Genomic DNA, 72,089 nt, shown 5'->3' with positions numbered 1-72,089 from the left:
TGTGTTAACTATTAAACTAATCTGAGTTGATTTTAACAATATGCAACATATAGTACTAGATCGAGCGCGATTATCTGATTTAGATTGTTTTAAGGGACCTAGCATGATAATCCAATTTCCCAAAAATATCATATTTATTAGGCGTGATCGAACAATCAGATTTAGTTAGTTTAACAGTTCATAAAAGGGCGAGGAAAGCAATTAAATCATAGAAAAGGGACACATTACGACGCACCCTTGAGAGGTGCGTCACGGTTCTCAGAAAACTAACCACTTTGACTTTGCTATTTCTCCTTTTATTTAACGAATCTCAAATTATGGGACAGGATACGTTCTGTTCGATTTATGGATCGATTGCGACAGAACGCGTGATCAGTTTTGCAGCGTGAGGCTTAGGCTTAGGGGTTTAGAGTCAATACTCAGAATAATAATTGTGTGTCCTTTTTCCACGTCGAACTTGGGCTATATTTATAGAAAAGAGTTCGTGGAAAGATAGAATTGTAGAGCACTAATCCACGAGGAATTAGGAAAGAATACGTCCCAGGTAATTTCAGCGCCCAGGCCTGGGCGCCGAAGATTTCGGCGCCCAGAGCCAGGCGTTGAAAATAGGATCTGGGCTGTTTTCTTAGTCAGATTCAGATTCTTAGAATCCGAAGTGTTTGAGACTTAATCGAGTCTTTTAGTGCGTATTAACTTTGTGACGGAATGCGTCTGGGCCCGTTACGAACTCTAGGCTCGTTAGGATTTTAATTAATACGTAACTCTTACTTTCGAATCATATTAGGAATAGGATTCTCTCGCAATTTCTATCTCATTTAGGCGAGACTTGAAGGAAATAATGCCCTTGGTCCAAGTATGCATTTAATGTTAAAGTCTAATAAATGCGGTTCAGTATTAATTAAACAAGTTAATAAATTCAGTGAGATCAAGTGAGCTGAATGCCTAGCTAGAGGCCGCTTCAGTTCAAGTGGAATTAATGATATTAATCCACAGCTTACTCTTGACTAAACCCGTAGGGTCACACAAATAGTACGTAAACGGATCAAGTATTTAATGGCATTAAATACTCCATCTATGGATATTCGGAATCGACGGATCTTGGTTTCAGTGGGAGCTGAGATCGTCAAAGGCAAGTAAATGAATACTCCGAAAACGATGATATTGCCGGAAACAAAAATATGGATCGTATCGGAAATATAAATATTATCCAAGTCGTAGATGTTGCCGGAAACGGAAACATGGTATGTATCGGAAAATATTATCGGAAATGGAAATATTGCTGGAATCGGAAATATTGCCGGAAACGGAAATATTGTCAGAGTCGGAAATATTATCGAAATCGGAATTCCGGAAACGGAAATATTAAATATTTGTTCGAAACGGAAATTTATTCCGGAATCGGAAATGTTAAATATTGTTCGTATCAGAAATGAATTCCGGAATCGGGAATTTAATCGGAAGCGTATCGTACGAATTAGCATCGGACGAGGCCTGCCAGACGAAGGCCCAACACGGAGCCGGGCCATCGCCCAGCAAGCAAAGCGCAACAACCACACGCCAAGCCTTAACCAGGCCCAGCACAAAGCCAGGCCCAGCCAAGGCTTGGGCGCGCATGCGGAGCAGGCGGGCTGCGACGAGTGGGCCTCGCGCTGTGCGCTTGGCGTGGGCCGTAAGGCCTGCGTGCGGACGTGCGGTGCTTTTGCGCCACTCGTGTGTGTGTTACTCGAATCCTAAAGCTACCGGGATTCGTCATATGATTAAATCTAATCCTAATAGATAAAGTTTATTTAAATAGAATCCTAGAAGGATTCTAATTAAACTAAATCAGTATTCTAATAGGATTATAAGTCCTTTTCCATAACTCTATAAATAGGGGCCTAGGGTCACAAATTTATATACAACATTGAAGTATTCAAAGGTAAGATTTTGGAGCAAAAATCAGCCAAACACTTGCAACGTAATTAGCCGAAAATCCTAGGAACCTTAAGGGCGATTCTAGTTGGTCAAGCTTAAGGCGGATCCGGACGTGTTGTGGACTATCTACGGAGGGACGACACTTGGAGTCCTAAAGACTTGTTCTTGTTCGGTTCGGGCGCAGCTAGGGAGGGCACGCTACAAAGTGTATGCATCTGAATTATGCTAAATGATTATGTGTAAATAATATGTTTCCTGGCATTAAGGTTTTCCGCATGATTTATGTTTTGTCATATGTATCATAACCTAACAGTGGTATCAAGAGCCTCTTATTATCTTCATAATCAAAATTGCATGAACATGGTTAAATTTTACAAATTTGCAAGGAATTAAAAGGGGTGATTATTTTTCGTAATTAATTGCAAATTGCGTTTATTTAATTATATGTACGCAGTTTTTCGGCAGAATATTCGTTACTCAACCAAATCGAGTGATTTTTGTATCAATTTCGCATGTAAAAGGCATTCTAAAATTTTGACAAAAAGAATTTTTTTCGGGCGAACCTAGAATTCCCAAATTCGAAGCCAAACTATGACTTTTCGGAGGTTTTAGTTTTTCGAACGCAAAAGTTTGTAAATTTAAGATGTTAAATTGAATATTTGCGATTCTTGTTGATAAATCTTGAATTTTTGATTGACCTACAGTATATATTTAACAATTATGAATGCCTAGACTTGTTAATTATACAACCTAATTTGTAATTATGATTAATTTGTTGAAATTCGAATAATTTAGTATTGATTTGTTTTTCATAATTAATTAATAATTTAATTAGGTATCCATGATTAAAATCCACCATAAAAATTGTTAATTTGTGATAAATTTTAAATTTTTATGACCTAAATTTGAATCCTTGTTAATCGGAAATTAATTGATTAATAAATTTTCGATTTTTAGCCCTAAAATTATGAAATTAATATGTTTTATTAATTTGTCATTAATTTTAAATTAAAAATTTAAATTTTTTATGAAACCGCCCATAAATGTTGCACGCACAAAGCAATGGAAGCTACGTGTTACCCTAAAGGGGTGTTGTATAGTGCGGGCACGCGACGACGAGCAAGGGAGCTCGTCGCCCGTGCGGTACGAATGTAGCGAGCAACGAGCTATGCGGCACGCAAGGCTTTACGCCTGGGCGTGCGTGCAGGGCGATGGGCGAGGGCTATGGGCACACAGCAACAATTAAATTAATAATTTAAATTGTTTTCTCGGATTTTAATTTTGAATATTATAATTATTATAAATTTTATTCATACTAATTATTTTACTAAAATTAAACCTTGAATTAATTTAAATTTAGTCAACTGAAAAATAAATTAAATAAATGGATTCGATTATAATTTTATATGAGCTTTAAATTTTAATTAAATTTGTATATTTCCAGTTAGACTAGAAATACATTTTTATGTTTAAAATTAGTAAAGCATACAAAGTTATTGGTTTAAGTGGGAGCAATTTTCGTCATAAACTCTTGATTAGGTCTACAAATCCTTTAAGCTTAAAACAACTTGATTAGAATTAATAAGGACTGAATAATTGGTAGATTATTGATGCCCTTGATTAATTGTTGCAAATATTTATGTGATGCATACAACGTGTTTTTACTAACCAGCTATGTGGGTCATTCATGATAATGAATGGGTGAATGGTATATATTGTATATGTACTGTTTTGCAGGTAATGAAGTGACTAGTATGGCCCAAATAGGATAGAAAATATGGTCTGCGTACCATTAATTTGAATGTAATTGGTCTAATGCACCAAAGTTTGTTTTTTCAATTCAAATATGGTCTGCGTACCATCAAATAGTTGTAATTAGTTTAATTATAGTTGATCCTGTTTGAAGAAAATGGCGCCTCCCACGTTGAAATTCAAGACGAAGTTTCCAACCATTTTCAAGACGGACTTTGAAGTTGAAGCTTCAAGATGAAGTCGGGCCATACTAGATCACAATTATCTTATGCATGCTTTAAGTTATTTATTGCTTTTAAATATGTCTTAAATATGCATGAGATTGTGGCTTGATTATGTTGCATGATTAAGGATTTTAGTTCACTTAAAATCTAACCAACATAGTAAGAGCCTTAAGGTCCAAACTTAAAAATTGAGTTAAAAGGTGCCATGCCAAAATAACACTTACTTGGATAACCTTTACATCAATCTAGTAATAGTTTTACGCTCAGCGAAGTGTTACTTATTGATCCTAAAGGGGTAAGGTACACAAATAATTGTGAGTACATGTTAGTTTTGGTGAAACTCAACGATATAAGTAAGGGGTCCGTTTATGTCGTGGAAAAATCGATAGATTTACCTAATAAGTTCTTAGACGTACCTATCAACCAAGAGTAGTTTCTAGAATATTAGCAAAAGGCTTTTGCTTACCTAAAAGATTTTAGAATTGAGACTAAATACATAATGTGCTTAATTCTTCAATGGGTTTTAGGGTCTTGGAATCATTTTATTCACACCTGCCGGAACACATAACTTGAATAAAATGCTTAATGAACATTAAATTATGCATGTATGCTAGAATTTAAGTTTATTAATAGAAACTGTGAATGATTATTTAATTGTTTATTCTTTTTCAATTGTAGTTTTAATTATGGCAAACAACAATACATTCAACATTCGATCAATTCTCGAAAAGGAGAAATTGAACGAGAAAAACTTCCTTGACTGGCAGAGGAACTTGCAAATGGTTCTTATGCAGGAAGGAATGGAGTATGTCCTGGAAGAGGCGATGCCCGAAGCCGCAGGCGAAGGGGTCACTCAGGCAGCCCTCAATCGTCGGATTGATGCCAACAAGGATGTGAAATGTCTAATGCTTGCAACCATGGGTGCAGATCTGCAGAAAACGTTCATCAACTCAGATGCTTTCACGATCATCAGTGAGTTAAAGAACATGTTCCAAGATCTGGCTCGGGTCGAAAGATTCGAGATTCATAGGCAAATTCTTGAGACCAAGCTTAAGAAAGGCGAGCCCGTAAGTCCACATGTTCTCAAAATGATTGGACACATTGAGAATATGAGTCGGCTGGATCAGCAATTCTCTCAGGAAATGGCTGTAGACACCATCCTCCATTCTCTTCATAACGGGTATGATCAGTTCAAACTGAACTACAGTATGAATAGTTTGGACAAAACGCTCACTGAGCTTCACGGTATGCTAAAGACCGCTGAAAAGACGCTCAAAAGTGATAAGCAAGATGTGCTTATGGTGCGTGGGGGCAAGTTCAAGAAATCTGGTAAGAAGAGGAATGCTAAGAAAGGTGGCAAGAAGGCCAGCCCGACTAAGCAAACTGGCGCCAAGTCTGAAAAGAGGAAGGCCAGTCAACCCACTTCTGAATCCGAATGCTTCTACTACAAGAAGAAGGGGCATTGGAAGAGAGATTGCTTGAAGCTAAAGGAAGATCAGAAGAACGGAACAGTCGTTCCATCTTCAGGTATTTTCGTTATAGACTGTATACTTGCTAATTCAACTTCTTGGGTATTAGATACAGGTTGTGGCTCACACTTATGTTCCAATTCACAGGGACTAAGAAGAAGTAGAAGGTTAAGCAAGGGTGAAGTCGCCTACGAGTGGGAAATGGAGCACGGATTGCTGCATTAGTTGTAGGAACTTATTATTTGTCGTTGCCCTCTGGGCTAGTTTTGGAACTGGAAGACTGTTTCCATGTTCCAAGTCTTACTAAAAACATCATTTCTGTTTCTTGCTTAGATGCTAAGGGATTTTTCTTTTTAATAAAAGACAATAGTTGTTCGTTTTTATTTTAAAGAGATGTTTTATGGATCTGCTAGATTAGTCAATGGACTTTATTTATTAGATCACGACAAACAAGTTTATAACATAAATACTAAAAAGGCCAAAAAGGATGATTCGGATCTCACCTATCTGTGGCATTGTCGATTAGGCCATATTAACTTGAAACGCATGGAAAGACTTCAAAAGGAAGGAATTCTAGAACCATTTAACTTAGAGGATTATGGTAAGTGCGAATCATGTTTACTTGGCAAAATGACATAACAACCTTTCTCTAAAGTTGGAGAAAGAGCAACTGAACTATTGGGTTTAATCCATACAGATATATGTGGACCAATGAGTACAAATGCTAGAGGTGGTTTCAGCTACTTTATCACTTTCACTGATGACTTCAGTAGATATGGTTATGTGATGAGTCATATTTGTATAGGGTATTTTAGGCGCATTTAGGTTGCATTATTAGGCATTTATATCATTTTAGTTGCATTTAGGATCACATTTGCATAAGTTATCGTTGTCGTACTCTATTACGCCCCGTTTGTGTTTTCTTAATGTTTCAGGTGATTTTACGGTCAATAAAATAACCAAATAAATAAAATAAATTAGATTAAAAATTGAAATAAATAGAAAATAATTTGAAAAGAAAAAGAGTTAGAAATCGGGTTGCCTCCCGATAAGCGCTCGTTTTAAGTCATTAGCTTGACTCCAAACCTCAATAGTCAAGCGTCGGTGGGTGGATCGGAGAGATAGATCGTCTCCAATTTTCCAATAAACGTTCCTTCAGTGTATAGCTTCAAACGTTGACCGTTCACTTTGAACTTGGTGCCATTTTCACTAGCAACCTCAATTGCTCCATGTCCCTAGCGCTCTCGCTGGAATTTCCGCCCCACCTGATTCTGGTTGCCGTTGACTATGTTACAAAGTGGGTGGAAGCTATTGCATCTCCAACCAACGACTCTAACGTCGTAAAGAAGCTTTTCAAGAAAATCATATTTCCGCGCTTTGGAGTCCCAAGGGTCGTGATTAGTGATGGGGGTTCCCATTTTCATCAAAGGACTTTTAAGGCTCTTCTGAAGAAGCACGGAGTTACTCAAAAGGTTGGCATGGCTTATCATCCTCAAACGAGTGGCCAAGTTGAAGTTTCTAATCGACAGATCAAGAGAATTCTCGAAAAAGTAGTCAACAAGTCTCGAAAAGATTGGTCGTTGAAGTTGGATGACACATTGTGGGCATTACGCACGGCCTACAAGACTCCGTTGGGGACAACTCCGTATAGGTTGGTGTATGGCAAAGCTTGTCATTTACCAGTTGAAATGGAATATCTCTCTAATTGGGCCGTCAAGGAGATCAATATGGATTTAGAAGCGGCCGGTGAAGCGAGACTTCTTCAATTGAATGAGCTAGATGAACTTCGGTTTGAAGCTTACGAGAATCATAGGCTCTATAAGGAGCAAACGAAGAAGTTCCATGATAAGATGATTCAAAAGCGGGAGTTCAACATCGGTGATAAGGTCTTGCTTTATAATTCACGACTACGGCTTTTTCCAGGAAAGCTTAAGTCTAGATGGTCCGGGCCTTTTACTATCATTATGTCTACCTAATGAAGCATAAGTCTGAATCCTTTGACAAATTCAAGGAATTTCAGAGTGAAGTAGAGAATCAATTAGGAAAGAAGATTAAGGCACTGCGGTCTGATAGAGGCGGTGAATATCTGAGCTATGAATTTGATGACCATCTGAAAGAATGTGGAATTCTATCAGAATTAACTCCTCCTGGAACACCACAATGGAACGGTGTGTCGGAACGGAGGAACAGAACCTTGCTAGAAATGGTTAGATCAATGATGGGTGGGGCTGAACTTCCAATAGAATTTGGGGACATGCACTAAATACAGCCGCACTCACTATAAATAGAGCTCCGTCTAAAGCTGTTGAAAAGACTCCATATGAGTTATGGTTTGGAAAGCCTCCAAATGTGTCTTTTCTTAAGATTTGGGGATGTGAAGTATACGTCAAACGATTAATTTCAGACCAACGTCATCCAAAATCTGACAAATGTATCCTTGTGGGCTATCCAAAGGAAACAAAGGGGTATTACTTCTACAATACATCTGAGAACTAGGTGTTTGTTGCTCGAGATGGTATCTTTTTGGAAAAGAATCACATTTCCAAAATGACAAGTGGGAGAAAAGTAGACCTCGAAGAAATTCGAGTCGAACAACAAACTCTAGAGAATGCTCAAGAAGACATTCGGGATGAAACTCGGAGATCTTTAGAAGTATCTGGTGAGAATCATGGTCTATCTAGAAACGTAACCCCGCGTAGATCGCAGAGATATAGATCGCAACCGGAAAGGTACTTAGGTATTTTGACGAACGAGAGCTATGACGTTCTGTTACTTGAAAGTGATGAACCTGCGACTTACAAGCAAGCTATGACGAGCCCTAGCTCCAAGCAATGGCATGAAGCCATGCAATCTGAATTAGACTCCATGTCAGAAAACCAAGTATGGGATTTGGTCGATTTGCCAGATGGCTACCAAGCCATTGGAAGCAAATGGGTATTCAAACTGAAAAAGGACAAGGATGGGAAACTTGAAGTTTTCAAAGCTAGATTGGTTGCAAAAGGTTACAGGCAAGTCCACGGTGTGGATTACGATGAAACCTTTTCACCAGTTGCAATGCTAAAATCTATTCAGATAATGTTAGCAATCGCTGCATATTACGATTACGAAATATGGCAGATGGATGTCAAAACCGCTTTCTTAAACGGCGTTTTAACAGAACATGTGTTTATGACACAGCCTGAGGGTTTTGAGGATCCAAAGAATGCTAAAAAGGTATGCAAGCTAAAGAAATAAATCTACGGATTGAAGCAGGCATCCAGGAGCTGGAATATACGTTTTGATGAAGCAGTCAGTGACTTTGGTTTCATCAAGAACGCAGGCGAATCTTGTGTATACAAGAAGGTCAGTGGGAGCAAAAGTGCTTTTCTAGTATTATATGTCGACGACATATTACTTATCGGAAATGACATTCCTATGTTGAACTCTGTCAAGATTTGGCTTGGGAAATGTTTTTCGATGAAGGATCTAGGAGAAGCACAGTACATATTGGGCATCAAGATTTACAGAGATAGATCTAAAAAGATGATTGGACTTAATCAAAGCACTTATATCAATAAGGTGCTTGAAAGGTTCAAGATGGCAGACTCCAAGCGAGGCTACCTACCCATGTCTCATGGAATGACTCTAAGCAAGACTCAGTGCCCAAAAACACTTGATGAGCGTAGACGAATGAATGGGATTTCATATGCATCATTGATTGGTTCAATAATGTATGCTATGATATGTACACGCCCGGATGTTGCGTACACACTCAGTGCTACGAGCAGATACCAGTCAGACCCAGGAGAGGCACATTGGACTGCTGCCAAGAACATTCTGAAGTACCTGAAAAGGCACAAAGATGACTTCCTGGTCTATGGTAGAGATGATGAATTAATTGTTAAAGGATATACGGATGCAAGTTTCCAAACCGACAAAGATGATTTCAGATCACAGTCTGGGTTTGTCTTCTGCCTCAACGGAGGTGCAGTAACCTGGAAAAGTGCTAAGCAAAGCACCATTGCGGATTCTACAACTGAATTGGAGTACATTGCTGCACATGAAGCAACAAAGGAAGCTATATGGCTAAGGAAGTTCATAGGTGAACTTGGTGTAGTCCCCTCCATTAAAGGACCAATAGCCCTATATTGTGATAATAACGGAGCTATTGCACAGGAAAAGGAGCCTAGACACCACCAAAGAGTCAAGCATGTACTTCGTAGATTTAACCTTCTACGAGAGTTCGTTGAAAGAAAGGAAGTCGAGATAAGCAAGATTGGAACTGATGACAACATCTCAGATCCATTGACTAGACCTCTGCCGCAGGCGAACCACAACTCGCACACTGCAGCTATGGGAATCAAGCATATTGGAGAATGGCTTTGATGTCCTTGTTTAATGTTTTAAAGTTTTAGAGTTTAATTCTTTGTAAAACATTATTGGTTAATCATTCACAATAAATGAATAGAATTCATTTTTCCATTTAATTTGTGGTTTATTAAATGATAAGTCCCTTCAATTTGATGAAATATTCAAGATAGACTGTCAGGACTAGTCCTGTGACTAAGAAATGTCTATCAAGTGAACTTGAATGTCAAAAGTTGAAAATGGTCCCTGGTCGGAGTTTTCTATAAAGATGGACGCATAGAAAACGTTAGACGACTAGAATGCAAGATGACTAGTAGTTTTGTTTCTTGAACTATGTGGACATGGCAATGTCGTAATCATTTGCATAGATACTTACTTTGGGAAGACTAGTATCGGACATACCTATGAAACTTTACTGTAAGAGATGATAATCTGTCATAAGTAAATTTCATTAAAATTATTAGACCCTAATCCTCAATACCTGAGTGATTTGAGATTACTTGTTTGAGAACTGCTTACTTTGACGTTGACCAACCGTCGCACCGTAAAAGGAGGCCATAAAGGCAACGCTCAGGTAATCACCTATCAAACGAAGTCTAATCTCAAGATCGCAAGATTGGGATTGTCCTCCCATAAATCGGGATGAGATGCTGAAAGTTGTACAAGGCCGCTCGGAGAGCTAGAAACTGTAAAATGCATGGCCGTGATTAGATGAATCATAGGCTATGATTGTTTGTTTATTTGATCAGTTGAACTCTGAAACCGAGAAACACCTCTGGACGTAATAAGGATGACAACTCTTACCTTATGTTCAAGAGCAAGCATCAAGCGACAAAGGAATTAGGAAATGCACACTTGTCTCTAAGGACAAGTGGGAGACTGGAGGAAATAATGCCCTTGGTCCAAATATGCATTTAATGTTAAAGTCTAATAAATGCGGTTCAGTATCAATTAAACAAGTTAATAAATTCAGTGAGATCAAGTGAGCTGAATGCCTAGCTAGAGGCCGCTTCAGTTCAAGTGGAATTAATGATATTAATCCACAGCTCACTCTTGACTGAACCCGTAGGGTCACACAAATAGTACGTAAACGGATCAAGTATTTAATGGCATTAAATACTCCATCTATGGATATTCGGAATCGACGGATCTTGGTTTCAGTGGGAGCTGAGATCGTCAAAGGCAAGTAAATGAATACTCCGAAGACGATGATATTGCCGGAAACGAAAATATGGATCGTATCGGAAATATAAATATTATCCAAGTCGTAGATGTTGCCGGAAACGGAAACATGGTATGTATCGGAAAATATTATCGGAAATGGAAATATTGCTGGAATCGAAAATATTGCCGGAAACGGAAATATTGTCAGAGTCGGAAATATTATCGAAATCGGAAAATAATTCCGGAAGCGGAAATATTAAATATTTGTTCGAAACGGAAATTTATTCCGGAATCGGAAATGTTAAATATTGTTCGTATCAGAAATGAATTCCGGAATCGGGAATTTAATCGGAAGCGTATCGTACGAATTAGCATCGGACGAGGCCTGCCAGACGAAGGCCCAACACGAAGCCGGGCCATCGCCCAGCAAGCAAAGCGCAACAACCACACGCCAAGCCTCGACCAGACCTAGCGCAAAGCCAGGCCCAACCAAGGCTTGCGCGCGCATGCGGAGCAGGCGGGCTGCGACGAGTGGGCCTTGCGCTGTACGCTTGGCGTGGGCCGTAAGGCCTGCGTGCGGACGTGCGGTACTTGTGCGCCACTCGTGTTTGTGTTACTCGAATTCTAAAGCTACCGGGATTCGTCATATGATTAAATCCAATCCTAATAGATAAAGTTTATTTAAATAGAGTCCTAGCAGGATTCTAATTAAACTAAATTAGTATTCTAATAGGATTATAAGTCCTTTTCCATAACTCTATAAATAGGGGGCCTAGGGTCACAAATTTATATACAACATTGAAGTATTCAAAGGTAAGATTTTGGAGCAAAAATCAGCCAAACACTTGCAACCTAATTAGCCGAAAATCCTAGGAACCTTAAGGACGATTCTAGTTGGTCAAGCTTAAGGAGGATCCGGACGTGCTGTGGACTATCTACGGAGGGACGACACTTGGAGTCCTAAAGACTTGTTCTTGTTCGGTTCGGGCGCAGCTAGGGAGGGCACGCTACAAATTGTATGCATCTGAATTATGCTAAATGATTATGTGTAAATAATATGTTTCCTGGCATTAAGGTTTTCCGCATGATTTATGTTTTGTCATATGTATCATAACCTAACAAGGCTTTGCTGCATTGTGTTGATGCGCATGGCTTGCTGGACGCAGGCCTGGCTTCATGCTGGGCCTTCGTCTAGCAAGTCTCGTCCGATGCTAATTCGTACGATGCGCTTCCGATTAAATTCCCGATTCCGGAATTCATTTCCGATACGAACAATATTTAACATTTTCGATTCCGGAATTAATTTCCGTTTCGAACAAATATTTAATATTCCCGTTTTCGGAATTATTTTCCGATTCCGATAATATTTCCGATTCTGACAATATTTCCGTTTCCGGCAATACTTTCGATTCCAGCAATATTTCCATTTCCGATAATATTTTCCGATTCTGACAATATTTCCGTTTCCGGCAATATTTCCGATTCCGGCAATATTTCCATTTCCGATAATATTTTCCGATACGTACCATGTTTCCGTTTCCGGAAACATCTACGACTTGGATAATATTTATATTTCCGATAAGATCCATATTTTCGTTTCCGACAATATCATCGTTTTCGGAGTATTCATTTACTTGCCTTTGACGATCTCAGCTCCCACTGAAACCAAGATCCGTCGATTCCGAATATCCAAAGATGGAGTATTTAATGCCATTAAATACTTGATCTGTTTACGTACTATTTGGGTGACCCTATGGGTTCAGTCAAGAGTAAGCTGTGGATTAATATCATTAATTCCACTTGAACTGAAGCGCCTCTAGCTAGGCATTCAGCTCACTTGATCTCACTGAATTATTAACTTGTTAATTAATACTGAACCGCATTTATTAGACTTAACATTAAATGCATACTTGGACCAAGGGCATTATTTCCTTTATGTTGAAGAGAGACGAGAAGCTCAACGTTATGCATTGTTCAACTGTGATGAAGCACAACCTTTCTTGACGTGAGTGTTTTCTTATATGTATAGATATATAACATTTTTTCATTTAATAAATGAAACTAAGTAGGTGCTTATACTTTTATGTGTAGTGAGTATGAAAATGAGCCGATCTCTCAAAAAATTGCCCTTTGCAAGTGGTTTGAAAATAGAGTAAGTGAATGCATTTTTTGTTTCACTATTTTTTATTTTATTTAATTGTTTAGTTGTTAACTATTAATGACATATAGATTGCAAAGCTTTGGAAAGAAGAGGATCCTAGAGTTACCGAAGAGTTGTTGCGTTTAGCACGGGGACCGATGAAAAAAGTTGTCTCTTTTGATGGATACGTCATTAATGGATTTAGATTTCACACCAGAAAAAGGCAAAGAAATCGGAAAACTCAAAATAGTGGTGTAGTTGTGAAAGGGGACGAGGAAAGCGGACAAAAGGATTTCTATGGGATTTTAGAGGAGGTTGTTGTGCTAGAGTATGATGCCTTAAAGAATCGAAGTAGTCCCAAAATTGTGTTGTTTAAGTGTAAGTGGTTTGATGTGTTCGATGAGGAAAGAGGGATAAAAAAAGGTAACTTAGGAGCAGTGCTTATCAATGTTCATCGGAGGTTGAAAACCAATGAGTCATTTGCATTAGCTTCTCAAATTGAACAAGTGTTCTATGTATCTTGTCATAATGAACCGCAATGGAGATTTGTCATTAAAGCTAATCCACGAAACTTTTTCGATTTCCCTAATGACGAAGAGGCTCACGAAATGGAATCATTATGGGAACATATGCTATCACATGTACCCAACTATGAAGATAAGCAAGATGGAGATATCCCTTTAGTGAGAAATGATGTTGAATTTGAGGTGGTTGATATATGCTCATATTGTAGATGATGATCATATGAATGAAATAGATGGTGAACATGAGGAGAATGAAGATGATGAAGAAAGTGAGGATGAGTTTTTCGATACAGAGTCTATCTTGCAAGATTTTGACAATGATCTTGATGACGAGGGATCTCAAAGTGACAGCTCTACTGATTCACCAACTAGTGAATGACAACTGGTATAGTTTATATGGATATTTGATTAAATTATGATTTTGCCTTTGATTTTTAGTTTATTAACAATTTCCAATTTTGATAGTGGCGAAATGGTGCTTGTTTTTACAGTGTGTGAAGAATCGCGACAATTCTAGGAGGAGCTGCAATTGATAATTTTGAGGAATTATGTTTGAAGTGACTACTTTAAATTTAGCATACAAGGGAACCTTTTTTTTTGTTATAGTCTGTGTTTGAATGACTGGTGTTATCATGATTTTTTTTTTCTAATGTGTTTATTTAATTATAGTGACTTTATTATAATATGTTTTTTTTTCAAGTATGTTATTTTAATTATAATGATTTTTATTGAAGTATATAGATAACTATTACTATTATTATAGCCGGTTTGTGAATAAATATATATATATATATAATTGGTAAGCATTTGCATATCTCCTTTTTATTTACAGAAAAATATCTTGAATAACTATTACTGTAGATTCACTAACTTTTGATATAATGTTCAATGAATGTTTATAGGAAAATGTCAATCATCACAACACCATCTCAACAAGAAATCGAACAAGAAACCGAGCCACTGAAGTTGACTTACCGTCAGCAACGGAGACTTGATCAAGCTGCTCTTCGGCTTAAATTTCCTGGCTGCAAGAGGCGTGGGCCTACGAGGGGCATAAAATATGCTCCCAAAGGGATGAATGCTGAAGATAAGGTTACAGTCACTTTCTTGGATGAGCTTCGACGTGTGGTTGGGGAAAAGGCAAATGAATTCATATGTGATTGTAGCAATTGGGTGGAGGAGTTTTGTCCCTTAAACTCAGTGTATGTCTATGTTTGCATTAATTTTGTAGCTTATCTTTTGCGTACATGTATAATATATGTTTCATTAATAAATTGCTTTGATATCAGGAATTGGGCTAAAATAGATCCAGATCAAAAACAAAGGTTGTATGACAAAATTCTGGTAAGTTATTGTGGATTGAGGTTGAGGTATAAAGCTTACACTCACTGTGTACATTTGATATAGAGCTGCCAAAGGTGTAGGAGGCTCACTGTGTACTGCAGGTCGCATCTCAGAGTAATAATCATTTGGAAAAAAGTGTCAGACAACATTATTTATAACAAAGATTCATATACTTACATAAGAATGACTAATTGAATGGACTAACTGAATATTCTGCATGTTACACAAGAATATCTAAAAGTTCTGAATTTATATGAATATTATTTATGGTTGTCATGCAGGGGAAGTATAATTTACCCGAGAAGGTTGGTGGTGGTAATGTAGTTGAAGCATTGAGCTTTCAATGCTCTATTTTATATAGACATTGGAGATTCAGGCTCAAGGAAGCACATTATAGAGGCAAAACGAAGGCACAGGCAAGAGCCAATAAACCTTCGACTAGTTATAAAGAAGCATGGGTATGGTTGGTTGATGAGTACTGGGGTAGTCCTAAACAAGAGGTTTATTTCTTTTCCATGTGTTTAATTTACTTATTAATTTGTATTCGTAATATATTATTTTACTAAGATTTGTTTTTTGAATTTCTTACATATGCCACTTGTAGCGTATTAGCAAAATTAATACAGAGAACAAGCTAAGCCAAACGGAAACACCAGCCAATGGTTCAAGGTCTACAGCAAGAATATGCTATGACATGGTGTGTAATTTTAGAATTGTCTATTAGTAGGTTGCAATGTAATTTTGTATTGGTATACATGACGTATTATTATTTGTTGTATTACATGTAGATGAATGAGCCACCTGTGTTTTCCACGCAAGATCTTGAGGGATCATCAGAACCTGTTGAAGTGGAACAAGAACCCATCTATCTTAGATTGTTTGAGAAGACCAAAAAGTAAGTCGAACTTCTTGTGGCATACCACCTAACCTATAGTTTGTTGTAATTTAACTGCATTATCAGAATATATTTACCTGAGTTACTTTAAATTTGGTTTCAAGGATCAAGAAAATCTGTGAATCTTCTTGGATGCAACTTATTTTCTCTATTTGTTCTTCGTGAAAAGAAATTGTTTTCCTGCATTTAAGCTGCAACGAGCCATCTGCTTTATTTTGAAAATGTATTCCTGTTTCCAGACTGCATTAAGTTTACAGTCCTTTGAATGTGGTCTCATGGATGTATGAATTAACAATTTAATTTGATTTATATGGAGTCCTCCATCTAATGAAAGTGTTGCATCTTAAGGATATAGAAGAATATATAGCTTTTCAGAAAGTTGGATACTGAGTACTATAGGGGAATAGGATGGTGCCTAAACATATTTCTGGAAGTTAGTGACTAATGATAGAAGTGTAACATCTGCTAAGACTTATTGGTTTGCAGTTGACTAGTATACAGTTCAGGCAAGGACTTATGCAGACACAAGTTGGCTTAATGCCAGATAAAAGAAGTTTTAAGTGCTAACCTGAGCAAAAGCAGTCCGAATAGACAATCTGATATAAGTGCTAACCTGAGCAAAAGCAGTCTGAATAGACAATCTGATATAAGTGCTAACCTGAGCAAAAGCAGTCCCTTCTTATTTAGTTTTTTGTATTCTAAAGATAACTTTGCTGTGAAGAGAAGGAAATTCACTGAAGCTTCGTTTACTGAGTCCGTGATATGTTTGCATTAACTTCCTAGCTGGTCTGCTGGTGTTTATGGTTAAGGGTCGTTCTTGCTATGATTTCCTTCTCTTGAGTCGTGCTAGCATACATCTTACTTTATCAAGGGCAGACTTCCATTTGAACTAATTTAGTACAAAATAATTTAACATCCTCTGCATCTTCTTCAAATTTGATCCTGAATTCCTTCCATTGGTACTCACCACCGCCACTAACAACTCTAGCCAACAAATCAAAGCCTTTATAACTGACGGAATGTAGGCATCCTTCAAACATACAAAAAGAAAAATGTTACTTCACAATTCACAGGGTACAAAAATAGCATGCCATAATAATAATGTGTCATAAGGAAAGATTATGGAGTCTTCCAGAACTTCCCTCGCAGAAATTACATCGAAAGATGTGTTATCTGCAATTACATCCAAATAATAAACAAGACTCTGCAAAGTAACATGCAAAATCATCCTTTACGCCTCAATCCTTATATATTTTACCAAACATAATGATAACCAATTGGCAGATTATAGTATCTGGAATACATATTACATTACCACCACAAAACCCCCTATAAGGGAATAGTTTCTAACAAATATTTACAAACGACGCCAGACAGACTTGAAATTCAAATTAATGTACTGGTGCTGTTTTCATGATGCTATGTTTTGCTGGGCTAAATGTTTTGCACGATCTCCATGCCTGGTTGCAATGATTTGAGGCCAATTTTTTATGCATTAAATTATATACGTGAGCTAATGTCCATTAAGTGATATATTTCGTTGTTTGTTTTGTAAAGTATTATCTTATAGTTCTAATAAATTGCAAATTTAATTTTCTAGGCATAAGAAAAAGGATGGAGGTTCTAGTTGGGAGCTAATTGCTGAAAAAAATTATGAAGAACTCAAAAAACTTCATGAAACTCAGATTGAGGAGCATGGTAAGGATACACTCAGTGTCAAAGATGCTTACATTAAGGTTTTAAAACCTAAATCTGGGTATATAAGAGGACTTGGTCCTGGAGCCCGACCACCTAAAAAAGGTAGAAATGGAGAGAACAATGAACGAGTGGAGCTCTCTAGCCAAGTTGACACACTTACTACATCAAATGAGGAGTTGAGAGTATCAAATGAGCAGCTTAAAGCATCTAATGAAGAGCTTAAAGCATCTAATGAGGAGTTCAAAGCTTCCAATGAGGAGCTTAAAGCAGAATTTGCTAGAATGACAAAGAAGCTATTGAACGTGAACAGAAACTGAGAGAAGATATGCTGAAAATGTTCGAGGACATGAGGTAAATTTTTGTTGCATTCTTTGTCGTTTAGGCCATTAACTAGAAAAAACGCTTATGCCTCTAAGACTTTCTTTTTCTTATTTTCACTTTGATCATTTTTTACCCCGCAAATTCTTGTGATATGATAGCAAGAATGACATAAAAGCTGGACAAGTACCCTTTCACCTGAATCCTCATTGGTTTTCCTATAACTTTTACTCCCTACATCTTCCATGGATAAAGTCATTAGTAAGGTTACCAAATACACTTTTTATATTGCATTTTGATGACGAAACTACTGCTGGGATAGTTCAGTTTCTGTGGGATTCAACCTGAGGCTATGAGCCTATGACATAATTGAATATGCTACTGCTGGGACTTTAGTCCAGAATTGTGTGATGAAGTATGAAAGTCATCTTGCATTGATCTTCATTTTTGGTTTGTATTACCTTGTTCAGCTTATTTTTATTTTTAAGATATAAGGGACAGAAATTGAAGTTGCACTAGAGTAAGTTACAGACCATATTCAAAAGATTTTCTAAGTATCAGGGCTAACAGTGCTACACCTGGCCAAATCATCAGCATAAAGTGTTGACAAAAATCCTGCAATAGCTCTTAGGTTCGCTTGTTCCTTCCTGCAAGTTGTCATCTCGTCTTCCATGATGTTCTCCATCTCTGTATTCCAACTGTACCTGCATAAAAAAAGTCCCAGTTTTTCCTTCTATCCATTTCCAATCCACTTTCACAGGGTTGCTTCTTTTGTCTTTAACTTGTTCTGAGTAAAACTCCTCCCACTGTACTTCAGTACCGGCGAAAAGTTTCCTGTCTTCTTCATCGTGGGTGGCCATTTATCTGTCTTCCTTCAGCCCTTTATCGAAGTCCTATCATCCTAAACGAGCATCAAAACTCTCACCTCTTCCATTGCTTTCTTCTTAAGAAGCTCGCCTAAAGTCATATCTCCACTAGGTCTTGGCCTCCTAGTATCCCTTGTTAGGTAATATCGTTTAAACCGACCACCATGCTATGTAAATTAAATGCTTAGCATCTGTAATAGCATCAGTTTAATATGGTGAAAACTAAAAAGATATGCTCAGTAAATTTAAAGGAACTAAGTTATATTTTTAAAAAATTAGAAAGATTTTCATTAGCACAAACTAATTACAGAGTATAAAGTTTTACAGGTGAACATTAAATAGAAATTAATTAAAAAGGAAAAAAAGAGGTAACTCGTTTAATTTTATTCTCCTTGCAACAATTTAATCTTATATAAAATAAAATAGAAAATACAATCTTAAGCCTCCTCAACGCATAATTTTTAATTCTTCGTTTGCATACTGAAGTTCATATGTGTGCTCTATCCGATCTCAAACATCTGTAAATTTTACGTCCAATTAAATAATTGGATACATCATTTGTGATCAACTAATCGAAGTAATAAGTAAAACAAAAAATTTACTGATCTGTCATCGCTTCTTGATGTTGCTGAAGTCATGAGCTGTGCACCTGCACCAGTTGTCGGTTGTGCCTTCTTCTGCAGTGCATCAGCGCTTATATCTGCCTCGCCTCCTGCACGCGCCTCTGCAGCACCTCCTGCAAGCGCCTGTGCAGCGGCTGGCCCTGTCTGCAGCGCATCATCAAATCTCTGCAGCTCCTGCAGTCTGACCCCCATGCTGCTGCTGTCTGTCAGCTACGTGCCTCTGCTGCACTGCATCAGGCCTCTGCTGCCTATGCTCATGCTGCTGTATAGCCTCTGTACTAGCTTTCTCATCCCATTCAGCCCTCTCTGCAGGGCCTCCCTTTTCTAGTACGTAGGCACATTATTTGCTTGAAACTTGAATATTTGCATAGTGTCTAATCTAAACACACAAAATGGAACATGGTCTGTCGAAACCAGTTCTTTAAAGCTTCAGCTGCTTTGGTCAAACAAGCTAGTTTGATAGGAAGAACAGACCATTCCAGTCTATTTTGCTTCCTGAATCAATAAGTTGGATCAGCTATCATTTTGATTCTTTCAACAATGCTTGGAAGTCACACATGTCTTTAAAATCACCATATTACATATCTATTTAGCATGAATCGAAACTAATTTAGCACTTACCATGCCCCGCATATGTAAGATCAATACCAACTTTGAAAAAAGAGTACTCGGCAGTGCAGTCTGTTTCCCCTCCTGATAATTCGGTGGCCCAACCTGAGTTATTAACACTCTAATGATAATGAGTACGGTATTTTGGTTTGATTCTTGATGGTTTTCTTTTTAATTCATAATGAATACAGTATTTTGGTTTGATTCTTGATGGTTTTCTTTTTAATTCTAAGAAAAAGTTCTCGGTGTGTCATATTAGTTAGTTTGGAGTAATTAGCTAGATAAAGATTGAATAATTAGTTTGGAGTGATTCATGATGGTTTTCTTTAGTTCTAAGAGCAAGGTTTTTGGTAAATACTAAGATTGTATTAGATAAAGATTCCATAGTTTTTTTTGATAGTATAAAAATTTCATAATTAGTTTGGAGTGATTCATGATTATAATTATGTAAATGTATAAAACTGTAATGTATGATTGATTCGAAAATTATGCAGTATTTTGATCTTCCTATAAAATCAGATAATTTATTGATTGGCAAAAGCACAAACGTTTAATATGCAAGGAAACAGATAGTGAAGTAAGTGTTGACTTTGGGTAAAGATCTCAGAAAATTGTGTATTGTATTTGAGAAATAAACAGAAATTTATGTTCATACCATCTAGATATACTTGAATCGTTAATTTGAATTTTATGCTAAATATTAGATTGGTTATCAATTTTTTAATCACACAAGTATCTAATTTGTCGTTTTATCTTATAAGGAACAATGGATCAAGAACATCGTCCTAATTTGGGTCGAGGAGAGCTCTTTGAAATATGATCGAGCATTCGAGTTTGCCGTATATGAACTTCTTAGACTACACCTAGTAATAATTCCAAACTTTTAGTTTTAGATATATATCCAAACTTTAGTTTAATTCCAAACTTTTGCATACGATGTTAGAGTGACATGTATGAATTTTTATTTTATTTTATTTTATTTATATAAATATGTACTTTTTATTCAAAATTATTTTTTATGTCCATTTTGTTCATTAACAGAGAAGAAATCATATACGGGGTATGTAGCTAGCTTATAAGACGCTTGGGCCAAAATTATGTGTAGCATATAAGCATTATTAATTTGACGCGTGATTTAAACTTATGTGCAACAGGTTTTGTTGCCCATAATACTATGGGCGACAAAAATATTGTTGCACAAAATTACATTTAAAAAAATTAATGACTCATTTGGGCGACGGAATCCAAACAGTTGTCGCACCAACTGACATTTTATAGGCAACAAAAAGGATAATTTGTTGCCCAAACATGTTGACTTATGGACAACGAAAATGTAAGTCGTTGTACAAAATCACCAACATAGGGCAACGAAAATTAACTTCGTTGCACATTAGTTTACAATATAGACGACAACATGCATCTCGTTGTCCAAAACAAACTTTGGGCAACGAATTTGTCTCGACGCCCAAATCATACTATGTGCAACGACAAGTGACTTCGACGCCCATATGCAGCAAGGGCCTCGACCCTATTACAACGACCTTTGGGCCGAAGAAAATCGTCGCCCCAAATTAAGGGCGACGAATTTCTATGTTTGGGCGACGACATTTTTCGTTGCCCAAAACTGTTTTTCTTGTAGTGATTGTCTCTACTACAAGTTGGAACCATAAAGGCCCAAACTAAAATCCAAATTAAAACAAATCCATTAACCCAAAATAGTAATAATAGTCTAGACTAATTATAAAAATAGAGTTTAACAATGCAAGTAAAATAAACTCTCTTAATCAATCCCATCTCGAAAGATTATTTGGCTTGCAAGTCACCTTTAGAAATCATGTTTATTGAAAATCTACTCCCCAACAATGCAAGTGCAATTGATGGATTATCATAGGGCCATTATGGAAAAAGCCATGACCAGAAAACACAAAGCACGTAATTAGCAAAAAACTGAGTACTACAACCTAAAACGAATCCTAAAACTAACATGCTTCATTCCAAAATAATAATTGAAATGACATCCAAAAGCTCGACTCAAGACATCACTCTTGACTTTAGATTAATTAGAATAAGCATCGAACGGGTCCTTGAAAAGAAATGTCCAGTGGACGAGTATTGGGAGAGCACCAAACACTAAAATAAATAATAGTAACCCTATGTCAACTCTGTTGACGGAATTCCCTGCACATATAAAAAGCAATACAACATCTTGTATCACCAAATAGAAGTAACTACCCTCCGGTCTCGTACTTACCCCATTGTTCATAATCAAGGTGCATACGTTCCAAGAGTTTTGAAACTTATTCGGTTTCACTTTACGTTTATTAATATTTTATTAAAAGCCGACTCATAATAAACTAACAACCAAACAATGTTTCTTTTAAAGATCCTTTAATTTAGGACTTGTGAACAACACTTAATGGACTCAAATGAATTACTCCTTTGTTCCTTCTCGACATGGTTCAACATGCGAGTCCACAACATGCTTGTGAACATGCGGGTTGTGCACTAGACACGAATGATACCTAATTCAATTCACCTTGACAACGATTCTTTAATGTATACCCTATATATGTGGTTTACTAAAGTTATTGTGTACCCTACATATGTGGTTACTGAAAATGTATACCCTACGCTGACGAATCACGTGTGGTTTACTAAATAGTGCGACATGGAACGAAAGACTTGGATCATAAAATGCTAGACCTTACATACAATAGCATAAACAACTTGCTTTCATGCGCATAAACCATACATGCATAAAACATACTTGGACAACATATTTGCTATAAACTTCAACAAACATAAATAATAACAACATGCTTCCTTACATACTCAAACATGAATCCAACAATCCAAGTAAACATGAATCACAACAACATAGACATGACATGTATTCACATGATTTACTTGGATCTCCCTAGACTTGTATGCACCTTTAATACCTAAGTAGAGGAGCAACTTTGTGATTCAATTCCAACTAGACTAGAAATCATCTCCTATATGAAATTAAAAAAAAAAAAAACTTAATTCTTCATGTTCATTAAATTTCCAGCAACGTTATTGAATTTTTAAATCGCTTGAATTAATTAGAAATTAGTCGTTACTAATGAAAATAATAATCCTAATTAATCGTTCAAAACCCTAGCATGAAATTTAATTAATTTCATGCATAAAACCCTTAAAAATTGACACTTTAATGATCATAAACGAATCTGAAAATTCATATTGATTATTATAATTAAAATCAACATCTAATTATGCTTATCAATTAATCATATGAGTTTATTAAAACCCTAACCCTAATTCATCATTAAACCAAATTAAAACTCATAAAAATCAAAGCATTACTTTATAGTTTAAATCTGAAAATTACAAACTCCATAATTAAATTCATCATCAATAATCCAACATCAAAAACCCATAATTTAGTGTTCATAACCAATCCCAAAATAATTTAAATCATCAATCAAAATAAATAATCATAATTTAAAAACGATAATTTAAATAGAGATAGATTAGGAAGAAGAGAAATCATATCGGTCGGCCAAAATAACACGATAACGGTGGTGGTCAGCGATTGGAAAAAACAAAAAGGGAGGACGCTCACTGGCGCTGGGCGAAGGCAGGGCGACGTGAGGGAGCGGGTGCAACGATGGGGCTGGCGAGCAACAGGGGCGTGCTACGGTGCGCGGAGATGCTTGGTACGGGGGGAGAGAGAGAGCCGAGTGGAGGAGAGAGAAAGCGAGGGGGAGTTATGAGGGTTTAATGAAGTTATGTCATGGATTTATGAAACATCAAAAGAGTTTTTATAGGTTTCGATTCCTATATGGGCTAGACTCAGTAAATTCAAAGATGGGCTTCATTAAACGAGATTAGACTTGCTTTATATGTTTGAGCTAGCAATTGAAATTGGATTAGCCCGGAATATTTTAAACTCGTTTTGCTTTTCTAAAACCCAATTAAATTCCCCAATTTAAAATTAAAAATGTTTTCTCCCAAATTAAAAATAACAAATATTTTTAATTAATAAAATACATTTAAATGAATATTTAAATTCAATTTTAATTTATAAAATATATAGAATGCTTTATAAATATAATTAAATATATTTATAATTACTTAAAATACAGGGTATTACACATATGAACAGTGATGGTCTATGTTATCTTTAAATGTTGTAAAATACTCCCTCTGTATTTTAAAAAGAGATACACTTTGACCGGCACGTAGTTTTAGGAGAGTGAGTTTAATTTTTTTAAATAAGATGAAAGTGGAGTAGTGGGTGGATTATTTATTATAGTAAAAAGATAAAGTGAGTAAGTGAGGGGACCCTAAGAAAGAGAGAAATATTAATATAATTGGAAGTGAGGACCAAAACATGTTGAAAAAGGAAAGTTTATCTCTTTTTAAAATACGGTTGTTTAAGGAAAGTGTATCTCTTTTTAAAATACGGAGGGAGTACCTAAAATACGCTATAAATAGCGTGGACCCGATCCATGTAAGTGGGATTGTTGAATTTATTGACCATTATCTTATCTTATCTTATCTGAACTTACCTTATATTATCTTATATGAACTTAGGCTTTGTTCTATTCACCTTATTTTCACTTATTTCAGGAAAAATAAGGTCCAGATAAGTTCAGGAAAAATAAGGTTGACCAAGTACAATTTATATCTAAAATAAGTTTTGATAAGTTTAGTTAAATTCAATTAAGTTCAGATAAAGATAAGTTCGGAAAAAAAAGTAAAAATCAAGTGAATATAACGCATCTTTATTGACCCTTATGTTATTTTATCTTATCCTATTTTATCTTATCTGACATAAAATAAGTGAAAATAAGGTGAAGAAAAGAAAGCATAAATGAGTTTCGGCTTCGATCCTTATAACCTTGCAAGAGAGATATACAATTTCCCCCTACTTGCGAGGGATTTTCATCTTAAATTAGCGGTGTTAGTGTCACATTGCACCGAACATTGGCTTTTCAGTGTCCTTACTTCCCATATAATTGGAAAGGAATCTAATCAAATACTCCATTAAACTTAGATTTAATTGGTCTCAATGTAAATGATGATATTCATCAAACTAAGTTGCCGAGCCATTTTGAACCCTACTTTCTGATAGATACAAGTCATAAGTCAAGATTTTCAACTTCCTTGTTTGAAAAACATAAGCTAATGCATCTTTATCAGGATCGTGGCCGTACTCATTTCACATTTGAAAACTTTCACCCATCTTAATTAATGGCCATTCCGTTGTTGGTTTTTTTTTTGGTGATTGATAAAGATCGTAAGTTGCGATGACAATGTTTACTTGTCGCAATACTACGTGTAGGATTCTAAATGATATATATATATATAGGCGCCACGTACGTCATGTATGCGTCATCAAAATATTTTTACTATTAATACAATATTTTTACTATCAAAATATGTAAATGTAATACCCCAAATTTTTAAACTTTGATTTATGAAAACTAAAAATATTTATTAGTTTAATTTCGTCTTTAAATATGGACAAATAATTAATTCCTTTATTTTAACAATTATTTTTACGATGTTTTAAACAATAAACTCCTAATCAAAACTTATTTATGAAAGTTATATTTTATAAAGAATTATTTCAAAAACTTTGTTCTAATTAAACATTTTTAATTCTATCAATTCCTAAAAATAGCAACAAAAATTCAGAAATTTGTCTAACTTTGTAAATGACCAAAATGCCCCAAAAGCAAAATTGTCATCTTCCTATTCCTTCTTCTCCACGTATGAATGGGCAGCAAGGAAATGCTTGACTTCTCTCTTTGCTTAATTCAGTCTATGTTCATTGTCTTGGCCTCCAAGGTCTTCACTCTTCTTCTTCCCTCTACTTCCATGGTGACTTCATTAATGATCTCAATGGAGCTCCCATGACACTATAAATAGCACCATAACCTGTCTCCAAAATCCTCAACAAATCAGTTATCAAAACAAAAAATCACCACTATTACCGCCCCCTATAAACACCATCTGCCCAGCCACCACCTCCGCCTCCTGAGGTCGTCGCCTCCTTCACCACCGGGGAACTCCCTCCCTTTCCCTTCGACTAGGACATACCCGCAACCCTTCTCAAACTCCCTTATTTTTGCCCTCCTCAACGCACTCCCCTGCTCGTTTTTCTCTTCTTTGGCGCACTACCGGTGTCGCGACCACCACACTCAGCCACCCTCATCACCTTCTGAATCCATTGCCTCCTCCACCCTCACCACCGAGCTGCTACTGCCACCTCCCAGAACTGTAGGAACATATAGATGCATAAAGCGGAATTTCAGGAAACAATTTCCTAACATCTATCACAGGATCTCATGCATAACAATAGTTTAGATCAGATTAAGTCGAAAGAATAATCACCTTTGAAGCGTGTTCTCCCGTTCGTATGCAAGCTTCGAAGATCTTAGAGCCCCACTTGTTGCTCCTCTACTCAGTCCACAAGCACGAATTGAATCCCACGTATGCTAGTACGGAAGAGAACGATCACAATCTGTCTCTTGCTTTGTTTGGGATGTACGGCGTTTAGAGAATTAGAATTAGGGGTTTTGTGTTTTCCTTTTGTCAGATATTGAATGAACGTGATTTCTAAATCCCTGACATTATAACTATTATAATGTGAGAGTTTTAGGTTAACACAAAACCAAAGCCCAACATTCTTCCCTTAACAGACCGGTTGCCATCGGGCCTTTTGGGCCCATTCCAATTAATGCTTATATGTGTGACCTTATAGGATTAATATATTTTAGTTGTAGGTCCAATCAATATTGTCCTGCTAATCACATTTATTCTCTAGCAAACAAATATGATTACTAAAATAATTAACTTATTATCTTCATAATTAATTCCTATTTATATTTAGTAATTGCCGGAAATGTCTAAGGACATAATTCCTTCAATCTCCCACTTGTCCGAAGACAAGAACGCAATGCTAAATTCCTTAAGTCTCTTAATGCCAAAATTTGATAACACACTGTTATTCTCAAATTCTAGTTTCTTGATCGCCGAGTTCGAACTGTTCAAATAAAGATTAACTTTTAATCCCATTCCGCATGGCCATGCAATTTTCAGTTCTCGCTCATCAAGAGGCCCAGACACCATTCCTATCAAATAGGAGGACTTATTCACTCTTGTATGACCATAACTCCCACTCAATTCTTAGCCCACCTGATCACTGCCTTTATAACCTCCTTTTACGGCGCGGCGTTTAACAGCGTCAAAGTTAAACTAATTGTCTCGTGGTTATTAAGACATACTCATGTCTAAGGAATCCACTAAATATAGAAGTTTGATTCTACTTTTAGAATCTAGTTAGGTCAAGTCACAATGCATCAAGTATACATCCATATAATCAATTAGACATCCCTATGTCTCCATAGCCCATGGAACTGCACTATCAATTAATTACATGCTAGTCTTCACATAAATCACTTATGTCCAATTTAGTGATTTAGACTAGGGACTTAATAAGTTTTGATTTCAGTTCACTTTATAGGGTTCCATTATCAAAACGTTTTCGATAATCCTATTTGAATACACAAGTTATTTGGACATTTTATTTAATACTAAACCAAACAATTAAATAAGAATGAACTTTTATTGATAAACATTCAAAGCATAATAATTGTCTTTACAATTGTAAACATAAAGTAAACAAACTAAAGCCATTCTCCCATATGCCTAAGCCCCATAGACCTAGTATGACTCTCATGCTTAGGTTGAGCAAGCGGTTTAGTCAGAGGATCAGCCACGTTATCCTCAGTATGAACCTTGCTTACTTTCACATCCCCTCTTTCAACGATCTCTCGAATGAGATGGAATCTCCTGAGCACATGTTTGGATTTTTGGTGCGATCTGGGTTCCTTGGACTGGGAAATGGCACCATTGTTGTCACAGTACAACTCAATGCCATTTTCAGCATTGACACCATTGAAGGAATTATGTCCTTAGACACTAAACAACTCCCATGTTTTCTCTCTTGCTCGCACACTCCCTCTCTCCTCTCGTTGTTTCGCTACCCTGCAACCACCATCACCGGCGCATTTCTATGTCGCTCACCCCCCCCCCCCCCCCCCAGCCGCGATCTCCCTTCCTCCTCTCCTTCCTCTTCGCGTCTCCTCTGCTCCGTGCTCCAATTTTGTAGGAAGCAAGTTCTAGTATTGGAACTTTATTTCTTTTGTTGTTTAAATTAAGCCCAATTCCTTTGGTCAAATACCACAAAGTGAGTTTTACTTTCCCACTTTGATACTAATGTTAATGCTTTATGAAATATAATTGTCATTTACTCATGGTGATAATAAATGTATTTAATGATTTAAATAATATTTCATTAATTTATGAAATTATAAATTAAATTAGTTATTTAGAAAATATTGGTTTTAAAGTAATTTTTGTTTTAATAGTATATTAAAAATAGTTTAATATTTTCAAAGAAATCGGACTTGGAGCTCAGGAGGAACAAACGAAGGAAAAGGCTTAGCAAATCGCGGAATTGAGGTAACGGATATTGTTAGTACCCGCGATCCCTCCTAAATTCGTTTATGAAATTATGACGTTATGATTGAATTTATAAACTAAATTTTTTGACATGTTTTATGAATTGCGGGAATGAAATATGCTTTGATTGAATTATTTCATTTATATGATGTTTACGAGTAACCATTAGAATAATAATATTTTATTGATCATATGACCTAATCGAATTATGCTACTTCAGCTGAAGTACAAAGGTTAAGAAAAATAAAATTAAATGCAACATGATAAATGGAAGTGAAAGTCCTAGTCCGTATGGTTGTATATGTTCACAGGTTACGATTCTCGGTCATGCATGTACCCATGGGGCACCTGCCCATTGAGCCAAGGCTCTCATGTTTTATAGGCAACGACCCATTGTGGAAGACGTTCAACCATGTCATACTTGCCAACGACTAGCATCTTAAAAACAAGGTTATGAATAAATGAATATTATGTTTTATTAAATGTTTCACATTATTCTATCTCCCTGTTTAATCAACTAAAATGAGTTGAAATGAAGTTACGTTACTAGAATAGTTCGTTACTGAGTTTTTGACTCACTGTTTTGTTTTATGTTTTAGGTACTGCTGGGGACGACGGAAACGAGTAGTGGCGAGTATTTCACTTTAACAATGTTCACCCAGTTATTTTTTAAAGTTGTAATAGTTTAAGTAAAGCCTCTCATGTAAGTATGCTATATAAGGTACTTTTGTTAAGATAATCTATACCTAGTATTTAAAAACTAAAACCATAGGTGATAATGAGACATGTGTCCTCACCTCATCAATCTCTCATTTTTTTTCTTTTTTTTTCATAATTAAAATAGAAAACTAAAAAGACATTAATATTAATATGTACTTGTATTAAAAGAAGGAAAACCCAAAAGACTTCCCATACAAAAAAAACCTCAAATACACCACTAAAAATAAATAATCAAAACTTAATGAGCTAACTTACATTGTTATTAATATTCCATAACAATAACAATAAACATTATTATTTATGAGTTAATAGTTTTTTTAAAAAATCAACTCAAAATAAATAATAAGAAACTAAACACCTTCTCATCAACCTCTCATCTTCCATGCACCTTCTTATAAATAATTTGACTAACAATCATTTTCGTTGTATCACGTACACAATCACTGTATATCATCATGCCATATTCAGAGGTAATGTGTGTTTTACTTTGTGTGTCTATTCTTTTTTTTTTTTATGGCTAAGTTTGATTTTTCATCAATGTATTATGATTATTTTATTAACTGTTTGTTTTTCTATTGACATCATATTATATATCACTATCGTTGATTGTTCCTTCTAAATGTTGTTAGATTAATTTATTAATAATCTTAAATATATAAATGTGGTTCTATTTGATTATATATTTATATCATAATACCTAAAATTATTGTATGTTGAGCAATACAAGTTCTTATAACACCTTAAAAATGCTCCCGTGCATTGCACGAGGCTCAAATGCTAGTTATAATAATATGAAGGTTTAAAGTTGTTATTATGATGTTCGCCTTGTAATTCTCAAGAGGAAGTTACGACAGTTATGTTCCGCCCGAATTAGGTTAATTCCGCTGTTTAATTACTTGATTTAGAGGTCGGGGCGTTACAGTAAATAAGACAACACACAAAGAAGGAAACAAATATTTATTATATTTATAATAAATTTGAATATTAAGATTTTCCTAACTTTTTAATAACATGTATTATAGGTTATACTAGTTTAGTACCCGTGCAACGCACAATTATTATTACTTCGTAAATATTTTTATGTGATAGTTTTAATAATTTAATAATTATTTACAGAAAAGTTAATAAAATAAAATATATTTCGTAAATGAGTTCATCAAAAAGAATTGATTTAATTTTTCATAAATAAATAATTAAAAAAAAAAAGTTTTTCCCGACATTTTAACACATAAATAAGTATATTTCAGATAATATAAGTTCAGACAAAATAAGTCGAATAAAACAGAGCCTTAAGTTAACTAAAATTATCTAAACTTATATTCCTTGAAATAAGTGTATTCATATTTAGTTTCAACGGAAATTTCATGAAATGCTCTCGAGTTTTGCTGTAATTCACCAAACGCCCATCAAGTTTCAACAATTCATAAAATACCCCTCACAATCCATACAAATGCCCACCATACCCTTACTGTTAACAGACGTTAAGTCTCCGTTATGGGTAGTTTACCATTTTGCCCTTATTTTCCTTTTGGGCGCCATAACCCTTCCCTACCCCTGGTTACCCATTCCAAAGTTCAAAAAAATCGCGACCCTGTAACTTCTTTGCTTCTCTCTCTCTCTCTCTCCCCTGTTCTTCCTCCTTCTTCCACCATAACTGCATCATCAATCTCACAAAAAGCGTCTGAGTTTTGGTGCGCATTTAGTTGGTGAAGTAGTTTCTGGGTTTTGAACCACACACGCTTCTCAGAAAGGGGATTTTGGCGAATTGGGCAAGGAAGCTGTAGAAGTTCAAGTGTTGAATTTCGTGTTCTAAGGTTACCCACACATCGTTTAAGGTATGTAATGTCAATCGCTGAACTTTTTATTCTCTTTTTCAAACTTCTGTTGCGCAAAATTAGGGTTTAGGGTTTCTGGAAAATTTGATGTTGGATGATGACTTGTTTGTTTGTGTTCATGGAATAAAGTAGGAATTGAGTAGTTAAATGACCTGCATGTCAAGTTGTTAATGAAAATTTATGTTTTTTGTTGATTTGATTTTGTGTGTTAGGATGTCTGATGTTTGGTTGTTGCTGCACTATAAGTCTCATGACTTTGATGTGAGGGTTGTAGACACTGATAGATGTCAGTTGATAGACATATTCATAGATATTTTTGAGGAATCGACTAAGCAAAATGTGTTTTTGCCTGAAAAGTTTAGGTTATACACTAAATCACCCACTGGGAGGGTAGAATTGGTTGATGATAGTGTAATGCTGAGAATGTGGGGGTGGAATAGGGGGAATGACACCATAGAGTTGTGGGTAGAGGAATCAGACAGTCCTGGGGTAGCATTTAGGTCTGCTATAGCTCTGCTTGAGAGGTAAAGGAAGGAGGATGAAAGGAAAATGAGGGAGAGACAGGAAGATGTTTTGAGGATGCAAAAAGAGGCTGAAGAATAGAGGAGGGCAGAGGAGGAAAAGGAGAGGGTCATGAAGGAAATGGAGGACCAAATGAGGTTCACAGTTACCATGGAGGTCCCAGTAGTGGATGTGGAGAATGATGGGGTTGAGTATGTGAGGATAATTACCTCAGATGATGCTGATGAAGTGTTTCCTGGCCTATCTCAACCAGAACCACAAACACAAGATTCCCCTTTGCTAAGAAACCTACCAAAACTAAACCTAAGAAGAAACTTAGCCCAAAAAAGAGGACACCTAAACCTGCCCCCCCCCCCCCCCCCCCACAACCTACTGAAAGCACACCCACAACACAAACCAAACCACAACCACCTACACCTGAAGAAACTGACCCACAATCACTAGAAACAACACAACCTACCCAAGAAGCACCCCAGCCTACACAACCTGAAACTGCCCCCCCACCTCCATCACAACAAGCAGGACCTGAAACTGCCCACCCCCCCCCCCCCACCTCCATCACAGCAAGCAGGACCTGAACCAGTTGTCCCAACCAAACCCAAAAAATCAGGAAGTGCTAGACCTAAGGGGTTTAGGGTGGGGAAAAAAACACAAGTCAAAATAGGAACATATGTTCCTAATTCTGGTAGGGGAAACATAAGGGCTGCTAGGAATGTTAAGGGTAAGGGTAGTGATGTGATATCTGATGTTGAGGATGATGAGGACAGTGAAGATGTTGATTTTGAGGAATCTGGCAGTGATGGGGGTGATGAAGACAGTGATGATGAAACAGACATAGGTGACTTCATTGTTGAAGAGGAGGGGTTGGAGGATTTGATGGATGAAATCCATGAGAAGTCATTTGAGGACTGTTTAGATGAAAGCTCAAAAATGGACAAAAATTACAAGAATGGGAAAGTGTATGTTGAGCAGGAATATGGCTCAATTAAGCTTGAGCCTTGGTTGATATTTACAGATAGGGAGGCTTTTCTTGATGTCCTTAAGGACTATTGTATACAGGAGGGGTTTGGGTTAAGTGTTGAGAAGGCATATAGTAGAAGATACACTGTTGTTTGTGCAATTGAGGGGTGTGATTGGAGGATTCATGCTTCAAAGATGGTTGATAAGATGAGTTGGGCCATAAAATCATTGACTGGAGAGCATAAACAGTGTGGTAGACTAGAGGTGAACCCCATAGTGACCACCAAATGGTTAGTGAAGAAGTTGTTGCCAGAGATTGAAGCAAACCTAGATGTTCCTGTAGAAACATTGCAGAATGTGACTCAAAAAATGTTTAGGATACAAGTTAACAAGAGGCTATTCTACAAGGTTAAGGCAGTGGCTAAGGATATTATCCATGGGAGTTTTAGTGAGTCATATGCCTTTCTACCTAGGTATGCAAAGATGATCAAAGAGACTAATCCTGGGAGTTATGCATTGATCACATGGAATAATGATGGTGGGAATGTGGACCCAAGGTTTAAGGCTTGCTTCTTCTCATTTGGTGCACAAGTAAGGGGGTTTCTGAAGGGGTGTAGGCCCATTATTGGAATTGATGGAGCTCACCTTAGTGGGTATTTCAAGGGGATTCTGCTGTCAGCCTTGGGGATGATGGCAACAATGAGATATTCCTACTTGCTTATGGGGTTTTTGACACTGAAAGCCAAGAGAGCTAGACCTATTTCATGAGGAACCTCAGGGCACTGTTTGAAAGAGAAGGTTGCAACAAGGATGATTGGACATTCATCAGTGACAGAATGAGGGTAAATTCTGAACTTTTATCTCTTATTCAAGTTTGAAGCAAATTCACCAAATACCCCTAAGTTTGAAAACTGTTTCACCAAATACCCTATAGTTAAAACTTAATTCACCAAATACCCCAAAGTTAAAACTTTTTTCACCAAATACCCAAACTTAAAACTTAATTCACCAATAATCCCAAAGTTAGTACATTGTTTCATCCTAATATTGTTTTCCTTGCCATTGTTTATTCTTAGGGGGTGGATTTAGCTGTACATGAGAACTTCCCTAGGGCCACTAGAAGGTGTTGCAGTCAACACTTGTACATGAACTGCAAGAATGGTGGTTGGAGTGGAGAATTGTTCCACAAACTCTTCTGGATAGCTGCTAATGCTTACAACCCTTATGTTTACAACAAGGCCATAGAGAAAATCACTGACTTTGATCCTAGGGCTACACAGTACTTGGATACATGTACTGAGCAGTGGTCCAGACATCAGTTTGAGCCAGAAGTGTGTTGTGATCATAACACAACAAACTTTGTGGAATCATTCAATGCTGTCACCAAGCCCTACAGGGATTTACCAGTGTTGAGACTGTTTGAAGGTATTGTGTTCTGTTTTTTTCCCATTTTCTATTTCTATCAGATTTCCAGTGATTATGTTCTTATGTTTACTTGGTTATTGTGTTAAAATGCAGCTAGGAGTGGTCTATGCAGAGAATCGGGGTCAGATTTGACAAAGCAGCAGACATGGAGCCTCAAGACTTAACTGAGCATGCCAAAGTTGAACTGGAGTTGAGAACAGTTGAATCCAGGTTTTGCTACTCTACTCCATGTGGTGGTGGGGAGTATGAGGTGAGGGAAGGCCATGTGAAATTCCCAGTCAGGATTGACAGCAGAACCTGTGGGTGTGGAGTTTGGCAGGTGTCTGGTATTCCCTGCAAACATGGTTTGAGGGTCATTTACAACCAGAGACTAGACCCTCTGGACTTTGTGTCCCATTTCTTCAAGGGTGCTGCTTATAAGCTGGCATATGCAGAACATATGCAGCCTATGCCTGACCCTACTCAGTGGCCTGAGTTCAACCTGCCCACTATTAACCCTCCTGGAATTAAGAGGACTGCTGGAAGACCCCCTAAACAAAGAAAGAGGGGTGCCATGGAAGCTAAGAAGAGGAAGAGGCACACTTCAGTAAAGTGTAGCAAATGCAAGGAGATGGGCCACAATGCAAGGACTTGCAAGTCTGGCACTGGCAGTTCCAAGGCACCACCAAAACAGAGGGTTTCAACAAGGAAGAGGAAAACTGGTGATGATGGAGCAAGCACATCCAAGGCAGCACCAAAAGGGAAGAAATCAAAGCAAGCATGAGGTGGGGAATGTTTTAGGAGCACAGTGGATTTTTTGGGTATTTTTTGATCTTGCACATATTCATTAAGTAGAAAACAGATGTAGTTAGTGCAAAGATGTGTTGTAAGTGAAGCTAAAAAACAGATATGCTTCCCATTTTGGTATTTTGTGGAATTTATGCAACAACAATTATGAAATGTGATTTTATTTCTCATTCATTGTGTCTACTTCATGATTACAAACAGTAGGGTTACAAACATCAATATCCCCATTTGAATTACAAGTTTAACTACTTTTTGTTGTTGTTTTAGCTTTTTCTTCATTTGCTTCAATTCCTCTTGCATATTATTGCTTCCCCTGTTTTCAGCACATTCTCCTTCGTCTAAGCTTCCCCTGTGTTGTCCTTCAAGCTGATGCCCCCTATTTTCTTGCTCAACTACTCCCTTGCACCATCTTAGATTGTTGCAAGGATCACACTTGTAGTACAACCTTTGTGGATTGAGCGTTGTATCGGAGCTTTGGATGGCAAATTTCCTACCACAATAACAAAATTTGCACTAGAGGAATAAACCTCAAGTGCGGGCTCATTTTAAGGGGTTTAGTGCGGGCTTTTACATGTGCAGCACATGGCCTGCCCGCACTTGATGTTTCTCAAGTGCTGCCAAAATATTGGCAGCACTTGATGTTTCAAGTGCTGCCAGTTTGGAAAATGAGCCCGCACTTGACATATTTTGTGCTGCCAATTTTAGATTATGAGCCCGCACTTGATATATTTGCTGCTGCCAATTTTGAAAATGAACCCGCACTTGACATATTTGGTGCTGCCAATATTGAAAATGAGCCCGCACTTGACAAATTTTGTGCTGCCAATTTTGAAAAGGAGCCCGCACTTGACATAGAAATGGGCAACACAAACATAAATATGAGCCGCACTTTGCCTATGAATGAGACGCACTTGATCTAGATTTGTTATATAACCGATTTCCAGACTATATATATTATACAATTTGACCACGCCACTAGTTAACCTCCATACATCACATAAAAAAGTATCCAATTATATAAATATTAAATTGAATAATATATAAATATAAATATAAAAATCGATTACATTTCATGATTTCAATCATAAGAAAAACTAGCATCCATAATCTAAAGACTCGCTACAAGAAAATATCAAAGACAATCAAACTTTTCTCGAACTTCATTTATCTCCTCGGTGGTGAAGGGCTGCTCCCTCGAATTGTTGAATACCTTAAGAAGATCGACCATCAAAATAAAATATACTTTATTTATATTATAAATAATGCATCGTACAAAATAGTAAGACTTAATTTGCTCATAACAATGAAATTAATAATGAACTGTATAATAATAAAATTGGTTTATTTCGCTCCTAATTTTCAACTAATGAACTTAAATAAGTATTTTAAATCCTTTACATGTTGAACATACTTAGTTTATGTTTCAAATGGTCATTATCACCTACTTTAGTCAAGTTATGCACATTTAAGACTCGTTTGAACATTATATTATAGGCCACATTTTAACTAAAAAGGCTTATTTCGATTCCAATTTCAACCAATGAACCTAAATAAGTATTTTAAACCTTTTAAATGTTTTAAATGATTATTTTTATGTTTCAAAGACTCATTCTCACCTACTTTGGTCAAGTTATGTACATTTAAGGCTCGTTTGTTCATTATAGTTCATATTTGGACTAAAATGACTTATTTCCCTCCTAACTTTCAACTAATGAACTTAAATAATAAATGTAAACCCTTTACATGTTCATTATATTTATTATAATGTTTTAAAGACTCATTCTCAACTAATTTAGTCAAGTTATACACATTTAAGACTCGTTTGATCATTGTAGGTCACATTTTGACTCAAATGGCTTATTTCAGTCCTAATTTTCAACTAATGAACTTAAATAAGTATTTTAAACCTTTTACGTGTCAAATATACTTATTTTTAAGTTTCAAATACTTATTTCCACCTACTTTGGTCGAGTTATGCACATTTAAGGCTCGTTTGATCATTATGGCCACATTTTTTACTAAAATGACTTATTTTGGTCCCAACTTTAAACTAATGAACCTAAATAAGTAATAAAAACCCTTTACATGTTTATTAGACTTATTTTAATGTTTCTAAGACTCAATCTCACCTACTTTGGGAAACTTATTCACATTAAAGGCTAGTTTGTTTATTATAGGTTATATTTGTTTATTTCGCTCTCAATTTTTAACTAATGAATCTAAACAAGTGTTTTAAACACTTAACATGTTTATAAGACTTACTTTAATCTTTCTAAGTTTCATTCTCACCTACTTGTATCAAGTTATACACATTTATGGGTCATTTGATCATTATAGGTCACATTTTGGCTAAAATGGCTTATTTCGATTCTAACTTTCAACTAATGAACTTAAATAAGTATTTAAATCTTTTACATGTCAAATAAACTTAGTTTTAAGTTTCAAATAATCATTCTCACCTAATTTGGTCAAGTTATGCACATTTAAGGCTCGTTTGTTAATTATAGGTCACATTTTGACTCAAATGGCTTATTTCGGTCCCAACTTTTAACTAATGAACCTAAATAAGTATTTGAAACCCCTACATGTTTAATATAATTAGTTTTATGTTTCAATAACTGATTCTAACCTACTTTGGTCAAGTTATACACAGTTATAGTATGTATAATATTGATCAAGGCCTTTTTTTCAATTACAAGATTCCAAGCATCTCCGCTTAGGGTGTAATGAACTATGAACTTGATAATATCAAGAGGGAAATAGAAAACCAGAGTATATAATCATATAACTCCATCCCATCCCCATTCAATCCCATTGATGGAAGCAAAATTAATGACTGTTATCAAGGAGGCGACCTACAAACGTGAGGAGCAAAATCAACTTATCTAGTCAGTTTATGAAAATTGTGATTTTGCAGCAGCCTGAAGTAAAAATGTAGGACTGCTATCAAGGAAGTAACCTACATGATACAACCACGAGGAGAGAATGTTCGAGTCTCTTGTTGCCAGAGTTTTGGGCAGCAACATTTTAGGTTTTCCTCACCAGATTTTAACTATCAGCGATGGATTTTGTTGATGTCATGAGAGTAATGTCATTATTTATAGGAGTTCTAAAGGAAATTTTAATCAAAAGATATATATAATTCTGGAATATGTCACGCATACAGAGAACAGACCTGTCTAACACCTAGTACTGCGTAATGAGTTTAAGGAGGAAATAGAAGACACTTAAAACTAATTAAGATTAAGAAATACGTTCAAGGAAAAGAAAAACTGAAATGGGTAAAAGAGAAAAATTAAAGTTTTTCTTACCGATTGCGTCACCACGAATGCAGACATGAGAAGAACTCCTGGTCTCTCCAGAAATGACCAGCTATGAGTGCGAGTAATAAGATGAGGGACTGGCTAACGATGCTAACTTGCAGATATATTGCAGATGAAATTTTCTGTGTTTCCAGATAGAGAGCTCACACCAAATTCTCCTGTTACAGTTGATTTACATATATAAATACATGCATGAGGAAAAGAAAGTGTCCATAATATCTAATAATGGCAGTACTTTATAATCCTTTTTATTACCTTGGAGAAATATATGTCATTTACGACCCAGTTAAATAACAGTGACTAAGGCGAGATATGTCCCGATGACACAACTAGTAATAAAAATCTCATTCAGTTTCCATCTTTCATGACTTGGAGATGGTCTGACACGATCTTTAGAGATTGCCTTAATTCTTCCTGCATTAAAGTTAAACATACAAGAATTAAAGCTTTACTGAAGACATTTCCCCCCTAGAAAAGGACGGAAAAGTCTCGTTTTTCCTTTTCTATTTTGTCAGAAAACATTAGTGATGATAGTGAAACAAAATATTTCCAAGGTTTATGCTGTGAGAGGGAGTCTACAAGTGACAAGGTCAACAGACAAGTACATCAATAATGTAGTATGATTCCAGAAGGTATTACCATAATTTAATATAGCTATAATCAGAAGTTCAGAACCATGAATGGTGGGAGGTCATACACCTAAAATTAAGGCCAAGAGCATGAAACCAAAATGAATAGGAAGAACATCCATTTTTAGCACTCTTAGGTTCAGATCGAAAGTTAAGCTTTTAAAAGGTGTAAAACATGTGTGTGTGTGTGTGGAGGGGGGGGGGGGGGGTGGAGATCCAACAAACCACAATACATATGGTTATGGAGACTGCATATATAACTGAAAAATGTCAAATTCAAATTAACGGTGAGAATTCTTTGAAACAGTACTTAATACTTGATAAAACATAAGAATTCTTTGAAACAGTACTTAAGTTTTTCATGCTCTAAAATAAGGCCCTGTTAGTCCCTTTAAGCACACTATCTTTAATTCTACTCACTCTTCCAGTAGCTTTTGCAGTTCCTTTTTCACGTCCTCCATAATTTTCTTCTTAATTTTTGACCTCAACAAATTCAAAATAAGATAAATGTCATGGTTAGACAACGTGAACTTCTAAAGCTTCAAGAGATGGAAGAGATTTTTAAAAGAAACCACAAAGCTCATATACCTTCTCAACATATTCATCCCTTGTAACAAGACCTGCAATTTCTTTCTTAAATGCAGCCTCTAGCATCTACGACAATAACAAAAAAAAGAATTAGGAATCATCTTACTATAAGTAAATAGTTAGTCAATACAAAAGACTGCCATAGTTTTTTCAAACTCAATTTCGACATATTTATAAGTGAGGTCAATAGTTCACATTTAAAAGGAATTCATACAGAGAGCTCTAGCTCAAGTGCTCAACCCAGCTTGACTGAATGAACTGTCTCAAGCTCAAGCAAGCAGACTATTTGCTGTAACAAAAGAAGGGAACATTACTTGTACATTGAGGAAATACCCGGCTTGATGGAAAGAACACAAGCTCAACCGAATTGTGAGAAAAACAAATGCAACGCTTGGAGACTTGGCTTTTATATGGTACACATAAGAAAGACTTCAAACTTTGCTAGACAACATAAAAACAACACAAGAGTCCGAAAGTAGATAGTTGTGAACTTTTAAATACGGAACCTCGGTTCTGCTTATGACAGTAGGCATACTGTAAACATTAGATTCCAAATTTTGGAACATCATAAAATCTGGTACATGTAAAAGTTAATTATCTATCTCACCACCACCATTAAGCTGACAAATGTTGCATAAAGACAAGACCATTTTAAATCCATCCATCGAGTTTAACAAAGCATTATAGTAAACATCAAAAACCTTTCTCCCAAAGCTCAATCTCCCAAAGGTATCAAGATTACTTTGTATCCACCTCGATATCACAATTTGGTGAGAGTCTAAGACTCAAATATATGACGATCGAAATCTTCATGTTTCGATATTAGTTGATTGCTTTGTGCCACCAGGGATGTATGATTTAGATCATAGAAAAAAAATGAAACATGATGGAATAATGACACGAGATTATATGAGAGCATCAGACAAAAATGAAAGATGATGTCGCTTCAAAACATGATCAGCTGATGTAATCTACTCGAAGAAAATAATAAAAATGACGCTTCCACAGAAATTATAACAGTCGGACTTAAATGGATATCAAGAAGAAATATTGATTGTGATCAAGCTTAAAGTTTTTCACGGTGCCAAAACAAAAAAATGACTGACATCTCATCTTATGCTTGCCCATTTCTTGCCTTTGAACTAGTATGTTTCCATGGATTTGACCCAATGAACCAAACCCCTACAGCCTCACACACACACTGCTGCAAGCCTAGGCCGACTAATAGTCTTGTACAGATACGAGACCAACCCCTACACCCAGCATACTAACTACGCAATCTATCGTTCCTTGCGCTCACTCCACAAATGAGTTATTCAAGCTAATCAACATCTAAATTCCTAAGACTTGTAGAACCTCATGAATTATCTACAATAAATTGATGTAAAAACCGCCTGAGAACTTCCCATTTATAATGATGTGACTCCTTAGGCACGTGAACATAGATCAGATATAAATTCTAATCAAAATCAGAGAAATAGATATGATAAACAAGAGTTAAACAATAGAAATTCCGAAATCAATAATTGAAATTAAATTGATATTTAAGAAAAACATAAATTAGAAATAAAATCGATACAAAAAACATGAAAACAAATAATTCAGGCCAAAAAAAATCAAAGAAAATGGGAAAATGATCAACTGGAAAGGTCAATCTATGACCTTTAAACCATGAAATCAAATTCAGAAAATTATTTTGTAAAAACTAACCAATCAACTGAAGATGGATTCAACCATATGATTCGAACTTTAAATCGAAATTACACTAAAACATTGAATCATAGAGAGAAAGAGGAATAAGCCAGGCAACATTAGCATTACATAATCAATATATCTTAATCTAGTCATTGAAACAATATATGCATCGTTTAGTAAGTTAGGGTTTTCTCAATTGGTAATTTTAATTACTCAATTCAATTAATTGATTTATGGAATGGGTTCAAGACCTCACCACTTGATAATGGAGTAAAGTTGATGGTGGATTCACGACCACCGTTGACGGCAAAGGTACGGACTAGAGATGAGAGAGACCGCAGAGACAAGTGAGATGGAGAGTGGAGCTACTGCAACTATTAACCCCACACCAAAAATGAACAACTACACAGCGACACAAATGTTCGACGATGATCTCCGGCGGTGAGGAAGCGACGGCGACGGCGACGGTGGCGACAGAGGAGAGAGAAAACGAAAGTAAAGAGGGAGATATATCGGGGAGAGAGAAATATGAGGCTGTATATTTTTTTTCTTTTTTCGATAGGCTGTATTATTTTTGGACAAATTTTGCGCGGCTCATTTTTAAACAAGCTCGCACTTGAGTTTAAAGCCCGCACTTAAACTGCCAATTTTCTAAAATAGCCCGCACTTGAGAAGATGCTTATTTTTTTTTCTTTTTGGTGCTTTCAAGTGCTGCCAATTTACTAAATGAGCCGCACTTGAAGGGAAGCACATGGCGATTTTTCCTCTAGTGTTGTTAGGTACTCTAATATATGTGGACTCATTGTGTGTGGAAGATGATTTTGAAACAAAACTCTTATAGAAATCTTATAAGATTAGAAAAGCAAAGCAAAACAACAACAAAAGTACATGAACAATCCAGCAAGGGGGCTTTTATAGCCTACCAGAACCAACGGCTACTTTTCATACACAAAAACTAGCCGTTGGAACAACAAAACTAGCTAAATTTCATGTTAGGGCATTTGGAGAAATAAGTTTTAGATTAGGGGCATTTGGTGAAATAAGTTTGAAATTAGGGGCATTTGGTGAATTAGAAACTTAGCTAACGGCGGACTAACGGCACGTTATTAGTAAGGGTATGGTGGACATTTGTACGGATTGTGAGGGGTATTTTATGAATTGTTGAAACTTGATGGACGTTTGCTGAATTACAGCAAAACTCGAGGGCATTTCATGAAATTTCCGTAGTTTCAAATATAAGGTAACAATTTGTCAATATTTCTTTCTTTCAGTTCTTTATAAAAATGTTTCTCATATTTACTCGGTTCGCAACTTTTTCTTTTACCATTTTTTCACCCTTATTCCAACTTATTTCTTTACTTAAATTATTAATTTTATTACGTATTTTTTTTGAAGATACGACACATTCATTTTTCTTAACACAGAAAGATTTTAAGTCATTATTAAATTAATATAATACAAAGATGTTTAAAATGTTTTTAAAAAGTTTTGAAAATTATTTCTTATTAATTAATCAATGCATAGTACTTTTTTTCCAAATAATAATTTATATAATGCATATAAGAGATATGAGCTACAATTAACTTTCTACAATAAAGATTGATAGCTACGGCAAATTATTTTTTCTCCATTTTTGTAAGTTTTATTAATAAATATTTTTTAAGTTAAAAAAAAAAACCTAAATAAGGTTTGATAGCTACGGAAAATTAATCAGGAGATGACACGTGTCATTTCTGATGTGTCTTTTAAATTATAGTTATTGATAAGTTAAATATTTTAGTTTCCAATTATATCAATGACACATAAGGATGTGATATCATCATGACCTTTATTTTTTTTTGCTTTTTTATTCCTTTTTTATGTAGATCACTCCGTTACTACTCCTTCGATTGCTAAAAGAGGTTCTCTTTTGGCTTTTTGCGTAGTCCTCAATTTATTTTGGAAATCATTATATTAATTTAAATATGTATTATAAAAAGTTTAGTGGAAACATCGGTTTTGACAAACAAGAATGGAGTGATTCAGGGAACTGTAGTATGGGCCGAATATCAAACTCGATCTTTCCCTAGATAGTGAGTTTAGGAAGTGCATAATACATAAAATCATTACCATTTACCACTAAGTAACATTTAGAATAGATGTGAATGAAAAACACTTCTTAAATTCAGTTGAACACATCGATCCATGCTGATGTAAGATTCCATCAATTAAAAGAATGTTGGCAATTGGTTATAAAAGAGTGTCAAATAAAAACATACACAAGCCAAACAGGATAAAAACTAAAATGGGAGAAGAGGTGAAAGTGGAAGTAGTGAAATTGTTTGGTGTATGGTCAAGCCCTTATAGCCGTAGGATAGAATTAGCCCTTAAAGTGAAGGACATACCCTTTGAATATGTGGAAGAAGACCTTTCTAACAAGAGTACCTTACTTCTTAGGTACAACCCTGTCCACAAAATGATACCAATTTTGGTTCATAATGGAAATCCAATCGTTGAATCCCTAATCATTCTCGAGTACATTGATGAAATTTGGAAAGACCATCCTCTTTTACCACGAGATCCCTATGAAAGAGCCCAAACTAGATTTTGGGCTCGATTCATTGATGATAAGGTAACTAATTCTGAAAGTATACCGTTTTTTGTTATTTATTTTACATTGGTGAATTTTAGATTGATCTACAAATATCCCTTAATTTCGAACATAAGAAATCGGTAGAAAAGAGAACAACCCATAAGGAACCTTTATCTTGTTAGAGTCTTAGAGATAAGAAAGTCAGTTTCCTCTGAGCTATTTTCTTTCCTTATATACAATACTGACATTAAATTTTTTAACATCGTATTCATTAATTTATTGTCAACTTTTTGTAATAAATCCTAAAAAAGCATACACGTAGTATTATTTTTAGAAATGTTTTGTGGAATGATTATTCGATCATTTGATGAGTTTATATTATTTCTCGTCATTTTTTATTTTTTATTTCTAATTAATATTTAAATTAATTAATCGTAGGCTTCTTCCTCGTGATTTTTTTATCTTACTTGTAAGAAGGATGACAAAGTACTACTAACTTGTGAACCATTTAGAATAACCTTTTTTTTTTTTTTTTACCATACTTATTCTCTAAATGTATGTCAAAAATAAAAAATAAAACTTATTCTCTAAAGATCGAGCTAAGTAACTAGGAACATCTAGTAATGTGAAAAGTTAATAACAAAAGTAGGTACATACATGAAACCATTTACTAGTACGATCTGTAGTAAAAGGTTGATGAAATTAAATGACTTGAATAAAGTATTTAAACGGGATCTTTTATCAAAATGACTACTTTTACAATTTTATTTACCAAAATAGCTACTTTTGAATTCTATTTCCCAAACTAACTACTATTTATTTACCAAAACGACTATTTTGACTTTGAGGGGAAAAAAAAACAATCAACCGGTTTAAGTTTTTTTTAGCAGTGAAGCGGTTTGGGTTTTTTTAATAGTGAACCGGTTTTTTTTGTATTTTTTTTTTCTTTTTTATTTTAGACTTAAAAACGAGTAATTTTTGCTACTACCCACAAAGTATACTCAAATAAATCAACCCAAGACATAAACTACAAACTAAAGAATATATAATTTAGAATAAAGTACCGTGCAAACATAAAGAAAAATAATTGTATTATACTTAGTATAAAGTACCATGCAAACATAAACATTGATCCAATCGCATAAATATCATAATAACACCTATTAGTTTTAGGCAAAACAAACAAATACTACGGTCTGCAACTAAGTTTTATTGTCTTACGCAATAAACCAACTCAAAGTTTAGAAAATAAAGAAAAAAACATATCTAAGGGCTTACAACCTCATAAGCTAAAATCTCTCGATCTTATAATAGACGTTAACTCTCAATCAAAGTATACAATTCTCAAATTTTGTCAACCCAAAAAAATTTCGTATTTCTTATTAGAATTGAAACCAAAGTTCCATAAAATTGAATATAATAGAATATAATATGCATGAATAATAAGCTTCAAATGTTCAAAGAGAAAGAAAATTACATACTTTGATCAAATTTCCTATTGGAATCTTCAATAGAAAAACATTAAGGTTTATGAATGTCGATGGTTAATTAGAAAAATTGAAAAACGCTAGACTCAATGACGTTGATCGACTTAGGTATATATGGAAAAATAAAAGGAACCCAAAAAAATATACGGATTGCACAAAAAACAAAATCATTTCACTATTCTAAAAAAAAAAAAAAAAAACTGGTTCACTATTAAAAAAACTCAAACCGGCGGTTCACTACTTAAAAAAAAACTTAAACCGGTTCATTGTTTATTTTTTTGCCTCAAAGTCAAAATAGTCGTTTTGGTAAATAAATAAGAGCTAGTTTGGGAAATAGAATTGAAAAGTAGGTATTTTGGTAAATAAAATTGTAAAAGTAGCGAATTTGGTAAAAAATCCATTTAAACGATAGAATAATGTTTTTTATGTGCGTAGGTGTTGGCAAGTGTATGGAGGAGTTTCCTTTGCAAAGATGAAGAAAGAGAGAAGACGAAAGAGGAAGCTTGTGTGCTACTAAGAACACTTGAAAGTCAACTTAAGGGGAAAATCTTTTTCGCAGGAGATAAAGTTGGATACTTGGATATAGTAGCAAATGTTGTTGCATTTTGGATTGAAAGGGTACAAGAAGTTGTTGGCATAAAGATTATTAGTGAAGACAAATTCCCCATTTTGTGTAGGTGGATTGAGAGATTTTATGATGTTTCTATTGCTAGGGAATGTTTACCTCCAAAAGATAAGCATCTTGTGTACATTAAACATCGTTATGAAGTAGCACGTACTTGGAACAAATAAGCTAAGGACTTACATTAGATCGTTCAAGTAGTTGAGACTTGAGAGTCGAGGTGGGGGAAAACCTATATATAGCTAGGCCAGTATTGTGACTTGTGAGATGTACGATCTCTCTTGTTTATCTACCTAAGCTACATTAGCATAGTATAACAATCGTATGTTATATGTTATGGGAAAAAGAAAAAAAAATGAACCATAAGTCTAGTTATGTTATCTTATAACAATCGTTACTTTGTTATATTATGTTATGTTATAATAATGGTTGTATGTTATGTACGTAGTATGTGCATATGTTGGCCTGGTATGTACATGTACGTTAAATGAAAAACATGCAACAATGAATTGATTATATGTTTGAATTGACAGATAAAATTAATGAGAATAATAATTTAACAATGCAAAATGAATTGACATTAAAATCACAGAAACATTAAATTCCAACAAAAAGTTGAAAGAAGCGAGGCAGACATTGTTCTGTTTCATGCAACAAACATGAAACATTACAGAGATGTAGATTATTCAGTATTCACACTCAAATGAAATAACAGTAGTAATCCATAGTAATAGCGGTTGTTACAAAGTGCATTCAGCATTCAGCATTCAGCATTCAGCATTCATGGCTGCGGTCCTTGACAACTGTGACAGGGCAGGTTGCATGCTCTAGCACGTAGCTCGTCACGCTCCCTAGCAGTACCCTGAGGGTAGTTCACATCATAACCATCAATTATAACTTGTACTCAACAATTCTGTTTCTATCAACCATAACTCCACAACTTAATCAAAACTGCAACTGTAATAATACTAGGGCTACAATTGTAGTTTCCAACTTTCAAGTAAATATAAATTAAAACGATTTCATTTCTCAAATTTACTCTTTAGCTCATTCATCTATAAATCTTGATTTTAGTACAAAGTGTGACTAGACTAACTTAAGATCTCTGGTTCACCCCCTTTTCCAAATATGATCGGTATCCAATTTTAAACAACACTTGTAATGGTAATTCAAATTCATCAATAATGTAACATAGTAGCCACTCTAGCCAGACCAGAAGTAAGAAGTAATAATCACGTTGATGTTGATAGTATAATTAAAAACATTTAGTAAGGATATTTCAAGGGTCCAGAAATAAATAATCACATTAATAATATAATGTAATTCAAACTCTGAGTCGAAAGATAAAAAGAAATTTGGTGTCACCTTTTGATAGAACCTAGTCCCCTGCTTCCCATGATCAAAGTATCGAGATGCAAGCTTCCAGCTGCTTCACAAACTCTTTCCCTTGCATCTCCCCAGTAGATTTTCCAAACCACATTTACCTATTCAATTTCAATTCCTTGTTAATTTAATTATATATTTAACTTAAAACAAAATCAAGAATAAAATATGGATAATTGTAAAAATAAAAAATAAACCTGAAGTTGTTTGGATATGACATCAAGCAAGTCAAAAACATCAGGCTCACGCTCAACTCCATAGCTATGCATCACCTCCGGATCACAAAATTCAGAAAGAGGAATCAAAGCTGCAATGTTGGCATCAATTAAGATAACGTAAATACAAATGGAACATATATATATATATATATATATATATATATATATAAATTATGTTAGAAAAAAAGAAATTTGGGGACATACGTGAGCCAGTATCGGACCAAATAAGGTTGCGAGACTCTAAAGCTTGAGGGTGCTTAACATGAATGATAACAAGGGTGTCACCCTTTCTAAGTAGACCATCAACTGCCCATTTTAATGCTGCTTTGCTTCCCTTTGAGAAATCCATAGACACTCCTAATTTCCTTCCTTCTTCTGCCATTTTCGTATTCCTTACGATCAATCTGCAAATTCAATTAATTGATAGATCAACACCAAAATTTTAATTGATCATATATAGATGATCAAATTCAAGGTGTTTGACTTACAAAGTGGTTGGATAGCAATTCAAGGGTAAATAAAAATATCAGCAACTGCTCCTTATTTAATTTTACACTATCCTTTAAATTATGCTATGGAGTCCCGTTCTAAAGAGTAAAGACAAGTAGAAAGTGCCAAGTCAATTACTCTATGATATTTTCTAGATGACAGCTTTACTAATTTGTGTCATTGGATGCTTTAACGTGGTCAGCCACTCAGGACTATTTCAACTTGACCCGGGCTTTTCCATTATTTAACCACAATTAACTTGTCATTTTCTCTTTCGGGTAAGGTGCTGGCATTTCGTCACCAATTGGGAATTGGGACCCGTTCATTCTCGGCGATTAAACTACTATCCTGTTCTTTAGATTTAAATTGAATTGAATTGAACGGACTGAATTGAAGTTAACTGAATAATAAATAATAAATAAATAATGATTAATAATTAATAATAATTAATTATTAGTCATTAGTAATCTAGTTAATTAAAAATAATAATAACTATGTAATAAATAATAATAATTTGTAATTAATAACTAAATAATTAAAATAAATGATAAATATTAATAATAATTCATAATTAATAACTAAATAATTAGTTATATACGTACTCCCTCCGTTTTTAAATATTAGTCATGTTTTGACTTTTCAATTCGTTTCAACTCAATATTTAAACGTAAACATCTCCAAATACGTATGTTAGAAAAATATAAAAATTTGACATTGTTAAACTACATATTAAGACGAACAAAATAAGATCATGCATATTAAATATGTTTTGAAATACGTATTGGAAAGAAATGAGAAGATTCTCTTCAATTGTAAATAGTGTCAAGATTCCAAAAGGGAATAATATTCGAGAATAGAGAGAGTAGTATAATAATAATTACAATATAAATATATGTAATAAGTAATATAATAATAAAATTATTCCCTTCTCTCGCCACTCTCCCCTTCTCTCTCCCTCTCTCTTTTGTAGGGTTTATTTTCTTGGCCATTATAGGCCGGAAATAGTCTAATTTCTTTGGAAATTAGACTATTTTCTACCCTTTCTCTTCTTTTAATTCAGTTATTTTCTCTAAATCTAAATAAATTTTCACCATGTAGGCCGAGTTCATCCTTGTTCGTTAGTCTCCCTATGGTGGAGTTAGTTTTAGTATGTTTGGTTTGCCGTTCACTCGTGGTGGATTTATGTAGAATTAGTTCGCTGGTAAAGTTTTATGCGGAATCGCGACAAATATCATTTTTTCGAGTACATCCAGATGAATCAAATGAAAATCATCCTCGCGGCTACAACAAATCGTTAGGCCCTCTCTCTGAAAAGGCTGCATGTTCAAGCGTTTTATACGGGAGATGTTCTACAATGCAAGATCTATTCAACGACCGTAGTTTTGATGAAAGAAACCTTTATTTGATTCAATTTGTCATGTATTTGTTATATCTATATATCTCTTGTAGATATCGTATGACTCTTTATTAATGAATTAATTTTCCTTTCAAAAAAATAAGTAATATACTCCCTCCGTCCCAGATTAGTTGTTACACTTTCCTTTTTCATCCGTCCCAGATTAGTTGTTACACTTCTAAATTAGGAATGACCTCACAATTATTATATTGTCTCTCTCTTCCCACTAATTTTGTTTTGTCCCCACACCCTCTCTCATTCAATTAAAAAAATACCCCCACTAACTCCTACCACATTTACTTTTTCAATAAAATAATAATTGATAACCAAACAACCACTTATCACCTAAAACTTTGTGCAAAGGTAAGTGTAACAACTAATCTGGGGTGGAGGGAGTAGTAATATAAATAATAAATAAATAAATAATACTATTATTATTATTATTATTATTATATTATTATTATTATTATTATTATTATTATTATTATTATTATTATTATTATTATTATTATTAAGTTGAATTTAATTTCATTAAAATGAACTGAATGCTCCTGAACTAAATTGAACTGAACTGAATCATGAAATTGAAATTAAGCCAAAAAGAACAGGGACTACGTTACACGTATGAATTACGCCCTTTTCCGTAATTTATTGTACTCCCTCCGTATGTTATTAACGGATAGACTTCGACCGACACGTAGTTTTAGGAGAGTGGATTGAATTTATTAAAATAATATGGAATTGGTGTGGAGGGTGAATTACTTGTTATAGTAAAAAGATGATGTGAGTAAAAGTGGGACCTACGTTTCCTTTTTGGATGTCCCAAAATGTTCTTTACATTTCCTTTTATATTATCACATTACGTTTTCCTTTTTGGATGTCCCAAAATGTTCTTTACATTTCCTTTTATCTTATCACATAAATATTTTAATATTCTGTCAAAATTTGTGTCCAATGATTATTTTAACCCATTAAATTCATTGGGTCATTTAATCTCTCACACTTTTCCATTGGGACATTAATATTTTCTCATTTTCCCAATATCAGAATTTTAATAAAAGTGATAACATTATAAATAAACGTAATTTGTCTTGTTTAAATAAAAAAAATAGAGGAATCTTAATGCACATTAATTAGTCGTCAAAACGCGTGCAAAATATCAAACGTAAAGAATAAAAAGAGACAGATGGATTAACTAGAAGTGGGGACCATGACAATGCCAAAAAATGAAAAGTGTATCTTTTAATAAAATACGGCAGTTTATAGAAAGTGTATCCTTTAATAAAATACGGAGGGAGTACATTGTTATCTTGTTTGCCCGCTTTTATTTGTATACAACTAGAGCTGTCAAAAATTGACCCGGCTTGAAAATCCGACCCAAAACGAATGAAATCCGAAATGCCGTTAAAAGAGAAAACTCGTAACACGACCTATACCCGACCCGATAAAACCGATAACAGATTTTTACCTGGTAATGCATTACCCAAACCCGACACCCGACCTGAAGATGATCGACAACCATATTAACCCGACCTGACACTGATCCGTACCAGAATCAACACCTGACCCAATGCCAACCCAGAACCGAGTGTAACTCGATGAAACTTGCTATTAACCTGACCTGTGACAACCCAATACACGATTTTAACCGACATGTTGACAACCCGACCTGCCGTTGACCCGATCAAATAGTAACTTCAACCATAAGTCTATATTATTAATTTTACTAGATTTAAGCCCGTGCGATGCACTTCTTAATTTTTATTTAGATACGAAGTATTACGTACGTAATTAGTATAGAGTAACTCGATCATATACTACTCCCTCTGTATTTATTTAAGAGATACACTTGCCTTTTCCGGCCGTATTTATTTAAGAGATACACTTGCCATTTTTAGTAACTTATCAACCCCACCATCTAATTAAATAATTTATCTACACCCCACCTCCACCCCCCATTCCCTAAAATAACATGGTCCCACTTATTTTTCTTATTAAAATATCTACTCAACCCCACTTGTTTTATTAATTTATTTCATTTAATTATTTTTCTTAATACCCGTGTCCGGCCAAGTGTATCTCTTAAATAAATACGGAGGGAGTAATATTTAAGATACAAAATAATTCCATGAATTTCTATCAAATCTTATCCCAGGTTTTGATAAACGTGCTAAACCGGTTATTTTTTATCGATTAATGTACATATTATGTAGGGGAATACAGTTAAACATAATAACATGTGCGGAACAATCCCCAAAGCCAGGAAACATGTATAAAGCACAGATTAAGCAAACTTACATTCGAAGCGTGTTTTCCACAATAATCTGTCAACGAACACGAGCAAAGAACTCCACTTGCCGTTCCTCTACTTGGTTCACCGACACGTTCAGATCCGTCTTGATAATCGTAGCTTAGACAATTGATCAAGATACTTTGCTTTTGGGAAGAACTCACTTTGGAGGCACAGAGAGAATTAGGGTTCTCTGTGTCTCTAGGGTTTTGAGTAATATGAATTGTGTGTTTTGTTGGAATAATACAATGGACCTATTGTATTAATGATGTAACCGGCCAATAACCAAAGGCCTTGACCGGCCACATCACGCAAGCACACACGGACCGCACGCCCGCGCCCAGCGACACACTGCAGGCCGAAGCCCACAGCGCGCGCGCCGAGCAGCTGGGCCGTGGGCCTTGCTTGCTCGTCGCTGCTGTGCGCTGTTGCGTGCTGTTGCGTGCTCGCGCCCAATGGGTTGGCCTTGCTCGCCTTTGCTCGCGAGCTTGCTGGCTCGTTGGGCCTTGCACGCTTACGTGCTTGGCTCGACGGCCCGGCAACTCCGATGCCCTTCGTATTCGCGATTTAATATATTTCCGATATATTATTTATCATTTCGTATACGACGAATCACCGTCGTACGATACGATTTATTCGTGTCGCCCAGCTTACGAATACTCGCGATACGATATACGATTCCGACAAAAGTCGTATCGTATAATACGTTTCCAACTAATTCCCGAAAAGCTATTAAATGAATTTCCGATTCATTTAATCCGGTGATCTGTTACATGTCATTGGTGTGACCTTGTAGGTTCAGTCAAGAGTAAGTTGTGAGTTCAATATCCATTAGAACTCACTGATCGGAAGCATTGCTCCAGCTAGCTGTTCCGATCACTTGATCTCATTGAATTAATTGTTCGCAATTAATCTGAACCTTGGTATTAGACTTAATTCACCTTGGGTGAAGGACATATTTCCTTCAATCTCCCACTTGTCATTCAGACAAGTGTGCATCCATATTCCTTTGTCGCTTTTTGTTACTTACTGAACATAAGGTAAGATCCAAGCTATCCTTATTAGGTCCAGAAGTGTTTCTCGGATTACAGAGTTCAACTGTCAAACTTTTGCAGAAGGTTAATCCTAACCATTCTGAGCACGGCCATGCATTTTACAGTATCTAACTCTCCGAGAGGCCTTGTTACACAACAACACCATATCCTATCAAAGATAGGAGGACAATCCATTCTTGCAATCTATGAACACTCACTTTGATTCATAGTACGCCCAATAACTACTTTTATAGCCTCCTTTTACGGTGCGACGTTTAGCTAGTATCAAAGCTAACTAATTCTCAAACGAGCAGACATAATCGCTCATGTTTTGAGGAACGGTTTCTAATCACCATTAATGAGAACTACCTATGACATGACTTTAATCTCTTAAAGCGTTCTCATGGTCAATCCGATACAAGATCCAATAAGTATCTATGCAAAAGATTCTGACATCCAGTCACTCTAGTTCAAGAAACAGAACTAAGTAATCTACTTGCAATCTAATCTTCATTAGTCATTGGTCGTCCACCTTTCAATGACCTGGATTAGGGATCCTTTGTGACTTCAATATTCAAGTTCACTTATGGGTGTTTCTTTGTCGAAGAATCCATCTTGACATCCCATTTGAATGATTTGAATCACATAGACTTATCATTTAATTCTAAACCACAATTAAATGAATATGAAATAAATAAATTTCATAAATATGAAATGGTTAAACCAATTGTTTTAAACATAGATCTAACAGATGTTCTAAAACAATACTTAGAAAATCAAAGCCATCCTCCAACATGCTTGATTCCCATGGTTGCTACATGTGCGTTGTGTTTCACTTGTGGCAACGGTTTAGTCAATGGATCCGTGACGTTGTCGTCAGTTCCAACCTTGCAAATCTCGATTTCCTTTCTTTTAACGTCTCTCGAAGTATATGAAATCGCCGCAGTACGTGCTTGGACTTCTGGTGGCTCCTAGGCTCCTTTGCCTGGGCAATGGCTCCGCTATTGTCGCAATACAAAGCCATTGGTCCTTTAATGGAGGGGACAACACCAAGTTCTTCGATGAACTTCCGAATCCAAACAGCTTCCTTTGCTGCTTTCTGAGGCAGCAATGTACTCGGCTTCAGTTGTAGAATCCGCAATAGTGCTTTGCTTAGCACTTTTCCAGCTTACTGCTCCGCCGTTGAGGCAGAACACAAACCCAGACTGTGATCTGAAATCATCTCTGTCGGTTTGAAAGCTTGCATCCTTATAGCCCTTAACAATCAACTCATCTGTACCTGTAAGGTTATGATACATATGAATAAACATAAATCATGCGGAAAAACCATAAAGCCAGGAAACATATTATTTACACATAATTCAGATGCATACACTTTGTAGCGTGCCCTCCCTAGCTGCGCCCGAACCGAACAAGAACAATTCTTTAGGACTCCAAGTGTCGTCGCTCCGTAGATAGTCCACAGCACGTCCGGATCTGCCTTAAGCTTGACCAACTAGAATCGCCCTTAAGGTTACTAGGATTTTCGGCTAATATGGGTTGCAAGTGTTTGGCTGATTTTTGCTTGAAAAATCTTACCTTTTGAATACTAATATTTAAGATACAAAATAATTCCATGAATTTCTATCAAATCTTATCCCAGGTTTTGATAAACGTGCTAAACCGGTTATTTTTTATCGATTAATGTACATATTATGTAGGGGAATACAGTTAAACATAATAACATGTGCGGAACAATCCCCAAAGCCCGGAAACATGTATAAAGAACAGATTAAGCAAACTTACATTCGAAGCGTGTTTTCCACAATAATCTGTCAACGAACACGAGCAAAGAACTCCACTTGTCGTTCCTCAACTTGGTTCACCGACACGTTTAGATCCGTCTTGATAATCGTAGCTTAGACAATTGATCAAGATACTTTGCTTTTGGGAAGAACTCACTTTGGAGGCACAGAGAGAATTAGGGTTCTCTGTGTCTCTAGGGTTTTGAGTAATATGAATTGTGTGTTTTGTTGGAATAATACAATTGACCTATTGTATTAATGATGTAACCGGCCAAAAACCAAAGGCCTTGACCGGCCACATCACGCAAGCACACACGGACCGCACGCCCGCGCCCAGCGACACACTGCAGGCCAAAGCCCACAGCGCGCGCGCCGAGCAGCTGGGCCGTGGGCCTTGCTCGCTCGTCGCTGCTGTGCGCTGTTGCGTGCTGTTGCGTGCTCGTGCCCAATGGGCTGGCCTTGCTCGCCTTTGCTCGCGAGCTTGCTGGCTCGTTGGGCCTTGCACGCTTACGTGCTTGGCTCGACGGGCCGGCAACTCCGATGCCCTTCGTATTCGCGATTTAATATACTTCCGATATATTATTTATCGTTTCGTATACGACGAATCACCGTCGTACGATATGATTTATTCGTGTCGCCCAGCTTACGATTATTCGCGATACGATATACGATTCCGACAAAGGTCGTATCGTATAATACGTTTCCAACTAATTCCCGAAAAGCTATTAAATGAATTTCCGATTCATTTAATCCGATGATCTGTTACGTGTCATTGGTGTGACCTTGTAGGTTCAGTCAAGAGTAAGTTGTGAGTTCAATATCCATTAGAACTCACTGATCGGAAGCATTGCTCCAGCTAGCTGTTCCGATCACTTGATCTCACTGAATTAATTGTTCGCAATTAATCTGAACCTTGGTATTAGACTTAATGGTGAAGGACATATTTCCTTCATATTAAGCTTATTTTGAATTGTTTACTGATTAAATTCTATCTTTCATTTATCCTAAAATCTAAATGTAATAATATATATTTATCTGGAACCCAATTTAATTCATCAACGATATCAGATTCTTATATATGTAGCAAGTGCTTAAATTTTTTACAAATTAATAAATGATTGAGTATTCATCCTCAAACACAAGGCATCTGCCCTTCCTAGAAAAAATTAGCAAATCAAATAACTGGGAATCAAATATCTCCAATCAAAGCTCATACCAATTCTAGTTTATAAGCAACTACACAGCAAAACAAGGATGTTTTAACTTAAAGGGGAAAAAAATTGAGACAAAGTTAAAGCATTAAGTTAATCAACCTTATATAACTGAGATCCACCAGAAGCTAGCACAGCCTTGGATAATCTAGGGTGGCACCTTCTCTGCAGCCGACTTGACTTTTCCTTCCATGGCCAACTTCGACGGTCCATCCTCCAATTTCAGACGCGAAATCATCTCGGTAAAGTGAGGCAGGTTTTTCTTTTGCTACATATTAGTGATAAATGTGTTGTAGGCTTCGGGGAGACCAACTAGTAGGCGGAGAACCAGACGAGTGTCGGAGACCGGAGCGCCTACATTGGCCAATTGATGAGCAAGGGATTGTAGTTTGTTGCAGTAAGCTTGAATGTTGGGAAAGTAAGCCAAGACGCTGGTGGTGAACCGGGTTTCCAGAAACGCCGCCCTCGATTTATTATTGTCGTGAAACAGGTTTTCAACTCGGTTCCAAGCATTTGCAGCCAAATCATCTTCCACCAGGATAGTATCAAGGATGTCAGGGGATACCGTAGCGTAAATCCATTGGAGGACCACGTTGTCGAGGCGGTGCCACAGGGGAAGGTCCGCTGCTTTGGCTTCTGTGTAGGCTTTTAGTGCCTTTGCCTCAATAGGGGGAAGAATATGGTGAAGGACTCGATGAATATTGGCTTGCACTTTGAATAACGTAATCCAAGAATGATATTGCGCTGTCTGGAAATCCAACGTGGTGGGAATCAAAGCTTTGACGTTGGTGACCGCGAGAGCGAAATGAAACTTAGTTGTTTCTGCCATTGATAATGAGAAGGGTAGAGAGGAAGAGGAAGGAGAAGGAGAAAGTAGGAAGGGCGGAGGCTAGGGTTAGGAGTGTAACCTAATCTGATAGCATGTGAGAAATAATTCCCTGAGGTTTTTATTAATTAGAAAAACCTATATATACAAGCGTGTACACTGCATGAGCGTGTATAATACAAGCGTCTATATCTTGGTAACTCTGAATGTGGTGACCAATGCCTGCAACATAGTCTGCTGCACGATTAGCTTCCCGGTATATATGGCTCGAAGTATAACCACCAAATTGTGTAAGTAGGTGCTTGATGTCGTCCATAAGTAACTTATTCTTCCACGGACAAGTTGCATGTTGCTGCAAAATTTGAATAATCAGCAAATTATCCCTTCTATGAAAATATGTCTAATATTATTTTCAATTGCTAAAATTAACCCGATGCGAAAGACAGTAGCTTCTGCGAGAAAGACCGGTGTATCTCCCATATTGTAGGAGCGACTAGCAACATTATTTCCAAAATGATCCCTAATGACCACCCCTGCGGCACCAGAGTTTTGACGAACAGAGCCATCAAAGTTGAGTTCACAAGTATGAGGCGCGGGAGGTGTCCAAGCAACCTGAATATAACGATGCGGGCAACTTTTTGTAGAATGCAAAAGCTAGAAGTACTATATACGGAGTACTCATTAGCTTGGTTTTTTTTATTTGTTTTAACTTTTTTCTTTTCTTTTTTTAATTGAGATGAGTTTGGTTTTTAATTGGTTTTGGAAAAAAATTCAAAACCAAACTAAAACTAGTTTCTTGTTTTCTTAAAACCTAAAACTCAAAACTAAAATCGATGCCGAACAGCCCTAATTTTTGTGGTTTTAATATTTAAGTTTTTAATTTTGTAAAAAACTGAAAATTAGAAGAAAAAAAATGATACCGAGTTTCCCTATCGCAGTAGCAAAGTCGCAAATAAACAATCTTACACGTGGGATCTCCCATCAATGCATGAATTATCAATCCATTTCAAAGCCAACTCATGTTGATAAAGGTTGGAAATTGGTTTCCATAATTTTGGAGTATTCATATATTTTTGTCATGTAACAATATACTCCGTATGACTTAGTCTCACATCCCAACAATATGCACTAATCTCGTCATTTCTTCATCCCATATTCAGTGTTCCTATCCGATATTTACGACAGGATTCTAACACCAACACCAACACCAACCACAATTTATAATTTATTATATTCTTCTCTAGTTCGTCTCTTTAACTAGCTGACTGCTGATGGAACTAGACCAAAAGAGGCCATGGGTTATGCTAATCAAGATCATTCACAAACTCAAATTTCTATAAACCAAACTTTAACAATTCTAACTTTCACACCTAATTCTTGGGCTTTACACATTTTGTAGCTACATTCTTCCTATCTATTCGTCACATATTCATATTTTTTGCTAAATTCCATATGGAGTACTCCATTTTTAGTTGCTCCATTTTTTATTTTCCCGGACTATATTAAAAAGGTAACTCCAACACAATCACCTTCTAAAGGTCTTAATTATAAAAGTAAAAAGAAACACACGTACGGTAATATCCTAAATCCAACCAATTGAGGTTGGCATGAGTGGTTAAGGGCCTCTTGCTCCTTAACCAAGGTCTCGGGTTCGAGCCTTGGGAATGGAAAAAATCTCAACTGGGAGGGATGCTGCCCATCGAGGTACCCATGCAAACTCCCACGGGAGATTACCTCGCCGAAGGCGGTGGGAACTCCTCGTAGTAGAACCCAAAAAAAAAAATATCCTAAATCCATACACATATGCTTACTATTGCAGCCGTACACAATATCCGTGACAACAAAGGTATAGCTGGTGATTACTCAACAAAGGTATAGCTGGAGTAGTACGGAGTAGTAATCACAAAGAGGAAAATAATCCAAAACCATCTTGGACTCTTAGATACGAAATGCTAACTAATTAGGAAAATAATAAATCAAAACCCATAATTATAATTCATATACTCTTTCATTTTTGGAACTAAATTAATGTTGTTTAACCTTTCTCACTGTGTAGCATGTATCACATCCTTGATTTCTTTCACAATATGACACACACAAAAAATCTACAACTACATTACTCCGTACATTATTTAAAAAAAGAAAAACCACTAGAATTCCTTACTAAACAAAATAATTAAAGTCATTGATCAACAACTCATGGGGGGAAGATCCGAAGTTTTCCGGTACGCAGGAGGATCCGAATCCTCCGTACCTTTCCGGAAAATCCGAGTAGCAAATACCATAAACCCGAGAGCATGACCCGCAACGGCAGCGATAAAAACACCGCCATTGAAGGACATAACAGCAAGCATAACAAGATAAGCAAGCCCCATACGTAAGGTGTGTAATACGGTAAGCAATAAACCCGAAACGACAGCGTTCCGTCCTTCCTTAACCAAGCGAGAACGCGATAGCGCTTCAATGCAAAAAGCCGTTAGAAAAACAAGGACGAGAGAGATTATATACATGAATGTGTGGGTCCCAGGCCACCCATGGAATAGGATCTCTGCGTTCTTCCCCCAGTAGAATGTCATGTGCATCATCATCTTCTTATGACCCATGCCCATCATCGATGATGAATTTGATGATGGGGGTGGTGCCATCGTCATGCCCCCCATGCCATGCCCATTCATACCATGATCCATATGTATCTGGAGTGAAAGAGTTTTTAATGTGTGGTTTAGGAAAGGGGTAGGAGGAGGAGTAGTAGTACTATAGTTAGATTTAAATTAAGTGGGATAGGTTTTTGTTGTACACTTGTACGTACTCATTGATGATTTTGGTTGGTAGTACATATAAATAATTAAATATATATATAATATTTGGAATTTTATTGGATATATGTGGGTGTTAAAAATAATAAATTAGGTTATTTATGGAAATTGGAGTGTACTGCACGATTAGGGATAGTACAGTGTAGAGATTTAAGGAAATGAATTGAATTGAATGCTGGAAGCGTAATAAATGGTAATGTATCAGATTTGGAGTTTTATGTTGTTCACACTTGAAATTTGTTCGTCAATTACATTTGTCATGCACTGTGCGTTTGTTTCTTTTTTTCATTATTTTACCAACTATCGTATGCACAAATTGATACTTGTAAAAAAAATGACATCCATGAATATTCATCTCGTAGATGGAGAGAGGAGAGAAAAAGAAAATAAATTATTTTCATTTTAATCCATTTTTTATTAATAAATTTCTTTTATAAAGAAAAGTAAATCATTTTAATTAAAAGTCAAGTCATTAGAAAATGAATGGTGTAGATTTCACATATCTATATAAATGGTCAAGATTAAAAGATTATAATGGCTACAAAATTAATATGGCCATCGTAAAATCATCTGTGTTTTAAGTACATAGTGTAATTTTTTGGATAAGTGGTTAGTAGATTATGGTACTCCATCCGTCCCGAAATACTCGAAACGGTTTGACTTTTTGCACTATTCACATAATTCACTTTGACCCTATTTTATTTCAAGTATATGAAAACAATTGTTAGTATATAATATATGGTTGGCTTCATCTTAATATATATTTTCAAAATATTAATATTTTATAAGTTTTTATAATATGTAGTTAAAAATATTGGTGGTCAAATTTGTGCATTGGCAATCGTGTCCAGTAAAAAACGTTGCGAGTATTCCGGGACGGAGAGAGTAATTACAAATGTGCTAAATTATTAGAGCAATTGGTTTATTGGAAAAGGTTGCCATTCAGAAGGCCCAACAATATTCCTGGGCTAAATACATCCGGCCAGCCCATTTATCCCTCATAAAGTCATAAGTCGTCATATGGAGTGATTCGAGTGAAAGGTCTACATCTCTCCTCAACAAAGAGTGAACTTGAATCGCTTAGCAACCACCTGTAGGATTAGATGCTAATAGCGGAATTGCAGAAAACACTTTTCTCACATCTAACAGGATCGCAAGCATACATTAATATGAATCATAATATAGGAGTTAAATATACCTTTGATGCGTGATTCCCGAGTATACGAACAAGGACCAATTAGGAGACAGAACCCCAAGCGTGATTCCTCTACTTAGTCCACACGAGCACAGATCAAGATCTCCTTGCGTCGTTTGCTAGAACAGATGGAGAAGATGGAAATCTCTCTCTCACTTTCACAAGGAAGGGACGGATTTGGAGTATTTAATAACGTTAATGATTTATTCAACTTGTGTTTAATCATATGGTCATCACGTCTATATATAATAACTTGATAACCAATCCTACTAGAACTAGGGAACCTAGTATCCTAGTAAACCTTAACTACTCCAAAATCCTATCCAACACCAAAGACCATCATGGGCCTTGGGTCATATTGATCATATCCAATACTCTATTGTGTGTGACCTTATAGGACCCGGTTATATTAGTAGTAGCCCAATAATAATTAGCCCACAGATCATAATTGGTTTCTAGCAAAATATTATGACCACCTAAATAACCGGATTATTAATCTCCATTATTAATCCTAATCTATATTTAGTGATTGCCATCTTGATTAAAGGACATATTCCTTCAATCTCCCACTTGTCTTTAAACAAGTGTGCAATATTAAATTTCTCCGTCACTTAATGTCCAATTTGATAATATGATAGACATCTTATGTAATCCATATTAATATTCAAATTATTTCTTGAACTTCGAGCTCGAACTGTCAAAACAAATGATTAACTTTAATCCATTTGAGCACGGCCATGCATTTTCAGTTCTTACTCTTCAAGAGGCCTAAGACACCATTCCTATTGTCATAGGAGGACTTCTTCATTCTTGTATAGCTATAACTCCCACTCAATTTTTAGCAATCCCGAGCACTGCCTTTATAACCTCCTTTTACGGCAAGGCGTTTGACAATGTCAAAGACATACTAATCACTGAGTGTGAAAATACCATACTCATGTCCGAGGAACCCAGTAAAATAGTTTAACCACAAAATTCTATAACATGTTTAAAGAACTTTTAGGTAGGTCAGTCCAACATATATTCATAATATATATCTATGTAAATGATTAGACATCCTTATGTCCCTATAACCCATGAAACCGGGAGTTATCAATCAACTTACAAACCAGTCTTTTAGTTAGTCGTTTATGTCCAATTTAACGACTTAGACTAGGGACGATTCATAATTTATAATCTCAATTCACTTAATAGGGTTTCATTCATCAAAAGTCTTATGATGATCCTATTTGATAATTATAAATTATTTGGACATTTTATTTAATTCTAAACCAATTAAATAATAATGAAACTTCATTTCAAATCAACAAAACATGACAAAGAGTTTTACACTTATAAAAACAATGTTCATAATCTAAAACAAAACAATCTTAAAGCCATTCTCCAATGTGTTTGATTCCCTTGGCCCTAGTGTGACTATCATGCTTGGGCCTAGGGAAGGGTTTAGTCAACGGATCTGCTATGTTGTCATCCGTATGAACTTTGCAAAGCTTCACATCTCCTCTTTCGACATAATCTCGAATGACATGGAATTTGCCAAGTACATGTTTGGATCTAGGTTTTGAACTTGGTTCCTTTGATTGAGCTATTGCACCATTGTTGTCACAATAGATGTCAATTGCTTTAGCACAATTAGGAACAACGCCAAGTTCAGTAACAAATTTCTTAATCCAAATTGCCTCCTTTGCAGCCTCTACTGCGGCAATGTACTCAGCTTCTGTTGTAGAATCATCCACCGTGCTTTGCTTTGAACTCTTCCAGCTCACTGCTCCTCCATTTAGGATGAATACATATCCCGACTGGGATCGGAAGTCATCTCTATCCGTTTGGAAGCTCGCATCAGTATAGCCTTCAACAATCAACTCATCATCTCCTCCATACACTAAGAAATCATCTTTTGTCCTTCTCAAGTACTTTAAGATGTTCTTAGCTGCATTCCAGTGTGCTTCTCCTGGATTAGATTGGAATCTGCTGCACATACTCAAGGCATAAGCAACATCTGGGCGAGTACAGATCATGGCATACATGATGGATCCTATTGCAGATGCGTAAGGAATCCTACTCATTTTATCTAGGTCAACTTGTGTAACTGGACACTGTGTCTTGCTTAGATGTACGCCATGTTGCATGGGTAGGAATCCTTTCTTTGATTCCTTCATATTGAACCTATCAAGAATCCTATCCACATAAGTTCCTTGACTTAGTCCAATAATCTTTTTAGATCTATCTCTATGGATCTTTATACCCAAAATGTACTCTGCCTCTCCTACGTCTTTCATTGAAAAGCATTTCCCCAGCCATTCCTTGACGGACTCTAGCATAGGGATGTCGTTTCCTATGAGTAGTATGTCATCCACATACAAGACTAAGAAGACTACCTTACTCCCACTAAACTTCTTGTACATACAAGCCTCTTCTTGACATCTGATGAAATCAAACCTTTTGATAGCTTCATCAAATCGAAGATTCCAACTCCTTGATGGTTGCTTTAGCCCATAAATGGACTTCTTAAGCTTGCATACTTTCCTAGGATTTTCTGGATCCTCAAAACCTTCTGGTTGTGTCATGTACACATCCTCTTTCAAATAACCATTAAGAAAGGCGGTTTTGACATCCATTTGCCAAATCTCATAGTCATGATGAGCTACAATCGCTAGGATTATCCGAATGGATTTAAGCATAGCCACTGGTGAAAAGGTTTCGTCATAGTCAATACCATGAACTTGTTTGAATCCTTTTGCAACCAATCTAGCTTTGAAAACTGTTATGTTTCCATCCTTGTCCTTTTTCAATTTGAAAACCCACTTGCACCCTATGGGTATTACCCCATCTGGCAAGTCTATCAAGTCCCATACTTGATTTTCGGACATGGAATCCATTTCAGATGTCATGGCTTCATGCCATTTTTCGGAGTCTGGACTCGTCACAGCTTGCTTGTAAGTAATAGGCTCTTTGCTTTCTAGAAGCAAGATGTCCAAATTTCCAGTCAATATGAAATCAGTATATTTCTTTGATGGGATTCTGGGCCTTTCAGATCTACGTGTGGGTTGAACAACAGGAGGAGTTTCCACAACTGTTTGTGGTACTCCGTGCGAATTAGATTCGAGTGGGACGTTAGGAGGAGGACCATTGAATGTCTCTTCCTCCGGCGCAGGGGTAGCTTCCCTATAAAGGGTTGTGTCGCCCCAAGCCGTCGTCTCTAACATAGGTTGATCTATGTCCATTTGTTGCTCTTCTCGAACTTCTTCGAGATGAATATTTCTCCCACTTGTCTTTTTGGAAATAAAATCTTTTTCCAGAAAGACACTATCCCGAGCAACAAACACTTTGTGCTCACTTGGATTGTAGAAATAGTATCCTTTTGTTTCCTTAGGATACCCTACGAAAAAGCATTTATCTGATTTGGGTGCGAGCTTGTCTGAGAGTAAACGTTTTACATAAGCCTCACAACCCCATATTTTTAGAAAAGAAAGTTTTGGAACTTTTCCGGTCCATAACTCGTATGGAGTCTTTTCAACGGCCTTAGACGGAGTCCTGTTTAGTGTAAATGCGGCAGTTGTTAGAGCATGTCCCCAGAAGGATATTGGAAGTTCAGCAAAACTCATCATCGATCGAACCATATCAAGTAGAGTTCGATTCCTTCTTTCAGAAACACCATTCAATTGTGGAGTTCCTGGTGGAGTGAGTTGTGAAACAATTCCACATCTCTTTAGATGATTATCAAATTCTTGACTCAAATATTCGCCACCACGATCAGATCGTAATGCTTTGATTTTCTTGCCAAGCTGATTTTGTACTTCATTTTGAAACTCTTTGAACTTTTCAAAAGATTCAGATTTATGTTTCATTAAGTAAATATACCCATATCTACTTAAATCATCCGTAAAGGTAATGAAGTATCGAAACCCACTTCTAGCTTCTGAACTCATTGGTCCACATACATCTGTATGGATGAGGCCCAAGAGATCACTAGCTCTTTCACCTTGTCCAGTAAAAGGTGATCTTGTCATTTTTCCCATTAGGCATGATTCGCATGTATCAAAAGATTCACAATCAAATGATTTTAGAAGTCCATCCTTTTGGAGTTTCTTGATGCGTTGCAAGCTAATGTGACCTAAACGACAATGCCATAGGTAAGTGGTGTTCAAATCATTTGATTTTTTCTTTTTAGTATTTATGTTATAAACATGGGTTTTTAAATCTAGCATATAAAGCCCATTCAACAATTTAGCATTGGCATAAATCATATCATCCTTATAAATAGAACAACAATTATTCTTTATAACGAATGTAAAACCTTCAGAATCCAAAACGGAAGCTGAAATGATGTTTTTGGTAATTGCAGGAACAAAATAACAATTATTTAATTCTAACACTAAACCAGATGGTAAAGATAGACTATAATCTCCTACTGCAAGAGCTACAACCTTTGCACCATTGCCTACGCGTAGGTCTACCTCTCCCTTAGCCAAACTCCTACTTCTTCTTAGTCCCTGCACATTCGAAATAATGTGAGAACCACAGCCGGTATCAAATACCCATGAAGTAGTATTTGCTGCAAGAATATCTATAACATATATCCCTGAAGTGGAAGCTACAGTTCCATTTTTCTTGTCTTCCAGGTACTCTGGGCAGTTCCTTTTCCAATGCCCTTTTGCATTGCAGTAGAAACAATCGCTGTCAGCAGCTACTCTAGCCTTTTCAGAAGTTTTTCCCTTAGGATGAGCAACTTCTTTGCCCTTCCCTTGAACATGCTTCTTCTTCTTCTTTCCAGCGGCCCCTTTCTTGAACCCTTTTCCCTTGTTGACCATGAGAACTTCCTTCTTAGGTTCAACAATTATGTTTTTCTCAGCAGTTTTAAGCATTCCATGTAATTCTTCAAGAGTTTTTGAATCTCCATTCATATTGAAGTTTAGCCTAAACTGAGAAAAGCCATCATGTAAAGAGTGCAGAATGATGTCAGTGGCCAACTCTTGACCATATGGGAATCCAAGTCTTTCCTGAAGGAAATAATGCCCTTGGTCCAAGTATGCATTCTATGTTAAGTCTAATAAATGCGGTTCAGTATTAATTAACAAGTTAATAATTCAGTGAGATCAAGTGAGTTGAATGCCTAGCTAGAGGCCGCTTCAGTTCAAGTGGAATTAATGATATTAATCCACAGCTTACTCTTGACTGAACCCGTAGGGTCACACAAATAGTACGTAAACGGATCAAGTATTTAATGGCATTAAATACTCTATCTATGGATATTCGGAATCGACGGATCTTGGTTTCAGTGGGAGCTGAGATCGTCACAAGCAAGAAATGAATACTCCGGAAACGATGATATTGCCGGAAACGGAAATATGGATCATATCGGAAATTAAAAATTATATTATCCAAGTCGTAGATGTTGCCGGAAACGGAAACATGGTACGTATCAGAAAATATTATCGGAAATGGAAATATTGCCGGAATCGGAAATATTGCCGGAAACGGAAATATTGTCAGAATCGGAAATATTATCGGAATCGGAAAATAATTCCGAAAACGGAAATATTAAATATTTGTTCGAAACGGAAATTAATTCCGGAATCGAAAATATTAAATATTGTTCGTATCGGAAATGAATTCCGGAATCCAGAATTTAATCGGAAGCGTATCGTACGAATTAGCATCGGACGAGGCCCGCTAGACGAAGGCCCAGCACGAAGCCAGGCCATCGCCCAACGAGCCGCACGCAGCAACGCACGCCTCGACCAGGCCCAGTGCAAGGCCAGGCCCAGCCAAGGGCGCGCGCGCGCGCAGCACCGCACATGGGTTGTGCGTCTGTCGTGGGCCGCAAGGCCTGCGCGGGTGCACGGCTTGTACGATGCGTGTGCGGGAAATCCTAATCCTATTAGAATTTGTGCAAAGATTAAAATTCTAATCCTATTAGATATGCTTTGTTATTTAGAGTCCTAATAAAGTTCTAATTAGCAAATCCACATCCTAGTAGGATTACAATTCATTTTCCATACTCCTATAAATAAGTGCCTAGGGTCACAATTTATGGGGACGATTGAAGTATTCAAAGGGTAAGTTTTTGAAATAAAATTAACCATACACTTGCAAACACTAGCCGAAATTCCTAGTAACCTTAAGGGCGATTCTAGTTGGTCTAACTTGAGGCGGATCCGGACGTACTGTGGACTATCTACGGAGGGACGACATTTGGAGTCCTAAAGACTTGTTCTTGTTCGGTTCGGGCGCAGCTAGGGAAGGCACGCTACAACATGTATGCATCAATTCTATGCTAAATGATTATGTGAATATAATATGCTTTCCTGGCTTTATGGTTTTTCCGCATGATTTATGAATTGTCATATGTATCATAACCTAACAGTGGTATCACGAGCCTCTTATTATTTTCATAATCTAAATTGCATAAACATGGTTAAATATTACAAATTTGCAAGAATTAAAAAGGGGTGATTAATTTTCGTAATTGTTAATTAATTGCAAATTGCGTTTATTTAATTATACGTACGCAGTTTTTCGGCAGTTTCTTCGTTACTCATCCAAATCGAGTGATTTTTGTGTCAATTCCGCATGTAAAAGGCATTCTAAAATTTTGACAAAAATAGTAATTTTCGGCCGAACGCAGAATTCTCAAATTCGAAGCCTAACTATGACTTTTCGGAGGTTTTAGTTTTTCGAATGCAAAATTTCGTAAATTTAAGATGTTAAATTAAATATTTGCGATTCTTGTTGATAAATCTTGAATTTTTGATTGACCTACTGTATATGTTTAACAAGTTTGAATGCCTAGCCTTGTTAATTATGCAATCTAATTTGTAATTATGATTAATTTGTTGAAAATTGGAATAATTTAGAATTAATTTGATTTTCATAATTAGTTATAATTTAATTAGATACCTATGATTAAAAACCACCATAAAAATTGTAAATTTATGTTAAATTTTAAATTTTTATGACCTAGACTTGAATCCATGTTAATCGGAAATCAATTAAATAATAAATTTTCGATTTTTCGCCCTAAAATTATGAAATTAATATTATTTATTAATTTGTCATTAATTTTGAATATAAATTTTTAATTTTTTATGCGATTCGCTCATATAACTTGCACGCACAAAGCAATGGACGCTACGTGTTACCCTTAAGAGGTGTTGTATAGTGCGGGCATGCGACGACGAGCAAGGGAGCTCGTCGCCCATGCGGTACGAATGCAGCGAGCAAGGGCATGGTGCACGAGCACAAGGCAGCAGCCCTGCCTTGTGTCGTGGGCTGTGAGCAATGGGCGCATGGGCAAGGGCGAGAGCAAGGAGCGAGCAGTCGCGTCTGGGCAGCAAGCGTGCTGCGCCACAGCGCGCACTGCCTCGCGCAAGCATGTGGAGCCTCGCGCGCAGCGAGCGCTAGTGTGCGTGCGACGAGCGATGCGCCCAGCGATGGCGTGCAGCGTGCTTGTTGCGACGTGCGCTGCGCCCAGCGATGGCGTACAGCGTGCTTGTTGCGACGTGCAACGAGCGCTGCGCCCAGCGATGGCGAGCAGCTTGCTTGTTGCGACGTGCGACGAGCGCTGCGCCCAGCGATGGGCTGCGGCAGCATGCTTGTTGCGTCGAGCGCTGGCGCGCGCAGCGAGCACTGGCTCGCGTGTTCGATTGATGCCTTGCGATGGGGAGCAGCAGCGATGCGACGCAGCGCATGGGCTGCGCGCACATGGCCAGCGATGGCTGTGTGCGTGTGGCCCATGGGCGTGCGTTGCGTGGGGTTGTTGCGTTGCGATTAGATCGTTTTGAAATTTTAATTTGAGATTTTTAGTTTACGTAATTTTAATTAATTTTAAAATTAATAATTTAAATTATTTTCTTGGATTTTAATTTTGAATATTGTAATTATAATAAATTTTATTTATTCTAATTATTTTACTAAAATTAAAATCATGAATTAATTTAAATACGACTGAAATTAAATTAAATTTATGGATTCAATTATAAATTTATATGAGCTTTAAATTTTAATTAAATTTGTATGTTTCCGGTTAGACTAGAAATACATTTTTATGTTTAAAATTAGTAAAGCATATGAATTTATTGGTTTAAGTGGGAGCCCTTTTAGTCATATACTCTTGATTAGGTCTACAAATCCTTAAGGTTAAAACAACTTGATTAGAATTAATAAGGACTGAATAATTTGTAGATTATTGGTGCCCTTGATTAATTGCTGCAAATGTTTATGTGATGCATAATGTGTTTTACTAACCAGCTATGTGGGCCATTCATGATAATGAATGGGTGAATGGTATATATTGTATATGTACTGTTTTGCAGGTTATGAAGTGACTAGTATGGCCCAAATAGGATAGAAAATATGGTCTGCGTACCATTAATTTGAATGTAATTGGTCTAAAGTACCAAAGTTGTTTTTCAATTCAAATATGGTCTGCGTACCATCAAATAGTTGTAATTAGTTTTAATTATAACTTATCCTATTTGAAGAAAATGGTGCCTCCCACGGAGATTTTCAAGACGGACTTTGAAGTTAAAACTTCAAGATGAAGTCGGGCCATACTATATCACATTTATCTTATGCATGTTTTAAGTTATTTATTGCTTTAAATATGTCTTAAATATGCATGAGATCAAAGCTTGATTATGTTGCATGATTAAGGATTTTAGTTCACTTAAAATCTAACCAACATAGTAAGAGCCTTAAGTTCCAAACTTAAAAAATTGAGTTAAAAGGTGCCATGCCAAAATATACACTTGCTTGGATATCCTTTACATCAATCTAGTAATAGTTTTCGCTCAGCGAGGTGTTACTTATTGGTCCTAAAGGGGCAAGGTACACAAATAATTGTGAGTACATGTTAGTTTTGGTGAAACTCAACGATATAAGTAAGGAGTCCTTTTATGTCGTGGCAAAATCGATAGGTTTACCTAATAAGTTCTTAGACGTACCTATCAACCAAGAATAGTTTCTAGACTATTAGCAAAAGGCTTTTGCTTACCTAAGATGTTTTAGGATTAAGTCGACAAACTGTGCTTAATTCTTCAATGATTTTAGGATCTTGGAATCATTTTATTCACACATGCCGGAACAATAAATTCGAATAAAATGGTAATAACTTGTTGAAATTGCATGATTGCTTTAATTTTCAAGTTATTACTCATGATAAATGTTTAGACTTTGCATGCTTCAATGTATGTTTTATTATTGTTTATAATTAAATATCTTGCACTGCAGTAAATCCTTTTAGAAAGGTAACAGTAAATTTCGTCGATTGGTAGTGAATCCAAGAACGATTCACGGAAATGAGAGAAAATGAGCAATTTAAAATGTACGTTTCTTTTAGCGACTTTTATGGTTGTTTTCGAATATCAAAATCGAATGGCAAACCAATTGGTGCTTGTGAATTCAAATTACGATGTAGTTTTGAGATCATAAAGCATTGAGTTTAAACGCTCAGCTTTACCAATGGTTAACAACCTAAAATATTTTTTCCATTTAATTCTCGAATGAGTCTAGACCCTAGACATTCGAGTAGATCGATGCTTAGAGAACTTTAGAAGCTTCTAGTAAGATCATCTAGTTGAAACAAAATATTCAACATAAATTAAAATGGTAAAGAACCTTGTTGGTGACATTGGACATGTCTAACAAAGTATAAAAGTCAACACTAAAGAATTCAATTCTTAAGACTATAAGAAAGGGTACAAGAAATAGGAAAACAAAGGAACAGATGACAGGAATTTACAATTCCGTTTCTACCTATAAGTTTATGTTTAAAGAGAAGTGACCTAGGAATCAAACTTCCTTGGTATCATATACCGCTTGAGGTTCTTACTTCGGTAATAACTCAAATAATGGAAGCTAGGCTACACTAATGGCCTACAAGTGGGAAATGAAGCATGGCAATGCTACATTAGCTGTAGGGTCATCTAGGTTGTTTTAAGTCCTTTCAAGGCTGGAACTAAATGGCTATTTTGTTCCATAATCAACATACCTAAATTTCTGCTTCAAACACAGAAAGACTCACATTCAGAAGAACAAAAACAATTCTTGTTTGTTTGTTTATTTGAATGAAATGGTCATTTACGGGTTGAGTCAATTTGCTTGATTAAAACAAACAACTCTTTAACAATAAAAACTTTACTAGGTTCAAATCAAACCCTTGATTTGAGTTCCACTAATCTTTGGCATTGTTGCTTAGACCATGTTAACAAGTTAACATTCACAAGCTCTATTTTAATGGACTTTTGAAAGTTGGTTGATTTCTAGATCAACTTAAGACAAGCTAGTCTTACTTGTTGAAAGTAACAAAGAATATGAACTATTTTTAGAACGCCTAGATGATAGAGTTCAAAGCTAAAGAAAGGTTTTATGACTTTATTATTTCACATGGATTTGAGTGAATATAGGTTTATTTACTCAAATTTGATATAAGTTGAATCTGTTTGGCTAGTTCAAAGATTCAGAAGTATAAAATCCACTTGGCAAGAAATCATAAAGATCTAGGTTAGATCATGTTGATGATTACTTGAGACCAAATATGATCATCAATGATTGTGTGTTGTAATTTCACAATCTAGGTCCATAAGATATGGCATATCTTAGTTGGAATAATCGAAGTCAATTAGTACTTGATTCGATCAATGATGGATCATAAAGACTTTTCCTATAATTTCTAAAACAAAATGCTCAACTACCACCAAACTAAATCAAATTCGTCAAAGCTATTGAAAAGTAATTTCAAAATATCTTTTCATAATATATCTAAAGAGTTCCTAAACTCAGTGGGAGCTTAGTGTTTGTTATTCAACAAACTAAGGCCCCAAGTATAGATATATGTTTCATTGTGATTTATTCAAATGAGACACAAGGGTATTGTTTCTACCACGAATTTTTGAGAACATAATGTTTGTTTGCTCGAAATGATGTCCTTTTGGAGATTCGTTTCCAAAATGACAAGTGGGAGAAAATAGACCTCGAAAGTCTTCGAGACGAACAACAAACATAGACGGACATTCCGGAGGATTTTCGAAGTTCTTTAGAAAATCCGAACACGTATTCTTTAAGGACTTTAGAAGTGGCTTTAAAGAATAGACATCTCTTAGAAGACTTTACAAGTGCTTCAAGGAGAACAGAATATTCAAAGGACTCTCAAAGTGCCTGTTGATATTCTATTGTTTGATACCCAAGTAGGCATAGAGTTCAGGTCAATGAAACTATGAGATTCTTCTATTAATAGTGAAGAAACCTACAACTTGCAGTCAAACTATTAATGAGTTTGTGACCTGTAAGAAAGCTATGACGAAACCCAGATTCCCTAAAATGGTTAGAGGCCATATATAGACTCAAATGTTTTAGATGGTTAAAGGGCATAAAACATAACCAATGTTTTGATGACAAAATTGAAATTTTGTTGATTTGCAAGAATAGTTTCACACCTATTGGTTGCAAGTTTGTTTTAAGGATAAAAACCATCAAACATGGAATTGTGTTCACACACAAAGCTAGATTAGTTGCTAAAGGTTACAAGCAAATTCATGGCATGGATTGTGTTGAAACCTCATGCATAATCGTAATGCTCAAGTCTATAACTCAAGCAATGATTGCATATTGGTACATATGACAATTGGATGACAAAACGTATTCCTCAATCAAATGTTGGAAGAAAACTATGTACATGGCATGTCATAGGATTTGTGGATCCAAATAAATGCTTGAAAAGGAATGCTAACTTATGAAATCTAAGTACAGATTTAAGCAAGCAATTGGGAATTGGAACTGTATTTTAGTGAAGCTAATAAGCATTTTAGTTTCATAAAATATACATGATTCTTATAGATATATAAGAAGTTTAGTGGGAGTACGTAAAACTTATTTGG

The 72,089-nt window shown here is 36.0% G+C and overlaps 4 protein-coding genes and 1 long non-coding RNA gene across 12 annotated transcripts; 2 read left to right on the top strand and 3 right to left on the bottom strand.

The window, feature by feature from the left end:
* The first annotated feature begins 34,014 nt into the window (after positions 1-34,014).
* On the top strand, positions 34,015-34,632 carry LOC130463429 (uncharacterized). The gene has a single exon (XM_056832560.1). The coding sequence runs from the start codon at positions 34,015-34,017 to the stop codon at positions 34,630-34,632; it is 618 nt and encodes a 205-aa protein (XP_056688538.1).
* Positions 34,633-35,648: 1,016 nt separating this feature from the next.
* Positions 35,649-41,474, bottom strand: LOC110803602 (uncharacterized). 8 transcript variants are annotated; one of them, XR_008924254.1, is made up of 7 exons: positions 41,147-41,473; positions 39,510-39,598; positions 39,196-39,261; positions 39,028-39,090; positions 38,234-38,392; positions 37,967-38,136; positions 35,649-35,865 (listed from the first exon to the last, which is right to left on the bottom strand). It is a non-coding gene; the product is annotated as an uncharacterized lncRNA (long non-coding RNA). The 8 variants fall into 8 exon arrangements; XR_008924253.1 differs by having other exon boundaries at positions 39,196-39,598; positions 41,147-41,474; XR_008924251.1 differs by having other exon boundaries at positions 39,510-41,473.
* Positions 41,475-43,168: 1,694 nt separating this feature from the next.
* On the top strand, positions 43,169-46,030 carry LOC130463909 (glutathione S-transferase U7-like). The gene is made up of 2 exons (XM_056833191.1): positions 43,169-43,501; positions 45,385-46,030. Exons 1-2 carry the CDS (start codon positions 43,175-43,177, stop codon positions 45,739-45,741), a joined length of 684 nt encoding a protein of 227 aa, XP_056689169.1. The 5' UTR covers positions 43,169-43,174; the 3' UTR covers positions 45,742-46,030.
* Positions 46,031-46,126: 96 nt separating this feature from the next.
* LOC110803601 (universal stress protein PHOS34) lies at positions 46,127-47,870 on the bottom strand. Its single transcript, XM_022009127.2, has 5 exons — positions 47,661-47,870; positions 47,377-47,576; positions 47,152-47,261; positions 46,937-47,055; positions 46,127-46,433 (listed from the first exon to the last, which is right to left on the bottom strand). Exons 2-5 carry the CDS (start codon positions 47,552-47,554, stop codon positions 46,346-46,348), a joined length of 495 nt encoding a protein of 164 aa, XP_021864819.1. The 5' UTR covers positions 47,555-47,576; positions 47,661-47,870; the 3' UTR covers positions 46,127-46,345.
* Positions 47,871-58,174: 10,304 nt separating this feature from the next.
* On the bottom strand, positions 58,175-59,016 carry LOC110803600 (copper transporter 6). The gene has a single exon (XM_022009126.2). The coding sequence runs from the start codon at positions 58,887-58,889 to the stop codon at positions 58,392-58,394; it is 498 nt and encodes a 165-aa protein (XP_021864818.1). The 5' UTR covers positions 58,890-59,016; the 3' UTR covers positions 58,175-58,391.
* Between the last annotated feature and the right edge of the window lie 13,073 nt (positions 59,017-72,089).

This window comes from Spinacia oleracea, chromosome 6 (assembly GCF_020520425.1).
Source record: "Spinacia oleracea cultivar Varoflay chromosome 6, BTI_SOV_V1, whole genome shotgun sequence".
Lineage (NCBI taxonomy): Eukaryota > Viridiplantae > Streptophyta > Magnoliopsida > Caryophyllales > Amaranthaceae > Spinacia > Spinacia oleracea.
This window is presented reverse-complemented; position numbering and strand designations above follow the sequence as displayed.

Bases quoted from the DNA above. Each gene is read 5' to 3' on its own strand.
- LOC130463429 (XM_056832560.1), top strand. From the start codon at position 34,015: ATGGAGCCTCAAGACTTAACTGAGCATGCCAAAGTTGAACTGGAGTTG.
- LOC130463909 (XM_056833191.1), top strand. From the start codon at position 43,175: ATGGGAGAAGAGGTGAAAGTGGAAGTAGTGAAATTGTTTGGTGTATGG. The intron at 43,502-45,384 runs GTAACTAATTCT...TTATGTGCGTAG, and splicing joins CTCGATTCATTGATGATAAG to GTGTTGGCAAGTGTATGGAG.
- LOC110803601 (XM_022009127.2), bottom strand. From the start codon at position 47,554: ATGGCAGAAGAAGGAAGGAAATTAGGAGTGTCTATGGATTTCTCAAAG. The intron at 47,262-47,376 runs GTATGTCCCCAA...CCAACATTGCAG, and splicing joins TTGGTCCGATACTGGCTCAC to CTTTGATTCCTCTTTCTGAA. The intron at 47,056-47,151 runs GTTTATTTTTTA...GAAATTGAATAG, and splicing joins TCATATCCAAACAACTTCAG to GTAAATGTGGTTTGGAAAAT.
- LOC110803600 (XM_022009126.2), bottom strand. From the start codon at position 58,889: ATGGATCATGGTATGAATGGGCATGGCATGGGGGGCATGACGATGGCA.